Source organism: Oncorhynchus mykiss, chromosome 28, assembly GCF_057628025.1.
Source record: "Oncorhynchus mykiss isolate SJ-2025 chromosome 28, ASM5762802v1, whole genome shotgun sequence".
NCBI classification, from domain to species: Eukaryota; Metazoa; Chordata; class Actinopteri; order Salmoniformes; family Salmonidae; genus Oncorhynchus; species Oncorhynchus mykiss.
In genome coordinates this window covers 21,324,214-21,395,907 of record NC_143049.1, presented here as the reverse complement: position 1 = coordinate 21,395,907, position 71,694 = coordinate 21,324,214, and the positions used below count along the sequence as shown (strand labels likewise).

Below are 71,694 nucleotides of genomic sequence, written 5' to 3'. Positions count from 1 at the left end.
AAACATTACACAACAAGTTGGAAATCGCAAATTCAGCAATGAGTGGTTTGGAAGGAATCAGTGGCTAACTACAAGCAATCACTAGACTGCTATTCAGTGGAGTGGCTATGTGGTCCCAAGTCTGGGATTAAGGGTCTCTTTTCCAAGCTTAAAATTATATAAACATTCAACATTGACTATGCTCTCAATGAAGAATGATTTGTGCCGTGCTCAAAACAACTGGAAACTCGGAACTGGGAAATCTTTCAGTTAGTTCAAGACAACTGGGAACTCTGGAAAAAACGAGCTCACACTGGGAAAATATGTTTTGAACGGTCATCGAACTCGGAATTGTAAATTGGGAACTCTGGCCTCTTTCTAGAGCTACAACCTGAAGATCACTGATGTCATCATGATTCAAACTTGTTTTTTCAGAGTTCCCAGTTGTCTTGAAAGCACCATAAATCCAGAGAATGCCAGACTTTGATGACAAAATATGCCCTCAAAAGGACCGCCACACCACATTCCCGTTCAAGAGAGCACAGCACAAGGTGATTCCAAAAATGTTGTGTATGCTGCTGCATAAATGATGTAATATGCCAGGGAGATATGTATACTGTAGCTAAGAAAGTAATAGTAAGTATATGTTGTGTAGTAAACTGTTAGTAGCCCATGTGCCTCACCCAATAATTTGGTCTATTTTCCACTCTTCATTTTGCCTACTGTTCTGAGTTGATGGTGCACATGTAGCCTATAACCTGTTTTAGAGAAATGTAATCATCGAATATTGTAAGAGCTTTCATTGTCTGCTTATATGCCCCCTTTATTGATCCTATGACTCTGACTTGGTGTACAGGGAGAACACTGTAAGAATGCCCCATGTTCTGAATTCTGTCACTGTACATTTCAAAAGTGCTGAACAAATAACTATATTGACTACATCCGTCCTAGCTCACTCATTATTGTCTTAATCGAAATTACGGATTGCTTCTTACCCGCTTGTCGTCTCCTTATGCCATAATTTGTACATGTCAATTGTCAGTAGAAACCACATTTTTTTAAGCAAGTCAGCCATATCAGCAATGTATTTTTATAAGGCAGTAAATGAGGCTGAATGAACTGTTTCTCTTCCAGACAAGGCTCTGCTGATAGCCAGGTGTAGCAGTGGTAAGGTGTTGGGACTGCTGTTGGGACTGTCCTTTATGTAGGCCCTTACAGTTGGCGTGCACCGTTTGCCACCATTATAGTGCAATTAATGTATTGTTTAATGTTGTGGCTTAGCTGGCATGCATCCCACATATTTTTTATTTTGCCGCACCAAGATTTACATGCTAACATCGCCACTTGGTGGGAGGCATAGGATACAATTTACTAATGAGCAATTTGGCTAAATGGGTAATGGAAACAATTCATCCACCTCAACCACTTCAACATTTGTAAAGTTTACAGACAAATGTTCTGTTTCCATCAGGCCTATCCTGATTTTTATTTTATCTGACATGTACTTTACTCACAAAAAGGTTGGATGGAAACCTGGTTAATAACCAGGCACATTTGCTATTTAACACAACAGTTTTTGTGAAAATGTGATGGAAAAAGATTGAACATTTGATTTTGATTTGGTACATGAAATCTTAAGCGAAAAAGTACATTTTGTGTGCCATAAGTCATCATGCACAGATTTTTATCCGCACAAGTTCATTTGGTGGAAACACACCACTGGTGGGAAAAGCTGTGGTGTGAAATAAATGTGTGAATACTGAAATGTGTGTGTGTGTACAGAAAGTTTCTTGGAGCATCCAGATATAAATATGGACCCAATCATAGAGGAAAATGAATCCCTGACCCATGACTGATTGACAGGCAAGTGAGACTACAGAGGTGTGAGAATACAGAGATGAGGAAAAAGAGTACAACACTATACTTCTCTATTCCTAAACTCTGCAACATATCCATCATTGCTTACATAGTGGCACTGTGGCACCTAGAGGCCCCGCCTGATAACCTTAGCCTCCCTCCCGGGCAGATATGCGACTCGTGTTAAAGCTTCAAAGATGACGACATCTGTCATCATTAGCGGTGCAGGGGATGTAAATACCTTGGCTTGACTCGCACTGCCAGCGTTTGGCAGATCCCATTTCAAGCCCCACCAAAGGAAGATGGGTGTCATACTTCTTCTTCCGCCATTGGCCAGTGATGTGTATGCTGCTGTGCCTGTGGCCATCTCTCTCGCTCGCTCTCGGACTGCCACAGCCCCACGACCTATGGGCAACTAGGCCAGAGTGATGGTGCTGTCAGTTGGTGCTGTGGCCTCTCCGAGGCACCTGTCACATCATAAACAACACAGTGTGGAGGAATGGCTCATTCCGTAGAACCAACTCGAAATGGACAGTCCTAAAGGCAGTTTGAGGAAATGTTGTTCCATTGTCCTCAGTGGGCTGGTCTGAATTGTGCAAAATGATCAATATTAGGATAACAAGGGTCTCAAGAAAAAAAAAGGCTTTTGTGGGGCCCTCAGGGCCGATTTCTGGTCCCAGTCCATCCCTGATACCAACACTGCTGTAGTGGAGAACCTGGAGAATTGATTAATTCTCATTAGATGGCACTCATTAAAGAGCAGGGCTGCTGTGAGCTGTTTAAGTAATGCCTGGTTGAAATAAAGGGCCACCTCACAGCACCAGGCACAGCTCCAACCTTTCCCGCTCACCTCTTGATTTAAAGTAACAGCATAGGTACATTTTTCATAACTGTCTGCAGCCATGAAGTCTCACACATTGTCATGTTAATCATGTGGGATTCTAAAATTTCAGTTACTCCACCATAAATCCCTGTTAAAATCTTCCAGCGGTAAGCATGTTAGTTATTCAAAAGAGACAGCTGGTATACGGAGACATCCCTCACCATGCAACCCCAATGTAATTACTGTAGTCTACTCTCATTGATTTGAACAGGCGCTCTGTTAAAGGGATAGTTATGCCCAGCTCTGAATCCCATGAATTCCTCCTAATGATTTCCAAGGTTAATTTTTTTATGACAGGAGCAATCAAACATCTCCACTGGCCTCTTGAGTCAGTTGCATCAGTAGCAACCAGTAAATATCATCTGAATGTATTGTCTCTTACTGTTAACTGCTGCACACAATGCAAAAGTCACTCATTTTTTTGATTGAAAACATGTTTCCGACATAGATACTTTATCATAAAAGAAAGCAGACAGTCTCTAAATATGCATGCTTCATGTGTATATTAAAAGATCCAGATGATGTTGTCTATTCAAAGCCCAGTGTTGCATGAACGATCTGGACTGTATCTACAGTCTGTTAATAGAGCAGCCCTCAGCATCATACGTCATCAGAACCAGGCAGACTGCGGTGAATCCTTTCCTAATACACATGGTATTATCAACTCAATGGATACAGTCCATTTACTACAATCAATTCACATACTATACTACATAAAGTACACATCATCTTCTGTACACAGTACCTGTAACAACAATTATACATCAAAGGAGTTTCTGATAAGTCTGACCTTCCTGTCAGAAGTGGTTCATTTCACTCTTGCTATCTGCAATGATTAGATATGTAAGACACACTGATGCAGAATTCAGAGGTGATGAATATTGAAAAAAGTTATATCAATCAGCAGGTCTAGAGCAGGTCTTGTATAAAGTATGCTCATCATTCTGTAAATGAATGAATGTGATCTGTTTGTCAAGCGAATCATCTTTCATATATTATTTGAATGCAGCCGTAGCTGCTCCGCAACAAACACCAATGTTTAAAATGAATTGAGTGAAGATCTGTGGTGTGACAACATGCCATTGTGACAGTTCAGTGTGAGTAGTGAGAGAGCTACCAAGCTGAAAGTGGGACAGTAGATTCTGCTAGCTAGAGTCACTCTCTCTTTTCAGACTGGTGACACAGGGAGGCTTGTCTACTGAACCAAACAAGGCCTGTCAGGAGAAGAGGCTTCGGCTGAAACTTAAAAAACACTGGGTTAAATGTCTTGGGTATACTAGAATAGAAAACGCCAAGTGTCAAAACATTAAAAAGCTATGGTGCAGTTCCAAAATAATAGTGACAAAATTGTCTGTGGAAATGGGTTTGAAATACCAAAACCTTTGAAGTGAAACAAGCCACTAACCAACAGATAAAGGTTCAATATCATTAGCTTCATTCTTTGATTTCTCCTTTTATTGTGCTTTCTGAGTGAGAGGGAGAGAGAGAAAGAGAGAAGCACAAGTCAACAACAACAACAACAAAATCAAAGCCCTGCTGTCACCTGCCAACTCAGCCAATGGGTTAGTGAGTTCCATATTCAAATGATTTCTCTATCTGCCAATCTGTCACTCGTTCCACTGTATAACTCCCACTGGCAGGGGAACACTGTGCCTGCTGTCTGTCCCAGCCCCTCTGTGTACGGCCCTGAGATATCTTGTCTGCTTGGCCCCCGGGTCTGACACCAGGGTGTTTGTGATCCATGGTCTACTGGGGGGGCTGGATCGGCTAGGGGAAACAGGATTCATTAGCCCAGACTTAATTGCTGTGGCATTGCAAAGGAGATGTTTTCATTGGTAAACAACACAGAATGATGCATGCATCGCTCACATTTATGAAGAAGCAGCTGCTTATGCGTTGACTTGTGTTACATAATGCTGTATAGGAACAGAGACAATTGCATAACAACCAACCACAACATAATATGTTGTCCTCAGAGTAATATCTTGGTTATATAGAAAGAAATGCAATTGCTGTTTCAATAATATGAAAATGAAATGAAACATTTCAATGACAATTAACAGCTAAAGCTCTCATATGTTGACATTACACAGAGGCAATGAGTGCTCTAATCTAAAGGTCTATTTGGAGGCTGCTGACCCCATGCCCTGCCTTTGCCCTGTCTCTTCCCAGCAGGATCATTTGTAGAGTGAGATAGAGGGAGTGACACGTCTGGGTGGCAGTAGCCAGACCCTCGGGGCCATACCAGAGTTCAGGCGAGGGGATGGGAGGAGACAAGCTGGCCTTGCTGCCCCCCTAGCTGCTGCAGATAGGGTAGATGACCATGCCCTAATTTATGCGGACAATCAAACGTCAGCCACCTCACACTATAGATGTATTTAAATCTCTCACTTGAACACGTTAGCTAGCTCTTACAATAGTAAGATTGGCAAGTAAGTGCTGATGACATCTTAACTGATTGATACATTAAATAAAGCAACAGTTCAGTATTTCAGATTTTGAGTCATTCAGTGTTGACAGTAAAATACCAAAAATCTGTATATATTAGAGTGATTGTCTATCAAGGGTACATAAAACCTACTGATTATATAAGGATGTCCCTTCTGCTGTTCATCGTGGTATTAACCTATCTAGACATACAGCACTTAGTTTTTTCTGTCGCTTCTCCAATCTTACAACCCTAAATTGGTAGATTCTATTTCACTTCTATTTCAGGACAAGGATAAGACTGTTAGCCTAATAGTGATGGCATGAAAAAAATCACTCCTGACAGAAAACATGTTTTATATATCAATCCATGATGACAGTCAGTAATTCATCATGTAAGAACCACTTGATGTACTGTAAACCTATTATGCAGCAGAAAATCTGACTGTTGGCTTCTGCAATGCTATCAAATCCTGAATCAGTAACCTGTTTCCATCCACCTTTTTATACAAGTAGGCCTACATTTCGGAGAAAAAAAAGGCATATTTTTGTGTCTGTACATTTAATTAACCTATGAGAGAAATGTCGGTAGAAACACTTTTGATATAACACCCATCATATCGAAGCAATCTTAAGAGTCACACATGTGTGGTCCTCCCCAGAGTGGAAATCGTTACATTCAGGGAGGCGGAGTCTTTACTTTTTTCCTGTCCCCTCCCAACACACACATTTTGCAAGAGAAATGATTTGTTTTGGCAAACTCACTTCAGTTTAGTGGGCTGAATTAACTGTGAACCTGTCATGTCTACTCACGTTCCTCCCCTCCGGCGTTCGATGTCGCTGTTTTACTAACCGCCGGTCCTGGGAATCATCATTACCGCACCTGGCTTTCATCATCAAGCACACCTGTTCTCCATTACCACACTCCCCTAGGTTCCTTCCCCAGGCAGTATTGTTTATGTTTGTTCATGTCTAGACGCTACTCCGACGTTGTGTTGAGCCATGTTAATTGTTATATTAAACGTATCACATGCTTCTCGACTCCCAGTGTATACGTTACAGAACCTTGATTCCAAACGGTAATATTTGTTGTGCTATCATGTACTGAATGATGAGACTACCTTATCATTAGATGACTAATCATACTGTTTTGAGACACGCGATGCAACTGCCATACCTGGCATGAAGCAAGTTATGGCCTGGAGCACCAATCATATCATATTAGGCCTACAGCGTGTTCAAGACCAAGATAAAAAAAAAAAGTATTAGGTGTATAGTGATCGATACTCGATACTCGATACTCAATATACAGACTTCGGTACACACCCTGGCCCTAAAAATGGTCAAAGACCCCAGCCACAGACTGTTCTCTCTACTACAGCATGGTACAACAAGCTATCTATATTTTCCTGGGACTCCAAAAGCTAAAGAGGACTTATTAGGAATAATACTGCAGTGAATAGGCCTACCTAATGAATTTACACAAGGACATATTTTTTTTACAAATCAGATTTATGACATGACAGGATGCCTAGGATAAACATATCGCTCGAAAAAGGAGAACAACTCATATGCACAGATAGTCCACATGGACTGTTGTCCTCCCCATTAGGTAGCAACTCCTCCAACACTCGATATAATCCATTCACTTTTTTTCTATATTGAGGAACCATCTCCTTTCGACTCCAAAATTCCATTGAACTTTTCTAGACTCTCTTCAGCGGCAGAGATGGCAAGAAACCCTTAAATTATTGTGAAGATAACTTTTCACAAGCTGTTGTGATAAACCCGTTTTTTGGTGCTTTCAAGGCAACTGGGAACTTGGGGGGAGAAATGGTCAAATCATGATATCAGTGATCTTCAGGTCGGAGTTTTATAAATATGCCAGAGTTTCTGACTTTAAATTCAGAGTTCGATGACCATCCATAACGATTTTTCCCAGTTTGTTTGTTTGTTTGTTTGTTTCCCGAGATCTTAGCTGTCTTGAGCGCTCGGAAGTCGAAGATTTCAGTTTCCAGTTCTGAACCCACATTTCTGTTGCGCACTAGCTCCGGACGTCATCACTACAAGCGCTATTTTATCTGCCAGATACCATAAACGCCCACGCCAAGCAAAAAGAGGGACTGATCGAACAGCCAATGGAAAGGCAAAGGCAAAATGCCCACCCAGCCAGGCTCAGCTAGGGTGTGTGTGTGTGTGTGTGTGTGTGTGTGTGTGTGTGTGTGTGTGTAGAGATCAGGGTTGTACAACAGGTTTGTTACACATAGTCGAATTCAATATGTAAAAACTCTTACAAAGGCAGTGTGCAGGTTTCTTTTTTTCTCATGCTATTCAACTGTTACCATGCACCTGCATCAAAGATAGCTCAGATATGTGTGCCTTTTAAACTTGAATATGTAAATTCCAAAATGCTGGTAATTACATGTAAGTGTTTTGAAACTGATGGCGATTTTTTAAATGTTTTATTACTAGGCTAATGGCTTCTAGGCTAACACTTTATAATGGTAACCAAGTCACATGACCGATCATGACCTTTCATGTACGTAAATAAGGAAGTGATTGCTTTAAATTAGTAAAGAGGGGTTTACAACATTGTTTTTCTATGAAATCACATTATTTTCATTGAAATACATTATAGTGGTCATAATTAACAAATAGTTTAAATACGTGTATCAATTTATATTTAAATCTAACATCACTTTCTGTTTTACTTTTAGCTTGCTTTGACAGTTTCCCCACCTCAACCATGTGAATTCTCTTCTTTCCCCTTACAGCTTAGACTACAGGGATCACAGAAACCACACACACACACACCTAGCATTTCACTGTATCCTATTTCTAACAGTTCAGCAGAAGGCCACCACACCACATTAGAGTTGGTAAGTGCATGATAACACAATACATTTATATTTTCTGTTTCTGGTGGTCTCATTAGCCCAGTAGTCTACTAGTTAAAGGTGAGTAGGTTTCCTTTACTACTACAGTATATAATTTGCACTATTTTGTTGCTGTTTTTCATATAACACACACACACACACACACACACACACACACACACACACACACACACACACACACACACACACACACACATCAGCAGGTATATTGTGAACTCTCATCTCTCTCCTCCCCAGTTAAGACAGAGCCTATGAACAACAGTGAGACTGACTACCACAGAAAGCAGCACTGGACAGCCATGCAGGCGAAGGTAACACACACAGTTTCAGCCTCTCATTTCTCCCTTTACAATGGAGTCTAACACGTGCATAGCAGTACTCACAGATGTTCTTGGTGTACCAGCCATTTTAAAACCAACTATCACCAAGTTTACCATTGCAGACATCCTTTTCCATTCACACTAATACACATAAGCTGTTCATGTGATGTCACCATTACGCTCACTCGTTACAAAATACGCTTTTACCACATTTATTCAAAATCTCATTTTCTATCTCCTAGGAACTATCTTTCATGCAGTGTGGTTGAAATGGACAATCAAACACACCTGCTGTTGCTGCATTGAATAATACAATTGCCATGCAATCTAATATCTTGCACTTTCTGTCCATTCTTTTGAAGGAATGTGGATTGTCCTACAGGGAATTCTCTGAAGGATGAGGAAAGGATCCTGCAGATTGTCCTACAGGAACTGCCCTGAAAATCTTGTGGAATTACCTGCAGGATTATTATCTACAGGATATCTCACAGGATTTGGGTGCCCTTTTCCTATAGGACAATTCCATCAGTAGTACCTGCATGATTCCTAGTGTGTCCTCCAGGATTCCTGTATGAAGTTTGTCCTACAGAAAAGTGGCCCTGAAAATCCTGTGGGATATCCTGCAGGATTTCCTAAACCTGTAGGATATACTGGATATTCTGCAGGATTTGTGCAGGATTTTTCATGCAGGACTCCTGTATAAGTTTTTTGTAAGGGATGGTTGGATGGAAACCAGGTTAGTGCTGAGATTATTATGGACAGAAGTGCGAGATTATTTGTATTGGTCAAATGGCAGCCAAGCATCGATCATCATGTCACCAGAATTGGACCCTCAATATTTATTGGAAAGGAGCATCAAGCTCATCACCTTGCATTTTCACCACCCTGTGAAGTTCATCATTTATTTAATCTGTAGCCTAACTGCGTGGTTTCCTGAGTCGTAGTGGGAGGACCACACACCATATCATCGCGCGACTCCAAGTTATGTCAATATTTGTGCATAAAGACGTATCCACCGCCATTTCTCACATAATTAATTTGACAAATTACCTGTAGACATTTCCAAAATTGTACGGAAACATCCTGTTTCCATCACAGCTGTTTATATGATAGGACTTTACTTCCATTAAAACTGTGGGTGGATGGATGGAATGTGGTGACTGTGATTAATGATGTTGCAGTAAAGAAAGTAATCTACCGCTACATGAACAGTATTTCATGGTCTCATGCTTCTAATGTTTACAATGTTCTCCCTGGATCATACTCTATTTGTGTTTTCAAGTTCCAGGGCTGCCAAAGAAGGCTTGCCGTGAGATTTTCTATGTGAAATTCATTTCCCCCTGGCCCAACCCCTAGACATTTTTATTTTTTACCTTTTAAAGCTAATGTCCTGCAATTCTGTATTTTGACATGGCCTATGACCGAGGTGGACATTTAAAACCACAGGTAGGGTGTACTCAGGATGCTTTGAATGTTAAATGAACACTGAAAATCCGACAACTGTTCAAGATTTTTGGGGGATGCACAGATATTTTGAGTGTTTGAAACTTTTTCTTCAGACAGTAATGAATTGAGATGGGTAAACAAGCTAATGGGAAAAATAGTGGAAAGGTTGGAAGCAGGGATTGTTGTCCAGTCTCCTTGTCCTTAGACTGCTTTCAAGGTAAGGACACAAACATTTGGTAAATTGGGTGAACTTTCTCTTTAAAATAGGGCTGGAAGAAAATCCTGCTAGCTCTCCAGGTGGGTTGGCCACCTCTGATATACAGTACCAGTCAAAAGTTTGGACACCTACTCAAATCAAAGGGTTTTTCTTTATTTTACTATTTTCTACATTGTAAAATAAGTGAAGACATCAAAACTATGAGATAACAATGAAATCATGTAGTAACCAAAAACGTGTTAAACAAATTAAATATATTTATATTTCAGATTATTGATAACAGCTTGGCACACTCTTGGCATTCTCTCAACCAGATTTATGAGTAATGATTTTCCAACAGTCTTAAAGGAGTTCCCACATATGCTGAGCACTTGTTGGCTGCTTTTCCTTCATTTTGCAGTCCAACTTATCCAAAACCATCTCAATTGGGTTGCGGTCGAGTGATTGTGGATGCCAGGTCATCTGATGCAGCACTCCATTACTCTCCTTCTTGGTCAAATAGCCCTTACACAGCCTGGATGTGTGTTTTGGGCCATTGTCCTGTTGGAAAACAAATGATAGTCCCACTAAGTGCAAATCAGATGGGATGGCGTATCGCTATGGTAGCCATGCTGGTTAAGTGTGCCTTGAAAACTAAATAAATCAGTTTCACCAGCAAAGTACCCCCACACCATCACACCTCCTCCTCCATGCTTCACAGTGGGAACCACATATGCAGAGATCATCCGTTCACCTACTCTGCGTCTCACAAAGACACAGAGGTTGGAACCAAAAATCTCAAATTTGGACTCATCAGACCAAAGGACAGATTTTCACAGGTCTAATGTCCATTGCTCGTGTTTCTTGGCCCAAGCAAGTCTCTTATTGGTGTCCTTTAGTAGTGGTTTCGTTGCAGCAATTCGACCATGAAGGCCTGAGTCGCGTAGTCTCCTCTGAACAGTTGATGTGTCTGTTCCTTGAACTCTAGGACCATTTATTTGAGCTGCAATCTGAGGTTGGTAACTCTAATGAACTTATCCTCTGCAGCAGAGGTAACTCTGGTTCTTCATTTCCTGAGGCGGTCCTCATGAGAGGCAGTTTCATCACAGTGCTTGATGGTTTTTGCGACTGCACTTGAAGAAACTTTCAAAGTTCTTAATTTTCCATATTGACTGACCTTCTTGTCTTAAAGTAATGATGGACTGTCATTTATGTTTGCTTCTTTGAGCCTGTTCTTTGCTTAATATGGACTTGGTCTTTTACCAAATAGGGATTCTGTATACAAACCCTAACTTGTCACAACACAACTGATTGGCTCAAACACATTAATTAAGAAGGAAAGAAATTCCACAAATTAACAAGGCACACCTGTTAATTGAAATGCATTCCTGGTGACTACCTCATGAAGCTGGTTGAGAGAATGCCAAGTGTGTGCAAAGCTGTCATCCAGGCAAAGGATGGCTACTTCGAAGAATCTGAAATATAAAATACATTTAGATTTTTCGAACACTTTTTTTGGTTACTATTCGATTCCACATGTGTTATTTCATAGTAAATGTCTTCACTATTATTCTACAATGTAGAAAATAGTAAACAATTAAGAAAAACTCTTGAATGAGTAGGTGTGTCCAAACATTTGACTGGTACTGTATGTCTCTCAAGAGCTGGGTGTTTAAACATTTTCTTGACATAATTAATTTCTCAAAATAACCCAACCCTCCAGAAAAATTGAATGAATCTTCATATTCAAGTGGTTTATGCCAGTTGAAAATCCTTGCCATCATCTTACTTTACATTGACAAAATATGTGTTTATGAGTCCCTCTACCATCTCTGCCTAGCATATGCACAATAGTAAAACGTCAAATTATATTTGACGCCTGGAGCATTTTTTAAATCAGTTATTCAAAACTGTCCATGAATGGAATTAATAATTAATTGTCAAAGACACAAGTAGGTATATCAGATTTAAAATATGTGATTACACTGGAAAAATTGAGAAGAAGTGGAATAATAAAATACACTGTGTAAAACATTAGAAACACCTGCTCTTCCCATCACAGACTGACCAGGTGAAAGCTGATGTAGAGGAAGGGGAGGTTAAAGATTTTAAGCTTTGAGATAAGGATTTTGTATGTGTGCCATTCAGAGGGTGAATGGGCAAAAAAAAGATTTAGTGCCTTTGAACAAGGTATGGTAGTAGATGCCAGGTGCACTGGTTTGAGTGAGTCAAGAACTGCAATGCTGCTGTGTTTTTCACGCTCACCAGTTTCCAGTGTGTATCAAGAATGGTCCACCACCCAAAGGACATCCAGCCAACTTGACACAATTGTGGGAAGCATTGGAGTCAACATAGGCCAGCATCCCTGGGGAAATGCTTTCAACACCTTGTAGATGCCATGCTCTGACCAATTGAGGCTGTTCTGAAAAAAGGGTATGCAACTCAATATTAGGAGTGTTCATAATGTGTTGTACACTCCGTGTAAGTGTGGGGAATAGGTAGGTAGGGTTTTTGCTGACAAGCACACAAATTACCCTACATTTTAGTCCATTGTTAAATGAGAATTGTTCCACTGATGAGACTTAATAGATAATCAAATCTGAAGACAAGATTACATTAATCCACACCTACACCCTAACCAAGTAATTGTTATATTTATTGTCCCCCATATAGAATCAAAATTACACATTTGGGTTCACAATCTGTCAGTCAAAAATATTTATCAAGTTCCAAATCAGGTCACCCTACCAAACATCCCAGCTAAAATATACTGTAGGTCTGCCTGCTGCCTTTCTGTTGTCACAGCCTAAATGCCATTCACCAAATGAAGGGACTAATGCGACAGGACAATGAGGTTCCGCTTGTGATGTTAAATTGCAGGCCCAGTTGAAAAGTTAATGCACTGACTATACAATGGACTAATCAGAAAAATCTAAGTAGTACTTTTCAATGCGTGAGATAAGAGGTGTGGCGCTTGAGAAGGGTCAAATGTATCTCACGGCCAATGTGGGAGAGTCGGCAGCTCTGAAGTTCACTTGTCATCTTTCAGTTTTTGCTCCTTGACACACTTAATGTTCACATTTGAATGTATCTGATAGAGCCAATTTACTTTGACACAGCTGGCTGATAAACATTCCACAGATACATTTTCTTTGCATGGCTGCTATCTGGTTGTGCAAGATAATGAAGGTCAAACAGGTGTTGTGCATGTTAAAAAGTCCTGCTTTCCCCAGTATTACCAACTGAGATGCAAACTTCAGTCACACTACACCAGAGGTCAATTCCAGAGCGTACACAACAAAATGTGCCTAGCTTGACTAGGGCTCAAAATATTGTGTTATGACAACAATTCTGGGTTAGGTTAATGTAAACATCATGTCCTGAGAGTGTGAGTTATGTCAGAAAATATATTGCTGTGTACTGACTGTCCTATTTTGTTCATTTCATGCTTAGCCTCAGCAGGGGGAACACATACGATGTCTGTCTCTTGGTAGCGTGCCCTGTTCTGTTCCAAATCCTGCCCTGTGGCACAAGGACACATCACAGCAGTACCCATAACCCTGCGTGCTCTCCCTGCCCCCTCCCCACTAATCTCTGACCCTGCTGCTACACCAATATCTATTCCAGACAAGGGATGCTTCCAAACATCTAAGACAAACAAGAGAGTTTATCTGTCACAAGACATTAGCAGCCATGTCAGTGGCTGACACATCTGACTTAGTATGGGAGGAGAGAAAACAGAAATAAAAGTATGATTATTCATATTTGAGTTGTCAACAAATAGGCTTACTCCTGCTCAGACGTTTTGAAATACTAATGTTCTTGCTCTGTGTGTTTGTCATAATCTGACCAGGTAATGATGGTAGCTGGTAACCATACAGTTTGGGGCTGCAACATACAGTGGGTCAAATCCTTTCAAAATCAGTCCCAAATTAGTCAGTCAATTTACACAAAGAGGTATTCAGTCATAATTCACTGGCACTGAAGGCAAAAAGCAATTAAGGGAATACAATAAATATGGAGTAAAATCTGAAGTTTATTGTTAATGATGGTGTGTGATTAATTAACTGTAGAGACTCTGTAGTTCTCAATGATACTTGCTCGAGGGGGGAAAAAAAATCTCCAGTTTTGAAATGTCCTGTCTTGAAGCGGAATCCTTCCTCCTCATCAAGCTTGAGTTCACTGGCTCAATAAGCTTCAGGGCCAGCAGGGGCTGTACTGATCTAACTCCCGAAAAATGTCCAGTAACTATGTCAACCTTGCAGTTACTCTGAGGACACAACTACCTCCCTTACAGCAAGCGTACAAGGAACATTTTGGATAAAGAGCATGACTGAGAAACATAAGAGTTTGATTGAACTTTTGATTGCAGACTGTGTCTGGACTGTTTCAAGTACTTTTCTTCACAAATGATACAGTTAAGAGCATGCACCTACAGACTGCATGCAACGAAGTGATGCCATTAAATATCACAGGTTATTTAAAGATGTCTTGAAATGTTACACGCGCGTACACACACACACACCTCTTTTTTTTTATTTTTATAATGTGCCTCTGAGCATTTACCCCAAATATAGATTCATAAATAACTGTAGCTCAATCATGGGGATATAAGCATAGCTTTCTGCTGTGTGGTGTAACAGTTACAATGACACAAACACATTTGATGGTGATTTGAGTCAAAATCCCAACACTTAATACTAAAAACACTTGATTGTTAAAAGCAAACAAACAAATGATTCATTTTCATTTCTTCCGAGGAACCTTGTCTCCAAGTGGTACTTCATCAATCAGTTTCTGAAATAAGATTAGATGAGAAATGATTAAACCAAGTGACTAAATGTTTGGAAAAAAACAACAACACCCCTCCACAAGGATCATCAATGCAAACCTCCAGCATTCGAGGATAGTATGTTACGTCGTCCTCCATCTCCCCCCGGGCATCATCCACTTGGTATCTCCGACAGGCCAAAACCAGCTCGTTGGCATTGAAGAGAGGGGCCGGGTCGATGGAATGGCCATTGATGAGACTCACCAAGTACTCTCTGTAGTGTTTCCTGGAATTGATTAGGCAAAAACCAGTTAGTTACATCTAGGCATGTTTTCATGGGAACACTCTGTTGTAATCTAAAGTGCCTTTGGGTCCTTGAAAAACACAATAGGGTGGTTGGCAGTGACATACTCGCAGAGTCCTGCATGGCCAGGCTGAGTTTGAGCCCCACAGGCCGAGTCCGTCTGCTGCCCACCCTCATCCTTCTGCTCAATCACACCACACATCCCTGAGGGGAGGGGGAAGAGAATAAGTAGTACATCTCTCCATTTCTTTTAAGTTTTGCTGAGTAAAAACTAAAGAACAGATAGAATCTTACCGGCTTGAGTTCCTGGAGGGGTGTTAGTGTTGAACTCAACACACTTGTTCTGCAAACAACAATCAAATAATGAACAGGAAATACAATCCATCTCCAGATACTCTTCGAGTAAAATCCATTATAACGACGGCTGTCAGAGATGACGTGTTAATGCCTGACATGCTATTTCAAATCATTTAACATCTCCATTTCTTCACCGCACGGACCCTTTTAAGCGCAGAACACATCTACAGTTAATGCTTCTCCCTTCACGTCGCTCAAGACGGCGTGCCTCTAGCCAAAATCATGTCAAAGTTAAGCCCAATATTACCGAGCTATGCTTTGCATTTTTTCTGTGGATTCATGCACACGGCATGGGCTGTTAAACAACTTGCAAACCGCTATTTTATGGTTTGATAAAGATAGTGTGTGTGTGTCTGTGTGCGCACAAGTGTTAAACTTCAAGAACATTGATAAGAGGGAGTAGGGAGCTTTTACAGCTAGCTGTATGTTACAGTGACTTGTGTTGTTTATGGTGAAAATGCTATGAAAACCTTCTGACGTAGATGATTTTGTGTTTCTGTCCATTACAATCAAATAATAGTATGCCTGTTTTTCAATGCACTGCTTTTTGAAATGGACACATCTTTCAGGGCTAAATTTGAGCAAATTAAAAAAGGATAATTAACCGCGATTAACTAATGCCATTAACTTAATTATTTGAATTGTTTGACACCCCTAGTTATAACTGCGATTGTGAGTCAGAGAGCTATAATGTGGTTATGGTGATTGTAATGGTGTGTGAGCATCTGTGTTTGTGTGGATGGTGTGTGTGCCTACCTGCAGCAGTGCTTGCAGTCTGACAGGCTCCCAGTCCCTCAGGTAGAAGAGGCAGTCTCGAGGGTGATGGGCGTGCAGGCCTGTCACACTGCACTGGATCACTGCACACGTCTACAGAAGAGGGAGGGAGGGACAGAATAGGGTAGGGAAGGAAGGAAAGAGTGTGGGAGGAGGGAGGGAGAGAGAGGAAGGAGTGGGGAGAGACAGAGTGCAGAATGAAATTGACTGGAGGAAGAAAAACAAATTAAAGCGACATCCAAGTCAACTCTCATTCAAACCCCTTGCCAGGAACTAGAACGACCGACGAACTCAACACAGAGACACCAAGTCAACTCTCATTCAAACCCCTTGCCAGGAACTAGAACGACCGACGAACTCAACACAGAGACACCAAGTCAACTCTCATTCAAACCCCTTGCCAGGAACTAGAACGACCGACGAACTCAACACAGAGACACCAAGTCAACTCTCATTCAAACCCCTTGCCAGGAACTAGAACGACCGACGAACTCAACACAGAGACACCAAGTCAACTCTCATTCAAACCCCTTGCCAGGAACTAGAACGACCGACGAACTCAACACAGAGACACCAAGTCATTTGAGAAGGAACTTACAGTGTGGAAGGGGTTGTTGCATCCGCTGCAGAACTGGTACCTGCACTGGGAGCAGCAGAAATGCATACAGCCTCCTTTAGACAGGGCATATTGGAACCTGCAGTTTGGACAGGCTGAGGGGGAGAGCGAGTACAGACATGAGAATGCATCTGAGGAAGAGGGTAAATAGTTTGATTAATTAATCAATTGATTGAAGGATGTGGAGGGACCTAAAAAGCCCTGTAACTGACTCTACCTCTTTGCTAAAACAAGGTATTAGTCAACTAGCATAGTTCAAGCAGAAGGCCTACATTACCTCTACGGGAGTGTTGTTCATGACGCTAATGAAATGTGCTGGTTTGGAAGATGAACTATGAGTAAGACCAATTTGATCTCTCTCAGCCCAACACCTAGTGAAGTGTCTGGCCGTTCACACCTCTGCAAGTACCGGCCTTTTCTGGTTAAACACTACAGTAGCTCTCAATGAGGAGGTGTTGTTTCATTTAGAAGGTGTGTGTGCTGTGTGTCTCACTGATGCCGTTGTCGCGCAGGTATCCGGCCAGGCCTTGCCTCTGGTATTCTGGGTCATTCTCTCTCTTCCAGGACTGGTACTGTTCACATGACAGACCACCATGCTGAGACTCCCACTAGAGGGCACACAGAAAGAGAGACGAGGGGATAATGGAGTGAGATGGGGCTCCAGCATCTTTACTCTAAAGCCAAATATCATCTCCTCATAGCCCCAATTAATTGCAATTTCTGATTCAGATTCCCTCACACACAGAGTTCATGTTTCACACTTACAGGTTTCTTGCATTGTGCACAGAAGCTGTTCCTGCACTGGAAACAGGTGACCTTCAGTTGGTCTCCATCATAGATGAACCCATAGGAGCACTGGGGGGAGAAGTTATGAAAATAAGACAGGGAAGGGAGGAGGAATACTTCAACAGTTTAAGAGCAGGTACTGGTCATTTTTAGCTAGTGAAGATGGGTGTAGCATGTCACTATTATTTTTAACAGCCTCAATGGGGATTAGCAAAAACACATTTTTCCTTTGCCTTTGTATACATAGGATACTGAGATGTAAACTCACATGACTACACCAGAGGAACTTGGGGTCCTTGATGAGAGCTTGTTCAGTCAGCTTCTTATGAAACAGATCATATACCTCTGGCTCCAGACACTCCCGCAGCTGTGCACACACACACAGGAAATTATTATTACAGGTGTAGCCATCATTATAGACAGTACCTCACACACACACCTGCATTTTGAAGGGAGAGAAGCCTCTGAAATCCCCAAAATTGGGCTTCACTCTGTGTTTCTTCTCTCTTCAAAGAGAGAATCTGAGGGATATTTTGTGTGAGGTTGTTCTCTGTGTGATGTACTACCTGGATGTCCAGGGTGGAGAAGTAGCTGTTGAGGTGTTCGGGGTCGTTGATGTCAGGTTCCCAGCAGACGGGACACACCATGTCTCTGATATGCTTGTCTCTCACTGCAATGGTGAAGTGCTGCTGGAAACAGCCACAGCACACCGAGCACTGACAGGAGGTCAGAGACTGCATCTGAAACAGGAAGGAAAGTTGAAGAGAGCGAGAGAGAAAGGTGTATGAGAGTTGTAGGGGTTAGATACTGCAAAGAAAACACACAGAAAAGTTTCTACTTCATTTTGAGCAAAGGCAAGTTAGTGCTGACATGCATTCAAACACCCACAAGTCCCCCAACATACACACTCGAGAGAGTACCTTGCTGTGGGGAAAGTCCGATAGGCAGATGGGGCACTCTTTGGCCAGCACCCGGCGGATGAAGTCTCGGTCTTGTGACTCGCGTACGGCCTGTACTACATCGTCCAGGGAGTAGGGGGCGGTGCGCTCCTGCAGCAAGGACAGGGCCAGCTCACAGCGACCCCAGCTGGGCAGGTCATACACCGCCAGCAGCCTCCGACACACACGCTGGTCCCAGGGGGGAGGGAGGAGGAAGAGGAGAGAGAGATCAGACCAGTGGAGTGGACCAACTGATGCAGAGGCATGATGAAAGGAGAGATATTCCTTACTACAAAATAATGCTTTTCACTGTAAAATATACATTTACATGAGAGATCAAGCAACTGTCAGATGATTGAAGAACATGTACGATCTGTGGACCTTTCTAATGGTGGTAGTTGTGAGCACATTACCATCAATATATCTATTCTGTGTTCAGCTCAATGTATGGGCCGAATAAAGTACATAGTGCAGTTGAGAGCCCCAGTGTCCTACCTGTTTGTCGGGGTGGTTGATGTCGATGGTGGGCTCGGGCTGGTCGCTCCACATGCGCTGGTGGAAGGGCTCCATGAGCGGTCGCTGCAGCAGAGACAGAGCCCCCCGTACCTCCCCCCCGTTCTGCCTCAGTACCTCCTGACACCGCGCCTCATCGTTGAACCCCAGAGAACATAGCTCCTTCACCTGTACATGACAGGACAGGTACATGAGAAACCAAACCCTTCTTTGAGTGTTAAAAGGCTAATTCAGGATTAAAAATAGTTCCTAGTGGAGAATCTCCATTGAAAGTGTGTTCTAGTCCAGGACTAGGCTTAATACAGGTCTGGGAAACGTAAATAGAGTTCAGCTAGGAAAAGTGCCAGTACAACTGACCTTAGACCTGGGCAAGGTCTGCCCTGTCTCTCACCTTAGCGTGTCTGTCTCTGAGAGACTGTCTGGCTGCTCTTTCAGTTTCTCCCCCTGCAGACAGCCAGGCCATCTTGGCCTCAGCCCTGGACAGGGTCACTCCTCCCCCTCTGGGCTGCTCCTCATCCACACCAGTATCCTCTGCAGTACCAGTCTCGTTGGAGAGCCCGTTCTGGTTCAGTCCTGTTTTCAGGTCTGCTGCTCGAGACGACGCAGCCATGGCACAGATCTGGTCGAGCAGGTGAGGTAGCTCCGCTTTGAGCCAATCACAGGGGAGGATGTTGCCGCCCCCGGAGATGCGTATGCCTGTGTACACCTCCTCTGGACTCACTCCTTTTTTCTCTCCATCCTGAGAGAGAGAGAGAGAAATAAAGACAAATCTGTCATACATATTGACTAGGCCTCAGCTGCTGCTACTCACCACACTGTATGAATAAGTAAGAGGATGCTAGGTTATTTTCACTCATTTGTTTTCTGAAATCTGTAGTTTTAATATTCCTGCAACCAAATCGCCCAGCAATGGTACAAAAAATACTTTTCTGAATCTAAATCTTAAATTCACTAATATCTTGTAACATTACTAGTGGGATAATGCGATTACACACCATATTATAGTTCTACAGAAAGCCTTCACTTACTCTAATGAGCTCAATCAGCTTTAGCCCCTCTTCCCTCATCAGTTTCTGTCTCCTCAAATCAGGGTCCTCCATGGGCGGGTCTTTGGGTTTGACAGACAGCACAGGGACCCTTTTGACCTGGGACGGAGGGTGGAGTTTGACTGGCATTTTGGCGGGCTCGGGACGAGGAAGGTCACACATCTCACACACTGACGCTGGAGTGTAATTGACATAAGTACAGAATTGGCACACCCACTGCAACAGAGAAGTAGAGAGAAGATGGGAAAAGAAGAGATAATTGACATGAGCTTCGAGACTCACGGGAATAGAGGAACAACAATCTGTTTGATGAAGGCAGAATCCGAAACTTTCATTTCAACTCAAATGTGCTGCTCCTGTACTGACATTAACAGTAGTTCACCTGGCTGTCTGGGTCTCCTGGCATGCCCAGTACTGGAGCAGCAGGCCGGTTGGGCGTAGGAAGGGGGTGTGTGGGGGTTGCAGGAGGCTTGGTGGCCAGACGGGGGCGCTCACACACCTCACACAGGATACTACTGCCTGCGTTCACTACCGTACAGCTTTTACACTGCCACTCTGGTGACATACATAGTGAAAACACACTCAACACAGGGCTCTGGAAGAGGTGAATATGAACTCATCAACAGCTTAAGAGTTACATTTTCAGACAATAAAACAAGCATACGAAGTAAACACAGAAATAGAGGAGTGAGACAGATTGGAGTGGAGAAAAGGCAAACCACCACTATTAAAACACATACACTGTTGTGTGTGTGTATACTGACCAGTGATGGTGAAGGGCTGTGGGAACTCATCCTTAGCAGGGCCAGAGGAGGCCAGGCGTGGCCTCTCACACATCTCACACAGTATGTCGTGGATGGAGTTGACCCTGGTGCAGTGGGTACAGTGCCATGACGGGAGGGAGCTACTGCGAGAGACAGAGGAAGTGAATATTGTGCCAAACACACAGAGCACAGAGACAGTTGCATTTTCAGCAGTAATCACCACCTATGAAAATGTATCCATTTTCTTCCTTTACTGTGCAGTTTCGCTTTCGTCTTATTTGTCATGTTTTACCTGTGGTTCTTTCGCATTTTAGAGGATGTCACGACAGTCCTGTGGTGATTGGCTCGTTCTGCGGAAGAGTGGTACAGTCTGTCACATTCCGTACACAGCCATTGGACACAAGAGTTACAATGGGCAGCCACTGGGAATATAGCACAGATAGTGCAGTTGGCTGCAGGGGAAGAGAAACGAGAAAAGGTGAAATGTACGTTTCAGATGTTAGAAATATACACACTCATGCGCACACACACACAGCTTTGTATTGCTATCCTTGTAGGGACCAAATAATTGATTCCCATCCAAATTCCTATTTTCCAAAACCCTAAATCTAACCATAACCCTAAACGTAACCCCTAACCCTGACTTAAATTCTAACCCTAATTGTAACCCTAACCCTTAAACCTAAAATATAATTTTTCCTTGTAGGGACCGGCAAAATGTCACCCCCCCCCCCCCCCCCCCAAATGTTCCTTGTTTTACTATCCTTGTGAGAACTTCTGGTACCCAGCAAAAACATGCTTGTGCACAGTTCTAACCTGTGTGTCTGGTAGAGATGGAGGTTGAGGTTGAGGCGTTAGCGGTCCGTACTGGAAGAAAGGCACTAGTGGGAGACTGAGACAGGGAGGATAGAGACATGTATAGGGGCTGGCTCTCTCTCAGGCTGGAGGGAATAGCTACTGCATCAGACATCGGTCCAAAGTCATCCTGGAATCATAAAGGATATTTCAGTCATCTGATGGCAGTGGACACCAACAGACACAAAACCACACAAATATAAACACTGTCTGAAGCAGAGAGAGGCTATTAGGGCGACCTAAAAAACAAGTAGAAGGCAGAGAGGAAGAGGACCGGTTATGGGAGAAAGGAAACATACCTTCTGGTTCAGTGATGGGATAATTCTCTCAAAGAACTCTGGGTGGGGGTGAGCTTCCTGTGAAAGTAGCAACAACAACGACTCAGTACAACAACTGATTTCATGAACCTCTGAAATATTTCAGAATAACAGTCTTTGAGACAATGCCATTGGTTCAGACCTTGAGGAGCATGTCCAGTTCCATGCGTAGACTCATGACCTCCAAGGTGACCGCTGCGACCTTCTCAATGTCAGGCTCCACGACCACATCAGGGAAACTCAGTCCGTCTGGCTGCTGGTTGGAGTAACCATAGAGACAGAGCACTGCCCTTCCTCCCTGGGGTAGAACCGAGGAGGTTTCATGCAAAAATGTTGACATCAAATTTAGTAGAGTTAATGGTGTGTGAACAAATAACTTGATCAAAACGATAGTAAGCTATAGACTCAATCAGTGTTACCAATATTAATTTAACAGCAAATCGTTGCTGCCACTCCAATATATATAGGATGGTCAAATGTTTTCAGTGTAAATTTAAATGGCTAAAACCAAATATAAAGTACATAGAAAAGATAATAGAGCAGTATATTTTTAAACAAGATCATCTTTGAGAACTAACAATCACCAAAATATGGGGCCCCCATTGATTTTATTTACAATGTTTGAGTCACTCAGATATCATAAGACTTATCTAGTAAATTATCTTTAAAACTGCATTTTGTTTCTCTCTGCCTTATGGAAAAATGTGTAGAATTGCTGGAATTTAGCTTTAAAACAACAACATTTTGTTTCTGCGGCCAAGAGGACTGCCACTAAAATGTTAGGTCAGAGACTGCAACCTATGTCTGCCCCCCCCCCAGCCACTACAGACCAACTTTGCCACTGCTGCTGAAAGAAATCCTTGGGGAAACACTGTATTGAACTAGGCCTATATCAGCATAATGCCAATAAGTTTATAGTGACAAGGTAGTAGACTACATATCATTACCCAGAATCTAACCTACCTGTATTGAAGACATCCTCACCTGAATGGAATCTACTGTTGCTCTGAAGACGGGGTTGTTGTGCTTGACAGTGCGCCAGTACTTGGGCCTACTGGAGCTGGTGAGGTTACAGCCATACTTCTCCAGAATGTTCAGTGCTGTGGACAGTCTCTGCAGGGAACCTATGGTCTGGCAGGAGAGAGAACAAAGATAAAAGGGTAGATCCAGAAAGAGGTTGACAAAAGAATGGACACTGAACAAAAATATTCAGCACAATTAAAGAGAGAGAGGGAAAATAACTTCTGTATTCCAAGATGTAGGCTAAGTGAAGGTGAAATGTGATGTGGACATAGTTTGAGTGTGTGCTCGAAACAGTAAACTAACTAACCTCTTTCCTGTTGTTACCGATGCTGTTCTCAATGATCATGGTCTCAGCAGCGATGTAGTGGTATTTGGCTGACGGTGGTAAGGGTATGTTGGCCATAGCTAATATTCCTGCCCGGATCTCCAGCACTGAGCCAGTGGAATGTAGACAGGCTTCCGCATGGCATCGTACCTTCTCTAGCTGGTTTGAAAGTATACTGGCCATCCTGGAAAAGAGATATCATCATAATAATAATAATCACACAGATCAGATAGCAAATCATTGTGGGCACTGACACACCAAAGGCAGTATTGATGAGCAGTGGCAAGATTCTTGCCTTACTGACATCCATTCATAAGAGGTTACCTGTGTGCCCTGACAGTGTGTCCTGCTGTTAAACCGCAAGGCTCAGTCATATCAACGGACACACACACCAGAGAGACACTGATTTACTCATTATGCAGTACTCTATATTTCCAACAACACAATGAGTAAACTTAACGTTGTTGTAGCAATTATAGCAAGGTTAAAGCCTACAACTGCACCTATGTAGAAATACTGTCATATCCTCTTACCCAGTGCTTTCGTTCAGTTGTCTACACGGACAGCCATTGAATCACGATGAGATATCAATTCATTATAAAACAGGTGCTTTCAAAACACCATGTTATGCACGAATCTCAACACAGGCTTGTTCGCTAAAAAACAAATACACGTCTTAATTCATTTATAAAACCAGCAGTAACAGGGTCGAAAAGTATAACTGCAGTACCAAGCTATAAATGTAAACAACTGCATGAGAAAAATGCCGTATTCTGCCTTGCGCAAAGAAACGAACCTCCATGCATCGCCATTGTGTGTCTATACCATAGAGAATGATAGAGACCTCTAGTGGCCGAAAGGCCACCATCAGCCTGGGCAGCGCATGGGAGCTTCCACCATTTGAATGGAGTCAACTCATAGACAAAAACAAAACAGTAAATAGTGACAGTACTGATGTCATCCACGTATCCCCAAGGAAAACTCCCCATAGCACATGAAGCCAGAAGTATTTGAATTGGAAGCATGCCATATTGCTGAATGCACCCAAAAATCGCAAAGGATCATGGTGATAGTGGTCAAAAACTAGCAAAGGATCATTGTCGACCCTGCCTGAGAGTCAACAGGAGCCTCCTTGTAGCTTGCTGGCCTGTGATTGGCCTGTGTCAGCACATGGTCCTGTGTGATGACAAATGTAGTAGTCAGAAGGGTCACTATATATCTCGATTTGTAGCACAGTTTTAAATAATTCACTGTGGGGTCAACCTTGATCAAAATAAACACATTTTAGAGCCCAAAACGGCTGTCAATGGTTTTTGGGGGGCCTTTCTGGCTATCGTAATTTACATAGGCTTTCTAGGGTAGACAAGGGCTTTTGGCAACGCTACGTTGCTACACAGTAGCCACCCAGCAGAGCTTGTGACTTCCCGCTCCAGACCGGACACTAGGGGCCTTTGTCAACTGGGATCGTGGGACTTCCAACTTCATTGGCTGATCCCTTCTGGTGACCCTGTTGGGGTCATGTCTGACCAGGTGATCAGGAGGGATCAGTCAAAATGGAGATTTAATTTAAAAAACATTTTAGTCATTTAGCAGACCCTCTTACCCAGAGTGACTTACAGGAGCAATTAGGGTTAAGTGCCTTGCTCAAGGGCACATCGACAGAGATAACCTCAATGGCGCTACCCAAGCTGTCATAGATGCAATGTTGGCACAGACACAAAGATGAGTTCATCTATCTATCTCTATGGCCATAACCTTATTCTCAAAGAGAGATCAGGGGAGCCAAAATGGCTTGGTTAGAAGAAACGTCGCAAAGCTGATGCGGTACACGCATTTTTGTAGTTTTGGGGCCACCTTGTGGTGTAAATGACTAATTGCGTAATTTGACTGTCAGCTCACAGTTCGTAACACCCTAATCGGAGTGGGATGCGCGTGTCGCAATGCCCCACGCACCGTAGGTGATACATCTGATGAGGAGGGTGAGTAATGGGTGAGTTTTGTTTTGCTCTCGTTTCATATACGGTCTCACTTTTTCCTGACCATCACGTTCACGGTTAGGTTTGTATGTCTTTATTCATTTTTAGTCACCTCATTTTCATGTGTTTAACGCCAATGTAATGGCATATACTGTACCTATATTTATTCTTGTTCATGGATGCAGTCAGATTGTTGCCTTATTGGAAGGCTTAGCCTCTGCAACTAAGTTTCTACACTGACTTGGGACCACAATGTAATGATGTGTGTAGGTTAACTGACGTTTTAACTTTTAGTTTCCTCTTTGCAGTAGAATTGCGGTGTATAATAAATATCCTGTGCTGTCTTTCTGCCCCTGACAAAGCAAAGGAAGGTGATTTATTTATTAGCCAACTCAGTTTGATAAATTGAAACATTACTCATTGATTCTTTGTGATGGATGAAGTGTCAAGTCAATCAACTACTGTATTTTCTCACTTGTTTCAAATATGAATAATCCTTCACTCTCAATGGGAGTTGGGCAACCACACCATATAATTAATCACACAAGACCATTTTTCAACCACCAACTAAACCATTTTATAATATGTGTCAATGGAACATCAATCCATATGGGCGTCTCCCATCAGGTACAATGGCTACTTTTTCTTAAATCTTTGTCAATTAATTTGTGTCATGTAATTTTCTAATACAATTCTAATATTTTCTCTCTTTCTATTTCCAGCTATGCCTTATGGGCGTCCATATATGGCTCCATATGCCGTACCTGGGGTATGTGGCTCCACAGGCGCCGACACAGCCTGTCAACTACAGTAGGATGTTTAACCCCCACATCTCCTCTGCGACCTATGACGTCCAGTTCTGTCACCACTTCCAGCAGCAGGCCTGTGTTGGGTGAGAGAACGCTTGTTCTGAGGTTCAAACTTATCCCAACCTCAGACGAATGTGTCTTCCTCTAGGACGACTGTGTCTTCCCCTGGGACGACCGTGTCTTCCCCTAGGACGACCGTGTCTTCCCCTGGTACGACCGTGTCTTCCCCTGGTACGACCGTGTCTTCCCCTAGGACGACCGTGTCTTCCCCTGGGACGACCGTGTCTTCCCCTAGGACGACCGTGTCTTCCCCTGGGACGACTGTGTCTTCCCCTAGGACGACCGTGTCTTCCCCTAGGACGACCGTGTCTTCCCCTGGTACGACCGTGTCTTCCCCTGGAACGACCGTGTCTTCCCCTGGGACGACCGTGTCTTCCCCTAGGACGACCGTGTCTTCCCCTGGTACGACCGTGTCTTCCTCTGGAACGACCATGTCTCCCCCTGGTACGACCGTGTCTTCCCCTGGTACGACGTGTCTTCCCCTGGAACGACCGTGTCTTCACCTGGGACGACCGTGTCTTCCCCTGGGACGACTGTGGCCAAAGAATCCAGTAGGAGCTGGAGCCGAGGCCTCTGCCACAGAGACAGCCCCAACAGGGTAGAATGAGGCCGAGGGACTCTGCCCAGCAGCGTATTCAAGTACAGTGGTGGGCTATAATGCAGAGTCCAGCCAGAGCTGCCTGGAGGAGCTGGCCAAGCAATACCACTCTGAGAAGCTCCACCTGAATACTGAAGAACCTTGGATAGTGGGACAGGCCAGAGAACAGAGGATCCTCCAGAGGATGTAAAACATGACTAGGAACCTTGACTAGGAGCCTTGATTAGGGGCCTTGACTAGGAGTCTTGACTAGGGACCTTGACTCGGGGCCTTGACTAGGAGCCTTGACTAGGAGCCTTGACTAGGAGCCTTGACTAGGAGCCTTGACTAGGAGCCTTGACTAGGGGCCTTGACTAGGAGCCTTGACTAGGAGCCTTGACTAGGGGCCTTGACTAGGAGCCTTGACTGAGCCTTGACTAGGAGCCTTGACTAGGAGCCTTGACTAGGAGCCTTGACTAGGAGTCTTGATCTGAATTGGGCTTCACATGACCACCACTCACTTGACTGTCTGGCTCCGTGACAAGGTTCTGATTCCATCCCATTCTGCTGAGCTGAAGGACCCTGTTTAAAATCTGCTGTGAGGACCACAATGAAGTCATGTGTCATGAAGAGCAGGAGCAGTTGGGGGAAACCCTGACCTAATATATACATTCACTTGCACTATGAAATGCACACAAAGCACATTGTAATAAATTAAAACACTCGTAATGTTTGAATAAGTGTTACAAAAATAATATCTACGGCAGCAGTTCAACAACTTGCTGTACAGTAGATGCCTGCATTTCCAGTGCTTGATTGTAGCCTTGATGGACGTTGTGCATCGATCCTAATCACAGCCTGGGCTGCAGCCTAACCGGACTGTACTGTGACACTAACCCCATGTTGACCAGCAGACCAAACAACCTGGGACGGGTAGGCCCAGTCTACTCTACAGCATTTCAACTCCTCTTACAGTGTCAGTGTATTGTTCACTGAGGGTTGAAGCCCAGGCAATACAATTATAAAGCAGTGGAAATGCAATTTCTTGGTGAGAGGAGATGTTTGGCTTCAAGTGCCAGTCGAAGTTTACATGTCTCGTTTTGTTACTGTGTAGATATTTTGAACATCGCTGTGTAATGTTGACAAACATATCTACTTGCCTGCACAGTGTTGCCAATAAAACCTTGCACTTTTAAAACCTGTTTTTTCATTTACATTAAAGAGTACAGGGATGCATTCATCAACATGGATAATAGATTGATGCTTCAGTAGTTTCATGAAAGCTGTGGTTAGTGTTCTACAGATTGGATCAGTAATTGAAACGTGTTAGGCCCAGCATAATTAGCCTTGCAATCTAGGTTGTACGAATACTTCAAGATAATAGATAATCACATGCATTCTTTATTCTGACATTAAATTAAGACTTTTATGAGGCAAAATGTTGCATGTCTTCCAGTAACTTGAACACACCCCTGAAGTTTCACCTTCATTTTTGGAGAATAGAGACAGTAAACTCCAAACTATTTTGTAAAGCAAATGAAAAATAACTACAAAATAACTACTGTATAACATATCAGGCTTGTTATTGAATGACTCACAGCTTTAATCACATTTTTTGGCGGATTAGGAAGAGCTGTTCAAATGCATGACCTAATTTAGTTTGGAGGGGCGTACTGTAGAGGCAACACTCTTAAGTGTCGTAAAGATATGTAACATTTAGATTAAGAAGAGATCAGTGCTTGACTTGGGTAAGGAGCTCACAGGAGCTGAGTACTGGCACCTCACATGTTTTAATACTGGAGCTCAAAAGTATTGTGGAGCTCTTGCACCTAAATATAAACAGTACCGGCACCTGTCCTAGTCCAAGTCAAGCACTGGAAGAGGTTAATAAACTGGGATGAGGGTTGACTTTTGATGTGTGCTTGTTTTTTCAGAATGCACTAGAATGACTGAAATGACTGAATCAGCATGGAAGTAAAACTGTCGTTTCCCAAGACATCCCAGGAACTGTTTTTCAAACTGAAACCACACCTTTGGTAATCATCAATTTAAGGCCAGGTGTGTCTAGCTCACACTTTTAATCAGTTTGTTGTGAGGCAAGTCAAGTTGATCTATTGTTCTGGTGGTGAGCAGGTCATTTCTTACATTTGTGTGCTCTGTATTGCAGTTATTTTCTTATTCAGGGTCATTTTATTTAATTGGTGGTGTCACCATTTGTAAGATGCACTTATTTTTCAATGGAATTATTTAATGACCTGAATTCACTTAATCACCTTGTTGGTACTGATGGGCAAACAAAGCTTCCTGAAGTGTTGAGGCTTTCCATCTTATTGTGTTATACTGTAGGTTCATTACTCAAGGCTTTGATCAAGAAAGTGTACACTTGTGGCACATTTATTGTTGTCCCACACCCCATAGTGCATTCGAAGCGTAGCCTTTTTGTCTTCTACCGAAACAAATACAGGACCAATCGGGTTGTTTGATGAAACAAAGCTTCAGATGTCATTGATCATGTGCTTCTGATAGTGATACAGGCATCGGCACACTGCTTTGAGGTAAACTGCTTAGCGATTTCGACACACCTCAGCGTTCCGTAACATCACTAATTGTTAGACTGTTCATTGATTTTTTAATTTTTTTTAATGCATTTCCTTTTACTTTCCATCTGTTTCTTTCCTTAGTTTAGGTATGGCAGCAACACAATTTGAAAATGGACCACATGTGGCAGCGGGGCACATTGGGCCACAACAGCCAGTTCCTCAGCCCAACCCTGGCACATGGCACCCAGTGCATGGACCCGAAGGATCAGGGCCCCATCTGACCGATCATCAGCCCCATCCTCATGTGCACCAGTCTCGACCCTACTTCTATGTGCAGCCCCCTCCTCCTCTCCCCCTCTACCACTACCAGTGGCCCATGCCCTACAACCCCTGCTCTGGATTTCCAGGGATGGCTAAGTTTAAATGTTTTTCTTACCCAGTAGTATAAATGCTGTATAATGTCCAGTCTGGAGGTATAAAATAATATTCATGATCCGTAAACCACATTTTTGTTCTGATCTACTACATGTATTGTACAGCTCAAAATGTATACCTCCATAATTTGAGGAACCCCATGCTTTTCAGCTGTCATTTAAAAAAAAAAAAAGTATTCAATACAATTCAAAGATTCAATGACACTCACTCCTTCTAATTTTGTATTTAGGTTACGGTATGCCGGGAATGGTTATGCCACCTTTCCTTCCCCACCCATACATGGAGGTTCCAGGTTATATTCTTCCTCATTCCCAGCTGCACCCTGCAGAATACAGACAATACCAATTCCGTCCTGCTGCCATGGCCTACCAGAACAACAGCAGGATGTCCAGAACGTTTTACCACAACCCCACACCCATAGAGATGGTCAACTCTGAAGTACAGACTGAACCACCACCTGAAGTGGTGAAGGATGGTCCCCCCTTGGCTAGACTACTGGCTAGGTCAGACTTTGGAAGAGGCACCAACTCTACCACCACCTCATCTCTAAGCTCCAAAGCAGAGAAACAGAGCTGCCCAGAAGAAGAACCTAATTCCCCCATTGCCTCCAAAACTGGATTCCAGGGGATACTGAGGAGCCAGGGTACTGGCAAAGACCCACCTGCAGGAACAAAGACCATCCACTCACGTAGCATCTCTATAGAGTGGATGACACAGAATGGACTGATGGTGCCAGAAGATGTGGCACAAGAGTTGTCTGAAAAAGTGTCAGATGATCATCCTAATCAAAGCCAGATGTCCTTTTATAGTCAGGTACCCAAAAAGTTGAATGAGTCCGTATGGTCAGTGCAGTCTTTGGCCCCGTATGTCCCCTCCAAAGAGTTGCTTATGGAGAATGGCATTGTGGTGACTGAGAAAGAAGCAGATCCTTCCAACGTCAGTCAAGACCTCGCAGCCAGTCAGGTCATAGCTATAACAGAGAGGAGGAGAAGTCTGAGGTTTTCGCTGACTTTAGAAAATGTGAAAGAGGCAGAGAACATGGCTGATGTGAATACTTCTTCATGCCAAGAGTCCTTCCATTATAGCCAAATACAGCAAAAGGCTAATGCGTCTGTTTGGTCAGTGCAGTCTTTGGCGCCGTATGTCCCCTCCACAGAGTGGCTGATACAGAATGGGCTTTTGGATCATGAAGCGTCGACTGCGAAAGAATCGGATGCGAATGTCAGTCGAGGCCACACAGCTAGTCAACTGTTGGCTATAACCGAGAGAAGTCCAAGGTTGTCCCTGTCATCGGTAGACACACTTCCCCCTTACGTTCCCTTTTCCTGTTTGCTGGCCGACATGGGAAAAATGTACTACAGAAAGCATCAACTAGGCACTGCAGAGCATAAGCAAGTTTTCAGCACGCCAATGGATAAATTCATCCCATCAAAGAGGCTGAACTCTGAAGCTCTTCCCAGGAGGAAAAGGCAGCTCAAACTTAGCCACAACCTACACATGGAGCTTGTGGAAAAAGGTTATCCTACAAGCCAAAGTGCAATGATCCCAAGTGTTGAAGGATCTTTGAATAGCACTCAAGGGTCATTGAAACCCAAGGCTCAACGTAGCCCAAATCAGAAGGCTCTGAAAGTTACAGAGCCCAGGGTCCTGAGCCCTCCCTGCTCTCCAGATGACCCTAAACCATATTCCTCCAAATGCCTAGCAGGAGACAAAGCACCTGGCTGCAGATGTACAGGTTGCTGCAACCAGAAAATGGAGGCGGAGGTGATGGAACCTGCCAAACAGACTGGGCCTATTGTACCCAGTCGACAGGACTGCGAGCAGATTGCAGATGTTAGGGTGCCAACGGGTCCCTCATCAAACGGTCACTTTAAGACGTGTGGTCTGATGTGTTCAAAGCTACAGGAGAGGAACTGCTACTGTGAGGCGCCGAAGCCAAACGGAGTGAGTTTCAGGAAGCGCCACACAGGCAGACTGAATAAGGGAAATGTGGCCAAGGTGGCCGCCGATCTCATCAAGCCTCAGGCACAGCAGCGTCTCATTCCACAGAATCAGAGACGACAGATGGGTAAAGAGGGCATACCATACTTTTTGATAATTCCTAAACTTGGTCTAAGTTAGTCTGCTTTGATATATTCTTACACAAATGCACACTGAAACAATGCTGTAAAATGACACTTTTTATATAGTGTCTTTCTCCTGCAGATTCCAGGGGAGCAAACAAGGCCATGCCTGATCATGTAACTTGTGATAATGGATATGGGCTGAACAACTCAAAGAAACGGGGACGATGGCAGAATAGACCACAGGGTATGTATACTGAACAAAAATACAAATGTAACATATAAAGTGTTGGTCCCATGTTTCAGGTCCTGAAATAAAAAAAAAAAGCTTTTCCATCAATTTTTGTGCAAAAATTTGTTTACGTCCCTGTTAGTAAGCATTTCTCTTTTGCCAAGATGATCCATCCGCCTGACAGGTGTGGCAAATCAAGAAGCTCATTAAACAGCATGACCATTACACAGGTGCACCTTGCACTGGGGACAAAAGGCCACTTTAAAATGTGCAGTTTTGTCACAACACAATGGCACAGATGTTTTGGCATGCTGACTGCAGACATGTCCACCAGAGCTGTTGCCAGAGAATTTAATGTTCATTTCTCTACCATAAGCAGTCTCAATGTTTTAGAGAATTTGGCAGTACTTCCGACCGGCCTCACAACCGCAGACCCATTCCACCCCAGGACCTCCACATTCGGCTTTTTCACCTGCGGGATTGTCTGAGACCAGCCACCCGGACAGCTGATGAAACTGAGGATTATTTCTGTATATAATTTTTTGGGGAAAACCCATTCTGATTGGCTGGGCCTGGCTCACCAGTGGGTGGGCCTATGCCCACCCGTGGCTGTGCCCCTGCCCAGTCATGTGAAATCCAAAGATTAGGGTCTAATGAATATATTTCAATTTACGGATCTCCTTAAATGAACCGTAACTCAGTAAAATCATTGTTGCGTTTTTATATTTTTGTTCTGTATAATGTTAGTCATTCTACTGACTATTTTCCACGGTATTGTTAGTGTTTTCAATGCTGAATACCTGATGGTGTTACTGGTTTCTTCACCAGACAGAGCACAGACTAACCCATCAAACAAGCCTTTTGGACAGCAGAACACCCAGAGGAATGGTGACGAAGAACCCTGGACTGGGTATTATGGCAGATCTGGTAAAACAAGAGGCAAGGATAACAACCTTGATGGATGATTTATGGTTTAGACTGATACGGATGCGTTCTATGAACGGCCAGTCACACCATTCTGCCTGTTTCATAAAGTAAGGTTAAATTGTCAATCAGCAGTTGAAACAATAACAAAGTGTTTTCCCTGTCCCCGTTTCTGTAAAAAGCTGAGGTATGAGGCTGGAGAAATGTAACCACTCAAATTCATAGACCGAACTATGGATGCAAGGACTGACAATCTGATATCATTAGTTTTAAACATGTTTTGAGACTACACATTGTTTCCATTTACTCTTACAAACATTGGAGTAAAACAAGCTTAGTTTTGGTTCTGATGGGGTACGACAGTCCACATGAGGCATGTATAAGTTATATTTTTCCAGAATCAATAGGTACATATAATTCATTTTTTAAGTACAAAAATGTATGTAGCAACTGTAGATTACCCCTTTTTAAAGGGGAAATTGTTAATTGCCAAATTCATTTTTAGACATTCCAAGATGAAGCCCTATGCTGAAGTTATTTTTAATAGTTATTTATTAACGCTGTGTTTTCTCTACAGGAGCAAATGGGAGAAACCCAAGGTACTGACCAGACAGAGACGGTCAACAAATGACAATGAAGACATTTTTTAATAACCCTATTTATAGGCCTATCTAAAATAAAGTTTTTTTTTTCCCTTCTCCAAATTAACTCCTTGAGTTTTGAAGTGGTGGAAGAATTTGAAATTAAAAGTAGAAAATGTTCATGAAATGGGGCTTATTGATCAGTAAGGGAATTTGGACTCCTCATGACTTCTGAACTCTATAAAGACTTCACAAAAGCAAGATTTATTCACTAGCGATTGCAAAAGGCACAGCATATTCATTGTCAAGGGGTCCCAAGTGAAAGATTAATTTAGATACTCCCATAAAGGTTATCTAAAAAGTAGCCTACCCAACACTCTTACTGATAGGGCTGTGAAGTTGCCTACCCACCATGTGGTTGGTAAGCGTGGCTAACTTCAGATGGGACAATGTTTCGACTGCACACAGGAGATCGAGGGTCTGTGAAATGAGACGGCATTCGACCCCAGTACTTTTCAATCTGTTTACCAGATATCTTAAGTTCACTTCATACAAACAAATGTTTTGAAACGGAAAAGGAAGCTGACGTTTCTTATTGGACAAGTTGACCTAGTATCTCCCACAATTTCATCCTGTTTGCCTCTGTGTAGTGAATACAAGCCTGTCTCCCCCCATGCTCGCTACGACAGTCAGTGGTCTGTCTCCTAGCTACAGCCTACAGAGTCATCCACCACGCCTCTCAACAACTTATTCTTTGGTTGCACCAGCACCTTGTTGAACCTGTTATTTTACTCTCCACTTAGTTTCTTTCTTTGATAATACGCCTCTTCTGCCTGCCTTGTTGCCTGCCTCAACTAAACCTAACCCCAATCATACTGCTAAACTTATGCCTAAACCTAACTTTTTTTTTTCAGCTGAAAGACTAAGGTATGCCCGGAGCTTACCCATAATGTTGCACAATGATTTAAGTCAAGTCAACAGATAGAATTACGCACATTTCGATCTGACTATACGTGTCTTGCGAGGGCTGGCTTTGGCTAATTTGGAACCACCCACAAAACATGTACATGTGGGCTCATTACCTCCGGTTTACAACCTGGTGATACGGCTTCTGTTTGTAATGCACTTAGTTCGATCTGGAGCCATTTTGGATGGGCTGACGGTGAGTAAGAAAATGGCCATTATTCTGATGAGCTACTGAAGGTCACTTGGCTATAGTAAGCAGCCTGGCAAGGCACACGTTAGCTGAATTATCAGGAGCTAGCCTCATGGCTACCTAGCTAACATTAGCTGTAAGCTAGCTAGTGACAAAAGTCTATGAAGACGTGGATAGGTGAAATGTCAACACAGCTGGGATTCGTAGTTGTTTCTGGAGACATGTTATGCACAGCAGTGCTCCAGTAACATTAGCAGCAAGAGTAGGCCTATGGGTCACTAACACGTTTGGCTAGCTATCTATTGTAGTTAACCTGCGGTGGAGTAAATCCATAAGAAGTAGCTAAATTCATGTATAGCTCAGTGAGTAAATCACTGCTCTACCAGTACTAACGCTACTGCATCCCCTTTGTTAACAAACACAAAGCTGTCTCAAACTACAACGTGTCTCTACAGTAATAAACCTAGCTGTCAAAGGGAATTTGTGCTTGCTAGCCATTGATACAAAAACGTGCTAAGGAAAGTTGTAAGGGCAAAACAATTGTTTTAATTAGCTAGCTTGCTTTCAAAGATGAGCGATTGGGTGTTTTGACTAGCTTGTGAAATCCGTTCATCCCTCAATTTTGCACTGTTGCGCAGAGTAAAGTGTTGTAATGTTGTAGTTGCCTATATGCCATTTTTTTTAGGCTACCCTTCCCAGCCCCCCTCTACCCTACATGGCCACAGAAGTGAAATCATGGCCAGACTGACACCTTCAAGTTCATAACATTTTGAGATGTTTTATATATGGGCTACGTCTCAATACGCATCCGACTATATCGCCTTCTCGAAAGTGGCAGAGCTACAGCGCTGTTTGTCAGACACGATCTTCTCACGAAAATGGTTTGGCCTTCAAAAGGGGAGTCTCTCATAAACCTGCTGTTCTCAGTTTTGCCCTATGACCCCCACAGCCACAGGGGACTCGTCTGAAGTCTGTAATACTGATGTGGCGACTTTTGTCTGTAGCGTCTGAACCGTTTTGGCTACGGACTAATATGACCCTAATGTAGAAAGGGGAGACTCTCACAAACATGATGTTCTCAGTTTTTCTCTGACCCTCACACGTGTCACGGGACATGTCTAAAGACAACCTATACAAATGAATGGAGGTAGTTTTGCGGCAACATAAATAAGGGGTTAAATATGTCCCACCATTTTTTCCCCCCTGATCTCTCATATCTCCTAGATAGGACAGTCACTTCAAAACCTTATTCCTTGTGATTTATTTTTTGACTGTTTTTTGCCATTTATGAATGTTATTCTGTGCGTTTATATGGGCTATTGTATTGAAGGCCAAATTCAATATTTCCTAAAATAACTAAAGAGTTCCTAAAATTCTCAATCAAATATCTGAATGATCCATGGCATGGCCTTAAAACAGTTACATATTTCAGCTTAGAATGATCAACAACTAACTTGACATAGAAGAATTTGAAAAAGAGTGATGTGCAAATATGGTACAATCCAGGTGTGCAAAAGCGCTTAGATTTACTCAGAAACACTCAGCTGTAATTGCTGCCAAAGGTGATTCTAACATGCATTGACTCAGGGGTGTAAATACTTATGTATTCAAGATATGTTTTTATTTTTCATATACTTTTGTGTATATCTAGTGCATGTGGACACCCTTCAATTTAGTGGATTCGGCTATATCAGCCACACCCGTTGTTGACCGTTGTATAAAAGCACACAGCCATGCAATCTAAACAGACAATGTCAGTAGAATGGCCTTACTAAGGAGCCCAATGGTTGAGCAGCCGCACACAAGCCTAAGATCACCATACGCAATGCCAAGTGTCAGCTGGAGTGGTGTAAAGCTCACGCCATTGGACTCTGGAGCAGTGGAAATACGTTTACCATCTGGCAGTCTGACAGACAAATCTGGGTTTGGCGGATGCCAGGGGAACGGTACCTGCCTGAATGCATAGTGTCAAGTTTGGTGGAGGTGGAATAATGGTCTGGGGCTGTTTTTCATAGTTCTGTCTAGGTCCCTTAGTTCCAGACAAGGGAAATTTTAATGCTTCCTATTTCAGCATGACAATGCCCCTTTGCACAAAGTGAGGACCATACAGAAATGGTTTGTCAAGATCGGTGTGGAATAACTTGACTGGCTCAACCCCATCGAACACCTTTGGGATGAATTGGAATTAATTAGTGTTGCCTAATCGCCTGACTTCACTAATGCTCTCGTATCCTGTCCCACGAGGATTCAGCGTGGTTGACCAGGTGTCCTTGAACATCTGTGATGCATACAAATCCATCCCTCGCCCCCACTTCAGCCAATCAGATCACGTCTCTCTGTTCCTACTCTACGCCTACAAGCAGCAACTTGAGGGAGCCACCAACACAGAGAATAGTGAGGAGTACGACAGAGGAAGACTCAATGCTACATGATTGTTTTGAAAATACTGATTGGAATATGCTCAAAGATCCATCCACCCAGGACAAATCCATCAACATTGAGGAATAAACAGCGTCAGTCACAGGCTTCATTAGGAAATGTGTTGTTGTCGCCACAACAATCTGGACATACCACAATATCCGTACAATGCTGAGAGTGGCGCTTGCAAGGCAAATCAAATTTGATTGGTAACAAACACATGGTTAGCAGATGTTGATGCGAGTGTAGCGAAATGCTTTTGCTTCTAATTCCAACAGTGCAGTAATATCTAACAAGTAATCCAACAATTCCAACAACTACTTAATACACACATCTAAAGGGGTGAATGAGAATATGTATATGGATGGCCTAGCGGCATAGGCAAGGTGCAGTAGGTGGTATAAAATACAGTATATACATGTGATATGAGTAATGTAAGATATGTAAACATTAAAGTGGCATTGCTTAAAGTGACTAGTGATCAATTTATTAGTGTCCAGTGATTGGGTCTCAAAACAGTATAAATATGTGATATGAGTAATGTAAGATATGTAACATTATTAAAGTCACATTATTTAAAGTGACTAGTGATCCATTTATTAAAGTGTTCAGTGATTGGTTCTCAGTGTAGGCAGGAGCCTCACAGAGTTAGTGATGGCTATTTAACAGTCTGATGGCCTTGTGATAGAAGCTGTTTTTCAATCTCTCGGTCCCTGCTTTGACGCACCTGTACTGACCTCGCCTTCTGGATGATAGCGGTGTGAATAGGCAGTGGCTCGGGTGGTTGTTGTCCTTGATGATCTTTTTGGCCTTCCTGTGACATCGGGTGTTGTAGGTGTCATGGAGGGCAGGTAGTTTGCCCCCGGTGATGCATTGTGCAGACCGCGCCACCCTCTGGAGAGCCTTGCAGTTGATGCTCTCGATTGTGCATCTGTAAAAGTTTGTCAGGGTTTTGGTTGACAGGCCAAATTTTTTCAGCCTCCTGAGGTTGTCGCTGTTGCGACTTCTTCACCATACTGTCTGTGTGGGTGGACCATTTCAGTTTGTCTGTGATGTGTACGCCGAGGAAGTTAAAACCTTCCACCTCTACTACTGTCCCTTCGATGTGGATAGAGAGGTGCTCCATCTGCTGTCTCCTACAGTCCACGATCATCTCCTTTGTTATGTTGTTGAGTGAGAGTTTGTTTCCTGACACCACACAACGAGTGCCCTCACCTCCTCCCTGTAGGCTGTCTCGTTGTTGTTGGTGATCAAGCTCACTACTGTTGTGTCATCTGCAAACTTGATGATTGAGTTGGAGGCGTGCATGGCCACGCAGTCGTGAGTGAACAGGGAGTGCAGGAGAGGGCTGAGCACACACCCTTGTGGGGCCCCAGTGTTGAGGGTCAGTGAAGTGGAGATGTTGTTTCCTACCTTCACCACCTGGGGGCGGCCCGTAAGAATGTCCAGGACCCAGTTGCATAGGCAGGGCCTCCAGCTTGATGATGAGCTTGGAGGGTACTATGATGTTGAATGCTGAGCTGTAGTCAATGAACAGCATTCTTACATGGGTATTATTTTTATCCAGATGGGATAGGGCAGTGTGATGGCTATTGCATCATCTGTGGACCTGTTGGGGCGGTATGCAGTGAATTGGGTCTAGTGTGGCCAGTAGTCAGGTGGCGGTGATATGATCCTTGACTAGCCTCTCAAAGCACTTCATGATGACAGATGTGACTGCTACGGGGTGGTAATCATTTTGTTCAGTTATCTTTGCCTTCTTGGGTACACGAACAATGGTAGCCATCTTGAAGCATGTGGGGACAACAGACTGGGTTAGGGAGCGATTAAATATGTCTGTAAACACACCAGCCAGCTGGTCTGCGCATGCTCTGAGGATGCGGCTAGGGATGCCGTCTGGGCCAGCAGTCTTGCGAGGGTTGACAAGTTTAAATGTTTTACTCACGTCAGCCACTGAGAAGGAGAGGGGGGGCCGCAGTCTTTGTTAGCGATCCGCAACGGTGGCACTGTATTATCCTCAAAGCGGGCAAAGAAGGTGTTTAGTTTATCTGGAAGCGTGACATCGGTATCCGTGACGTGGCTGTTTTTGTTTTTGTAGTCCATAATTTCCTGTAGACCCTGCCACATATGTCTCATGTCTGAGCCATTGAATTGCAACTCCACCTTGTCTCTGTCCCGGCATTTCGCTGGTTTTATTTTCATGCGGAGAGAATAACTACACTGTTTATATTCAGCCATATCTCCAGAACTCTTTCCATGGTTAAATGCGGTGGATTGCGCTTTCAGTTTTACGCAAATGGCGCCATCCATCCACGGTTTCTGGTTGGGGTAGGTTTTAATGGTCACAGTGGGTACAAAGTCTCCAAAGCACTTATTTATAAACACACTCACAGAGTCAGCGTATAGGTCAATATAGTCCTCTGAGGCTGATCAGAACATATTCCAGTCCGTGTGATCAAAACAATCTTGGAATGTGGCTTCCGATTGGTCAGACCGGTGTTGAATGGTTCTCGTCCCCGGTACATCCTGTTTGAGTTTCTGCCTATAAGCCGGGATGAGCAAGATGGCGTTGTGCTCAGATTTGATGAAGGGAGGGTGGGGGTGTGCTTTGTATGCATCGCGGAAGTTAGAGTAGCTAGCAGTGGTCGAGAGTATTAGTCCTACATGTCGTGCAAACAATATACTGATAAAATGTAGGTAGCATTGTTCTCAAATTTGCATACGAGCAGGGACGAGCTCCCAAAATCCATTAGGGATGCAAAAAGACAATGGACTCAAACTTGAATTGATGTTCAACAACTCCGACTCACGTCGCATGTGGCAAGGACAACAGACTATCACAGACTACAAAAGCAAATCCAGCTGTGCAGTGCCCACCGAAGTCTCCCTCCCAGACGTGCCAAACACATTCTATGCTCACTTCGAGGCAGACATTACAGAGCCAGCCAGGAAGACTCTCGCTGCTCCGGACAACCAGATGCTTTCACACACTGACTCTGACGTGAGGAAAACTCAAATGAGTGAATACTCACAATGTCGGCGGCCAGATGGCACAATGCTGCCGGCCGCATCATCAGAGTGTGTTCCAGCTGGCAGGCGTCTTCTCAGACATATTCAACCTGTCCCAGGCTGAAGTCCCCACCTGCTATAAGGAAACCAACCTCATCACAGTGCCCAAGAAAAACAAGGTCAATCAATGAATCACATATTTTTAAAGCTCTATTTACATCAGCAGATGTCACAAAGTGCTTATACAGAAACCCAGCCTAAATCCCACAAGAGCAAACAATGCAATGTGGAAGAACGGTGGCTAGGACGAACTCCATAGAAAGGCAAGAACCTAGGAAGCAACCTAGAGAGGAACCAGGCTCTGAGGGGTCCCCTTCTGGCTGTTCCCGGTGGAGACTATAAGAGTACATTAAGGCCAGATCATTGTTCAAGATGTTCATAAATGACCAGCAGGGTCACATAATCAATGGTTATAGTGGGTACAACTTATCAGCACCTCAGGATTAAATGTCAGTTGGCTTTTCATAGCCGAACATTCAGAGGTCGAGACAGCCGATGTAGTAGAAAGAAAGAGCGAGGGAGAGAGAGGGTCAAAACAGCAGGTCCAGGTTAAGGTACCACGTCCGATGAAGAGGTCAGGGTTCCATAGCCGCAGACAGAACAGCAGAAACAAGAGCAGCAGCACGACCAGTTGGATTGGGGACATGGACAGCCAGGAGTCATCATCAAGCCAGGTAGGTCCTAGGGCTCAGGTCCTCCAGGAGGGGAGAAAACAAGAGACAGGAGAATTAGAGGGAGAATACTTAAGATCACACAGGACACCAGATAAGACAAGAGAATTACACCCAAGAGGACAGACTGAGAGAAGACAGAGTATAGCCCACGATAATCTCCCCCCACCGCACGAGCCTGAGGGGGGCCCAAAACCGGACAGAACAATCACGACAGTGACTCAACCTACTCAAGTTGAGTATAACGAAAAAATCCTGGCAAGACGTGACACACCCCTCCTAGGGACAGCATGGGAAAGCACTAGCAAGCCAGTTACTCAGCCCCTGTAATAGGAACAAAATCAAAGTGGAGAGAGGGGACCCATCTAGGCAGAGACAAGGGTGGTTCGTCACTCCAGTCTGCGTCTCTTGCATGGATTGGCAGACTATTCCATAAAAATGTAGGTAAAGCCCAGCCTTCATCTGTTTGCTTAGACATTTTAGGAACAACAAGGAGACCTGCATCTTGTGAGTGTAGTGTACTTGTAGGTATGTTTGGCAGGACCAAATCAGAGGGATGTGTAGGAGCAAGTACATGTAGTTATTTGTGGGTTAGCAGTAAAACCTTGAAATCAGCCCTAGCCTTAACAGGAAGCCAGTGGCTAGCACCGGACCTAGAACTAGCATCTCCGTTTTGTCCAAGTTTAAAAGTAAAATAAATGCCGCCATCCATTTCCTATGAAGCGAGGCGACCCTCCCTGTCCCCAGTCCAGTTGACTGGTCTTCATAGAGCTACAAGCTACAAGGGGGTAGCCACTTTGTTCACCTGATCTAGAATTCCTCACAATCAAATGCAGACTTTTTTATCTCCCAAAATAATTCTTGTTGGTTATTGTCACAGCTGTGTATATCCCCCCTCAAACTGATACCACGACTGCCCTCAAGGAACTTCACTGGATTCTATGCAAACTGATGTGGGGGTGCTTTGCTGCAGGAGGGACTGGTGCACTTCACAAAATAGATGGCATCATGAGAATAGAAAATTATGTGGATATATTGAAGCAACATCTCAAGACATCAGTCAGGAAGTTAAAGCTTGGTCGCAAATGGGTCTCCCAAATAGATAATGACCCCAAGCATACTTCCAAAGTTGTGGCAAAAAGGTGAAGGTTTTGGAGTGGCCACCACAAATCCCTGACGTCAATCCTATAGAACATTTGTGGGCAGAACTGAAAAAGCGTGTGCGAGCAAGAAAGCCTACAAACCTGACTCAGTTACATCAGCACTGTTAGGAGGAACGGGCCAAAATTCACTCAACTTATTGTGGGAAGCTTGTGGAAGTCTACCCAAAACGTTTGACCCAAGTTAAACAATTTAAAGGCAATGCTAATTGAATTGTTGTGCAGCCTTCCCTGTCCTAAGATGAATCACACCTCTGACTCAGTCAGCGCTTCAAATAGCTTTGGGCTGGCTACCTGGCCTATCAATTACACCTCTAGGTGTCTGAGAGATGAGTTCGGATTGGTCTGCCATGTAGCCTGCTTCTGTCTATAAAATGAGCTGTTCAGTGTGTGTGGATAATTTTTTTGAAAGATATCTTGAAGAACTGAAAAAGTTTTTCTACTGCTCTCAACATTGCTGCCCTGAATTAATTGTGCTATTGACAAAGATGTACCATGCTGACTCTGATTCTGAAAATTAATCAGACAGTGGAAATCCCTGATTTAGGTAAAAAGATTTTAATTGAACCAGTGGTAGGGAAGAAACAATGTCATTGTCATGCAAGAGGTTGACCGGGTTTGAAATCAGAGGAGTGCCTGACTAGTCTCCCAGTCCCTGCAGCTGAAAAACATCCCACAGAATGATGCTGCCACCACCACCACCATGTGTCACCGTAGGGATGGTGGCGTGTTTCCTCCAGACGTGATGCTTGGCATTCAGGACAAAGAGTTCAATCTTGGTTTCATCATACCAGAGAATCTTGTTTCTGATGGTCTGAGAGTCCTTTATGTGCCTTTTGGCTAACTCCAAGCGAGCTGTCATGTGCCTTTTACTGAGGAATGTCTTCTGTCTGGCCACTCTACCATAACGGTGTGATTGGTGGAGTGCTGCAGAGATGGTTGTCATTCTGGAAGATTCTCCCATCTCCATGGAGGAACCTCTGGAGCTCTGTCAGAGTGATCATCGGGTTCTTGGTCACCTCCCTGACCAAGGTGCTTCTCCCTTGATTGCTCAGTTTGGCTGGGCAGTCAGCTCTAGGAAGAGTCTTTGTGGTTCCGAACTTCTTCCATGTAAGAATGATGGAGGCTACTGTGTTCTTGAGGACCTTCAACGCTGCAGATTTTTTGGTTGCCCTTCCCCAAATCTGTGCCTCGACACAATCCTGTCTCGGAGCTCTACAGACAATTCCTTTCACCTCATGGCTTGGTTTTTGCTCTGACATGCACTATCAACTGTGGGACCTTATATAGACAGGTGTGGTCCTTTCAAGATCATGTCGAATCAAATGAATTTACCACAGGTGGACTCCAATCAAGAAACATCTCGATGATAAATGGGAACAGGATGCACCTGAATTAAATTTCGAGTCTCATAGCAAAGAGTCGCTCGCAGTGCCACAAATACTTTGCACTTCAGTGCCACAAACAATGAATTCAAGGTTTAATTTACTAGACTAAATAAGTTACAAGATTAGGTAGTTAAAATATACAATATAAAACAGGGTACAAAGGGATTTAACACAGGTATTCACGTAGAGAGGCTCCACGGGTCAATATAAATGAACTTCCGTACTCAACTCAGGCAAATTCACACACCACCACATTCTGAGGGCGTTTGAGAATGTTGTGCTCTTATTCATTGAAAGAAAATGTGAGAAGGATGCATAGGCTTTCACAACCGTGAAATTATAGAACACACCAACCAGGAATAGACATGAACTAGGCTACCAATTAGCATTCGATGTGGACAGTAGCGAGACAGTATTAATTCATGATTTGTAAATTAGACCTTACAATACTCAAGGACTTCCAGTACTTTACACACACAACACCACTTTCAGAGGAAATTAAGAATGTAACAGGGTAATATTACTTGTATATCAGTGTTGCCTGCCCAGTGAGATTCCATTAGGATGGAATAAAGCTGAGATGGAGCTGGGAAAAAGAGCATTGTCCAAGTGTCTGTCTCTCTCACTCACTCACTCACTCACTCACTCACTATTCAAGAAAGTGAAGTCTATGAGAGCTCTTCCGTGCAACAAATTATTCCTCTGATTCCAGCCGGGATGGATCGTGTACTCTGTCAGATAGTCTCAAATGCAAACAGTACGTTCTGCAGGATCAACTCTGGAATTAGTGCTTCTGTCTGAGTAGGAGTTTGACTTCAAAGGAGATTGGATCATTCTGTTCAACTTCGAGTGTCCTCGCCGCAAAGAAACTTGATCCACTGTCTGTTAGCAAGTCCTGTAATTTATAGGGATATTCACAGAGGGCGGGCTCTGATAGGCCGGACAGGGTGTCACGACCACCCCGTAGAATCTGAGAATTCAGCACATCCCTATTGACACAAACCTGAGATTTCTACAACATGTTCCTATTGTACAGAAAACAGTTAAACTGTCCCTAGGATGAAATACGTGGCCTGTAGATTAAAAACATGCTTTGGGTAAAATACACACATTCAATGTTACAGCAAATACACATTATATCCCTTTTAATGACAGAAACATGTGGATAAAAATGTTAAATTATGCTTCAAGTTATACTAACATGTAATGAGTCCTTTAATTTGATACATGGAACGTTAACGCACATTAAAACTAAAACTTGAACAGTGCGCTAACGTTCTTTGTTCAGCCAAGCGGCTAGCTAGCCAATTTTGTTGTACATAGCTAGCTGATATTAACAATAGTATCCAGCTGCAGCCCCTCAGCAGCCTGTGACTAAGACCAGCCTGTCAATAAAACTACTATATACTAGCCAGGGTTAATCCCTACCACATACATGTGAACTCCTCCTTTTTTTTCCTCGATTCAATTCTTCCTTTCCTTGCTCTTTCCTTGCTCCCTTTCCTAATTTCCTAAATTAATTTCCTTCTTTCCTAACTGTTTTTCCTTCCCTACCTCCATTTCCTTCCATCATTTCCTAGCTTCCTTTCCTTCCCTACATATATTTCCTCTCCTCCTTCCCCTTCTCCTTATCTTTCCTAGTTCCTTTCCTCCTTTCCATAGGTCCCATTTCCTAGCTTCCTTTCCTTCCCTACTTATATTTCCTCTCCTCCTTCCCCTTCTCCTTACCTTTCCTAGTTCCTTTCCTCCTTTCCCTAGGTCCCATTTCCTAGATTCCTTTCCTTGCTCCCTTTCCTTTCCTCTTTTCCTATCTTAATTTCCTCCTATCCTTCCCTGCTCCCCTGTCCACGCTTCTCTCCTTATCTCCCTTTCCTTTCGTAGCTCCTTTTCACCTTTCCTAGCTCCTTTTATTTTTTCCTTTCCTAGCTTGCTTTCCTTTCTTAGCTTCCTTTCCTCTTTTCCTAGCTTCCTTTTCCTCTGCTCCTTCCCTACCACCTCCCTTTTCTACTTTCCTAGCTTCCTTTCCTTTCTTACCTAGCTCCCTTTCCTTCTTCCTTTAATTTCCTCCTTTTCTTTCCTAGATTAATTTCCTCCTTCCCTAGCTCCATTTCTTGTCCGCCTTTCCTACAGTAGCTTCCTTTCCTCCTTTCCCAGGATATTATTATCTCAGGCAGTAGAGAGGAAAGGGAGAAAGGAAAGGGAGCTAGGAAAATAATTGGGACAAGGAAAGGGAGATGAGGAAGCTAGCAAGGAAGAAAAAAAGGGAATGTGTAAAGGAATCTAGGAAAGAATGGAGTAAAGAAAATAACTTGAAACTAGAATAGGAGTAAATGAGCTAGGAAAATAAAGATGGATAGGAAAGGAGGAAAGGAAGCTAGGAAAGGAGGAAAGGAAAGGAAGCTATGAAAGCAGCCTAAAAAAGGTAGTGAGGATAGGAATATATGAAAGAAAAGGAGGAGTTCACATGTATATGGCAGTGATTAACCACCAGTAGAGAGGAAATGAAGTTAGGAAAGGAATGAGAGCAGGGGAATGTAGGAAAAGAGTAATGGAAAGGGAGCAAAGAAGGAATCTAGTATAAAAAAGTAAGATTTCACATGTACAGGTAACTGCCAAAATAAAGGAAACACCAACATAACATGTCTTAACATGGTGCTGGGCCACCACGAGCCGCCAGAACAGCTTCCGCCAGAACCATGGCATAGATTCTACAACTGTCTGGAACTCTATTGGAGGGATGCGACATCATACTTCCACAAGAAATTCCATAATTTGGTGTTTTGTTGATGGTGGTGGAGCGCCGCTCCAGAATCTCCCATAAGTGTTCAATTGGGTTGAGATCTGGTGACTGAGACACACACACACACACACACACACACACACACACACACACACACACACACACACACACACACACACACAGTTACCTGTATGTGGTAAGGATTAAATACGGCCAGTAGAAAGGAAAGCAAGAAGGACAATAAATTACGAACGGAAGAAAATAATCTAGGAAATGAAAGGAGTTCACATGTATGTGATAAGGATTAACCACGGCCAGTAGATGGCGATAGTATTGGTTTTAATGACAGGCTAGGTTTAGTCACAGGCTGCTGTGGTGCTGCAGCTGGATGCATCTCGATATTTATCTGACAAGTCACAAATGGTACCTTGTTTCTGGTGCATATATGTCATGACACTCGTTTGCTACAACACATTGCTGCAACAACTGTCAACTTTGTTTCAACATTTGATCACCTCATTGTAAAGAGTTACAGAGTGGAAACTGCAAATATCGTCTCGTCTTCTTGATCTGAATTCCCCCGTCTTTAGTCAGCTGTTGTTGTTGATGTAACATAGTAAACTAAATCCGGGACACTCCAATGAATCTGCTGTGTTAGGTTTCGTATGGTATGTATTAATTTGTGGATGTGCATCATCTATTCCGTATGATATGTTCTGAATTCCAATTTTTACAATATGTTCTGAATTCCAATTTTTACAATATGTTCTGAATTCCAATTTTTACAATATGTTCTGAATTCCAATTTTTACATTATGTTCTGAATTCCAATTTTTACAATATGTTCTGAATTCCAATTTTTACAATATGTTCTGAATTCCAATTTTTACATTATGTTCTGAATTCCAATTTTTACATTATGTTCTGAATTCCAATTTTTACAATATGTTCTGAATTCCAATTTTTACAATATGTTCTGAATTCCAATTTTTACAATATGTTCTGAATTCCAATTTTTACATTATGTTCTGAATTCCAATTTTTACAATATGTTCTGAATTCCAATTTTTACAATATGTTCTGAATTCCAATTTTTACAATATGTTACGAATTTGCAAAACATATAATATGTAGCGAATTCCAATCTGTTGTTGCTAATGTTGGCTAGATGACTAACGTTAGCTAGGCAAAGGGTTAAGGGAAGGGTTACTTAACATACTAAGTAGTTGATACTAATTAGCTAAAATGCTAAAGTTGTCTGTGATGAGATTCAAACACGCAAGCTTTGGGTTGCTAGACATTGGCGTTATACGCCCACCTTTCCACCTCGACCAACCACCCTATTTAGTTTTGCCTTAAGTAACCCTCTTTCTTATATAACCATACCAAACGTAACATATGAGACCAGGCTGGTTGTGCAACACAACATTCTAAAACTAGCTAGTTTGATCTCGTCTCATCTCATGTCGGCTGTTGTATCTGAACTGAGCTTCATTACTTGATGTCAAAGCTCTAGAAAATATTTTTGAACTTGAAATGTAATTTTTCATTCATGAAAGGAAAAAATCAACATCAACACCTGGCAAGTCTGTGTTTCCAGACCCACCATTGTCAATTATTGGAGCAGAATCAGCAACTGGTTTCCCAATAGCAATGGAATTTAGGCATATGAGTGTTTTAATGATTCATCTAAAAAATAAAATAAGATGTCACACGAAGATGTGAAACTTAACTATGTTGTTATAGGAGCTGTATGATTGATTCCAGAATATATAGGCTAAAGAGTTCTCTGTAGCTCTTAAATGTACTCAAAGTCATATTTTTTAATTTTTTTGATCCATGAGACACAAATATTGAAGCGGCTCAGGTGTAACCTAATTGCTTAATACAGTATGTCTATCAATTGCGCAGACAGTTGAAGTCAGAAGTTTACAAACACCTTAGCCAAATACATTTAAACTAAATTCCTGACATTTATTCCCAGAAAAATGTCCTGTCTTAAGTCAGTTAGGATCACCACTTTATTTAAAAAATGTGAAATGTCAGAATAATAGCAGAGAGAATTATTTCTTTCAGCTTTTATTTATTTAATCTCATTCCCAGTGGGTCAGAAGTTTACATAAATTACATAAATTAGCATTTGGTAGCATTGCCTTTAAATTGTTTAACTTGGGTCAAACCTTTTGGTTGGCCTTCCACAAGCTTCCAACAATAAGTTGGGTGATTTTTGGCCCATTCCTCCTGACCGAGCTGGTGTAACTGAGTCAGGTTTGTAGGTCTCCTTGCTCGCACAAGTTTTCAGTTCTGCCCACAAATTTTCTATAGGATTGAGTTCAGGGCTTTGAGATGGCCACTCTAATACCTTCACTTTGTTGTCCTTAAGCCATTTTGCCACAACTTTGGAAGTATGCTTGGGGTCATTGTCCATTTGGAAGACCCATTTGCGACCAAGCTTTAACTTCCTGACTGATGTCTTGAAATTAATGTCAATATATCCACATAATTTTCCATCCTCATGATGCCATCTATTTTGTGAAGTGCATCAGTCCCTCCTACAGCAACGGACGCCCACAACATGATGCTGCCACCCCGTGCTTCACGGTTGGGATGGTGTTCTTTCGCTTGCAAGCCTCCCCCTTTTTCCTTCAAACATAACAATGGTCATTATGGCCAAGCAGTTCTATTTTTGTTTCATCAGACATTTCTCCAAAAAGTGCGATCTTTGTCCCCATGTGCAGTTGCAAACCATAGTCTGGCTTTTTTTTATGGTGGTTTTGGAGCAGTGGCTTCTTCCTTGCTGAGTGGCCTTTCAGGTTATGTCGATATAGGACTCGTTTTACTGTGGATATAGATACTTTTGTACCGGTTTCCTCCAGCATCTTCACAAGGTCCTTTGCTGTTGTTCTGGGATTGATTTGCAGCTTTCGCACAAAAGTACGTTCATCTCTAGGAGACAGAACGGTAATCCTGAGCGGTATTACGGCTGTGAGGTCCCATGGTGTTTATACTTGCGTACTATTGTTTGTACAGATGAACGCGGTACCTTCAGGCATTTGGAAATTGCTCCCAAGGATGAACCAGACTTGTGTATCAAACCTGGAATCAAACCAGGGTCTTTAGTGACACTTCTAGCACTGAGATGCATTGCCTTAGACCACTGCGCCACTCGGGAGCTAAACATGCTAAACATATCAAGAATCTCACAGACCAGTTTCATTGGCTTTGTTGCCTCAAATGCAGAGAACTTGCCTACGAGTTGGCACATTGAAACAACATCCCCGTTCCAGACAACTGGCCAAGAGATATATCTGACTGTAGGCATAGGCTGAATGTAGGCAGAATGAATGCATACATTTAAGATATACCACAGCCACATTCCATGAATTCAACTTTGGCCTACCAGCACACTTTACGCATTTTACGTTTACATGAATTCTGATTATTTCCAGGGATACACAGCATTCTGAAATATATGTAGATATCTTTATTAGAAATAATACTAGATTTCACTTGAGGTAGTGATTCTGAATGTAAAAAATGGCTCAGCTTACCCCACTCTCCCATATCCTTGTTTTTAGAATATTAATATTCAATTATTCAATGAATATTCAAAGATTTGGCGCTAATAAAGACGGTTTGGGAAAACGGCTCGGAAATGTTAAGATGCTCTTGTGAAGGTTCTAACGATGAACTTAGCTTTGAAGATGCTTTTGGGAAACTGGACTAAGAGCGGTAAGCACAGACTTAAGTGAGTGTGGCTCCTGTTGTCTGTTCCATCATTGTTTCCCCTAGCTGGCCAAGAACAATGTTTGACCTAATAACAAAGTAGACATCCTACAATGCGAGGCATCTACAGTGCATTCAGAAAGTATTCAGAACCCTTGACCTTTTCCATATTTTGCCACATTGCAGCCTTATTCTAAAATTGATTAAATAAATAAAAAATCCTCATCAAAATGCACATTCTTGCAAATGTATAAAGAATTTAAAACATAAATAGCTTATTTACATAAGTATTCAGACCCCTTGCTATGAGACTCGAAATTGAGATCAGGTGCATCCTGTTTCCATTGATTGTCCTTCAGATGTTTCTACAACTTCATTGGGGTCCAACTGTGGTAAATTAAATTGATTAGATATGGAAATTTATTTGGATATTTGGAAAGGCCCACATCTGTCTATAGTATATAAGGTTCCACATTTGACAGTACATGTCAGAGCAAAAACCAAGCCATAAGGTCGAAGGAATTGAACCTGATGCTCATTCTGACAGAGTTCCTCTTTGGAGATGGGATAATCTTCCAGAAGGACAACCATCTCTTCAGAACTCCACCAATCAGGCCTTTATAGTAGAGTGTCCAGACGGAAGCCACTCCTCAGTAAAACGCACATGACAGCCCGCTTGGAGTTTGCCAAAAGGCACCTAAAGGACCCTCAAACCATGAGAAACAAGATTCTCTGGTCTGATGAAACCAAGATTGAACTCTTTGGCCGGAATGCCAAGCGTCAAGTCTGGAAGAAACCTAGCACCATCCCTATGGTGATGCATGGTGGTGGCAGCATCATGCTGTGGGGAAGTCTTTCAGAGGCAGGGACTGGGAGATTAGTCAGGATCAAGGGAAAGATGAACGGAGCAAAGTACAGATAGGTCCTTGATGAAAACCTGCTCCAGAGCTCTCAGGACCTCAGACTGGGGCGAAGGTTCACATTCCAACAGGACAATGACTCTAAGCACACAGCCAAGACCGGACGTGAACCTGATCGAACATCTCTGGAGAGATCTGAAAATAGCTGTATAGCGACGCACCCCATCCAACCTGACAGAACTTGAGAGGATCTGCAGAGAAGAATGGGAGAAACTCCCCAAATACAGGTGTGCCAAGCTTGTAGCATCATACCCAAGAAGACTCGAGGCTGTAATAGTTACCAAAGGTGCTTCAACAAAGTACTGTGTATAGGGTCTGAATATTTATGTAAATGTGATATTTCTGTTTTTTTGTTAAAACACCCCTGGAAATATCACATTTGCAAACATTTCTAAGAACTCACTATGGGGTATTGTGTACAGATTTATGGGGAAAATAAGCAGTTCTTTTGAATATTGATGACAATATTAGCCTACATTACAGATATTACTATGTTATTCACAATTTGAGCTGTCTGGCTGAGATGTAGACAGACCTAGCCCAAAAGCATGGCTACACATGTATTGAGTATAAGACTGTAACATGACAAAATAAAATGTTGATAAAAAAAATAAAAGACTAACAAGACCTTATATTGAATGACTGGAAACATTCATTCTTCATTCTGCCTAATAGCTTCCTTCTGCAATGATGAAACAAATACGAATTCCCTTCATCCTAAACTGAATAATAATACCCTGGAAAACTAAGACTGATGGTCATCAAAGACAATTCTGTCATAGGCTGCGTTTACACAGGCAGCCCTATTCTGATATTTATTCCACTAATTGGCCTTTTGACCAATTACATCAGATCTTTTCACATCAGATATTTTTCAGAGCTGATCTGATTGGTCAAAAGACCAACTAGTGAAAATATCAGGATTAGGCTAGCTGTGTATTCACTGCAATAGATACAATCTAATTCCAAATCAGGATTTGGATTGATGGAGTTTTTTGATCTGTTGTCCATCTAGGTCAGGATGGGAATCCAGTTCTTGGGGGCTTGATTGGTGACACATTTTTGCCCCAGCCCCAGCTGACACACCTGACTCCAATAATCATGATGGTCTTCAGTTTAGAATGCATTTATTTTAATCAGGTGCTATAGCTATAGGAGCTGGGGAAAAGTCTTACACTTATCAGGCCCTAAGGAAGGAAGTTGCCAATCCCTGATCTAGGTCTTCATCTCAGCTGGAGTCCTTCTTTGCTTTCCCCTCTTCAGTCTTTGAGGATTTGCTTTCCCTCCTCCAGTCTCTGGAGAAAAAGGTTTGTATGATGTAAAACCAAAAACTCATTACAATATAATACTGTTATATTTTCAACAGATGACATTTCTATAGACAAAATACTCACCAAATATGATTCAATCTTTCAGATACAGGAGACTGTATCTATGCATTGAAAACTGCAAAGGACTATACCTACACTATATATACAAAAGTATGTGGAGACCCCTTCAAATGAGTGGATTTGTCTATTTCAGCCACCACCTATGCTGACAGGTGAATAACATTGAGCACACAGCCATGCAACCTCCATAGACCAACTTTGGCAGTAGAATGGCCTCAGTGAAGAGCTCAGTGACTTTCAAGGTGGCACTGTCATAGGTTGCCACGTTTCCAACAAGTCAGTTTGTCAAATTTCTGCCCTGCTAGAGCTGCCCCCGTCAACTGTAAGTACTGTTATTGTGAAGTGGAAAAGTCTATGAGCAGCAATGGCTCAGCCGCGAAGTGGTAAGCCACACAAGCTCACAGAACAGGGCAGCCGAGTGCTGAAGTGCGTACCGCGTAAAAAATAATCTGTCCTCGGTTGCATTACACCGAGTTCCAAACTGCCTCTGGAAGCAACGTCGGCGTCAGCTTGGGGTTGTGTAAAACTCGCCACCATTGGACTCCTGAGCATTGGAAACGCATTGTGTGGAGTGATGAATCACGCTTCACCATCTTTACGAATCTGGGTTTGGCCGATACCAGGAGAACACTACCTGCCCAAATTGATAGTCCTAAATGTAAACGTTGGTGGAGGAGGAATAATGGTCTGGGGTTGTTTTTCATGGTTTGGGCTAGGCCCCATAGTTCCAGTGAAGGGAAATCTTAACGCTCCAGCATACAATGACATTCCAGACGATTCTTTGCTTCCAACTTTGTGGCAACAGTTTGGGGAAGGCCCTGTTCCAGCAACAAAGTGAGGTCCATAAAGAAATGGTTTGTCGAGATCGGTGTAGAATAACTTAACTGGCCTGCACAGAGCCGTGACCTCAACCCCATCGAACACCTTTGGGATGAATTGGAATGCTGACTGCGAGCCAGGCCTAATCGCACAACATCAGTGGCCGACCTCACTAATACTATTATGGCTGAATGGAAGCAAGTCCGTGCAGCAATGTTCCAACATCTAGTGGAAAGCCTTCCCAGAAGAATGGAGGCTGTAATAGCAGCAAAGGGGGGACCAAATCCATATTAATGCCCATGATTTTGGAATGACATGTTCGACGAGCAGGTGTCCACATACTTTTGGTCACGTAGCGTACATCCTTGATTGTTAAAGAGCAGTGTCGATAAGAATGGGCTCTCAACTAAGATCAGATCACCCATGACTCCCTGAAGTGCCACCACCAACATTGGCTGAGCTGCTACAGTTTTGATGAGAAGTCGCCACGCAACACAGGATGCAATTAGCACACCTTTGAGCGGGAAGGACCTGCACTTTCTCGGTTGTCAGACTTCCCGGGAAGTCTGAATACCTACAGAGTACTCAGAAATGTTGTTGAAAGTGGTGGGCCTACAACCAAACATATAAATTATAGGTAAATAAGGGAAGTTTGTGTGGGCAACAAACTTGTGCAAGAAACAATATTTGTGGATTCTTTATCTAGCATATAGGCATCATTATTTTACTTTTGGAATGGTTTCAGAATTATTTACTAAACACTACAAAACAACTCAGGTCAGATAAAGTCTTATTAGGGAGAAAAACAAGAACACAAGGTAGTCTCTGTACCCTCCTCCGAATAACAAAAGCACAGTGTAAGGGAAACATTCTGATAAAGTACTGAACTGATATCACCCAGACTGAGGAAAAAAATAAAAATAAACTACTCTTAGATACAGTATTACCAAATGGAATATTTTTCATAATTGGGATCCAAATGAAGAATAAAGTACAGTGTAGTGGTGGAATGTGTTAAACGTTCATGTAAACATACAGTACATGGTAATACATCAATTGAATAGTGCAGTAGTGAAATGGCAGCAGCTGTGGGTTGTAAGATCATGATCATGCACGCCACAAATTACATGTAACTAACTATAATTTCCTTGCATTTTCTTTTGCGGGTGCCTCTTCATTATCTGGATAGACACTTGTGCTTTTTAGCTAACGTTACCACCCATCAAAGCAGTGCAGCGTGTAGTGAAGCAAAACTATAGTGGTCAAAAACATTCATTTTGGGGCGATTAGGGAGTGGGTCTGCAAAATACCATCATATCAAGCAATTATCCCATTTAAAAAATGGTCAGATATAAAACAATATATTATATATTTTATCCAATGGATTATAACTTTCTGGTAAAAAAAAAAGTGGAGGTGCAAAACCGTAAGGGGATAAAATCTATGTCAATTTGCTCCATGACTCAGACGGCCAAGTGGACACAAGGTTGTTTGGCTCATCTCAGTTGCGAAGAGGAAGAACTTTGCAGCTGTTTCTGATTAATAAACAATGCCATGCTGGTGGGTGGTAACAATGAAATAAAACCTAAAAAGAATTTGTATGTCATATCATAGAAAAAGACAACATATTCACACAGATTTGCACGGAGTGGGCCATTCGGATTTGGCTCTTCAAGCCCAAACACAGAGTTTACAAAACATTAGGAACACCATCCTAATATTGAGTTGCATCTGTTTTTGCCCTCAGAACAGCATCAATACGTTGAGGCATGGACTCTACGAGGTGTCAAAAGTGTTCCACAGGGGTGCTGACCCATGTTGACTCCAATGCTTCCCATAGCTGTGTCAAGTTGGCAGACTTTGGGTGGTGGACCATTCTTGATACACACGGGAAACTATTGCGTGTGAAAAACCCAGCAGCGTTGCAGTTCTTGGCGCACTCAAACCAGTGTGCCTGGCACCTACTACCATACCCTGTTCAAAGGCAATTAAATACTTTGTCTTGCCCATTTACCCTCTGAATGGTACACACACACAATCCATGTCCCAAATATTTTGAGAATTAAAAATCCTTCTTTAACCTGTCTCCTTCCCATCTACACTGACTGAAATGGATTTAATAGGTGACATCAATAAGGGATCATAGCGTTCACCTGGATTCACCTGGTCAGTCTGTCATGGAAGGATCAGGTGTTCCTAATGTTTTGTACATTTGGACTAAAACGATGACTTATTGACTTAAATTATTGTGCAACATCATGGGTAAGCTCTGGCCATCGTCTTTCAGCTCTAAAAAGTTTCAACTTCATGAATTAAGCTATATTGTAGTAATGTTTGGTTTCATGTAATATTTTGCTTTCAAATTAAAGCTCCATCCAGGTATTCACAGAGACAATGTCCACTTTTCTTTTCAGGTGATTATCAACTTGGGTTGTATGCATGTTTTTTTTCTGTAGGATTACAGTTTAGAAGAGCCACTGACTATCCAGGGACACAGGCTGGGTTGCAGAGATGATTGGACAGGAAGACCGACTGCAAGGAGAGGCTGACGGAGATGAAGGTTAGTAAAAATCTTTCACCTGTGGTACTGTTTACCAGTTTCACAACATTCAAATCACATCACACTTGCACTCATTTGCACATGCTGTATATAGATTTTCCTACCGTATTATTGATTGTATGTTTGTTTATTCCATGTGTAATTCTGTTGCTGTATGTGTCGAACTGCTTTGCTTTATCTTGGCCAGGTCACAGTTGCAAATGAGAACTTGTTCTCAACTAGCCTACCTGGTTAAATAAAGGTACAATAAAAAAATAAAAAACACAGCATTTGGTTGCATTCTGTAATTTTATGTTGCTTTTTTTTATCATTACAGGTTAAATTACAAGGACTGTCCTCGGAAGAAAGGGGAGAGGTGCTTGATCTGGTTGCTTCCAGTATACGTTGAGTGATTTTTGAATACCGGAGAGGCATCCCAGGGTCTCCAGACATCCCAGACGACGGACAACCTCGCTGGTGCAACTGCCTGAATTGCAGGGAGACTTCTACACCTACGACAAACTGCTGCCATTTCACCGCTGCACTATTCCATGTATTTATTAACAAGCATGTTTACATAACAGTTGAACTTTCAACCACTGCACTGTACTTTATTCTTCATTTGGATCTCAATTATGAAAAATATTTCATTTGGGGATATCTTTGTACAAACATTTTTTTGTGATGATTATTTTCCCCCAGTCTGGGTGGTATCATTACAGTACCTTACACCAGGGTTGTCAAACACATTTCATGGAGGGTTTAATGTCTGCAGGTATTGGGTTTTTCCTTTCATTTAAGACAACCAGTTGAGGGAAGTTCTTTACTAATTGGTGACCTTAATTAATCAATCAAGTACAAGGGAGGAGCGAAAACCCACATACACTCAGCCCTCCATGGAATGAGTTTGACACATGCCTTACTATGCTTTTTTTATTTGGAGAAGGTTACAGAAATGACCTTGTATTTTTGTTTATCTCTCTAGTAAAACTTTATTTGACCTTATCTGTGTAATCAGACCGACTTGTTTTGTACTGTATTTTCATCAGAGTAGTCCATCCATTTTTCTGGATATATACCCAACTGTAGGTCTGCTAATTTGAAGTGAAAACTGTCAATAGTATAGATATCCAGAAAAAGATAACAGCTTAGTAAATCATTTGAAAACCATTCCAAAAGTAAAATAATGATGCCTATATGCTAGATAAAGAATGCACAAATATTGTTTCTCACACAAGTTTGTTGCCCACACAAACATCCCTTATTTACATATGATTTATATGTTTGGTTGTAAGCCCTCCACTTTCAACAACATTTCTGAGTACTCTGTAGGTTTTCACACTTCCCAGGAAGTCTGACAAAAGGGAATGCTCAGGTGTGCTAACTGTGGCGTGGCGACTTCTCCTCAAAGTTGTAGCAGCTCAGCCATTGTTGGTGGTGGCACTTCAGGAGTCTTGGTTAATCTTATCTCAGGATCATTCTCCTTGGAAGCCCCAAGTGAGAGCCGTTCTTGTCAACATTGCTCTCGTTCTGCGATGGATGTGTAGTCCTATGCAGTTTTCAATGCGTAGACACAGTCTCATGTAGCTGAAAGAGAATATTTGGTGAGTATTTTGTCTATACAGTTACAGAATTGTAGTGTTGATATCTGTTGAAAATATAACAGCGATAACATGTATTATATTGTAATGAGTTCTACTAATTGATATTTGGGGGTTTTACATCATACTCATTTTTCTCCAGAGAGTGGAGGAAGAAAAGCAAATCTCCATAGACTGAAGAAGGGAAAGCAAACTGCATACATGTGTATGTAGATCAGGAAGGACTCCAGTTCAGATGTAGACCTAGATAGACAACAAATCAGAAAACTCATAATCTGGAATACGCTTTTAGCATTTGACAACTATGGCTGCGTAAAATGCAGCCTATTACAGAATTGCCTTTGAAGATCCAACCTTTTTACGTGAGTAAAGTACATGACGGATGAACAAATATAATGACAGATCTAAGAGAAACAGGTAAATGTGTCTGTAAACTTTCCAAATGTCGACAAAAGAAAAAACCTAGACAAAGTGGGATCTTTTTGTGTCGGATGAATTCATTGTGCGAGAAATGCAGGTGGAAACACATTTATGCACAAATATTGACATAACCATCATATAGAAGTAAACTTGGAGTCATATTCCACTGGGTGTCAATTCAACATTTATTCCACATTGGTTCAGCGTAACAATGATGTGTAAACAACGCTGATTGAACTAGTGTGTGCTCAGTGGGATGTTGTGTGGTCCTCCCACTACAACTCAAGAAAGCATGCAGTTTATTAGGCTACAGATGATAGAAGTTATGATGAACTTCACAGGATGGTGAAAGTGCATGGTGATGAGCTTGATGCTCCTTTCCAATAAATATTGAGGGTCTTATTCTGGCGACAAATATTGATGCTTGGCTGCGGTTTGACAAATAAAAATAATCTCGCTATTTTGTCCATAATAATCTCAATATATCTGCGAGATGTTGGCTAGAGCGCATGTGCCAAGACCAGAGACTGGCTCATAACACACATTTTTTTTTGTGACAAAACCATCAGTAGAGTTGAACATGCGATGGAAGCCCATTTAACTTGTGTTTTCTATTCAGTACATGGGGAATTTAACCGTAAAATTATTTTTTATGTGCATTACGTCATCATGCAAATACTTTTATCTGCAACAAGTCAATTTGACCGAAACACATCTCTGGTGGGAAAATGTGCATTTTGTTTTTATGTGGATTTTAGAATATTTGCATTAAATCTGTCACCAATAGGATAACAAACCTAGCTACCCACTCAGCACAGATGTCAGTGTAATGTCTTTTCCATATTGGTTCAGAAACAACGTTGATTCAACCAGTGTGTGCCCAGTGGTTAGTCTCAGATTTCCAGGGTACATTCAGTTTAGGGTGAAGGGAGTTAGTCTTTCCCCCCCCATTTTTGGAGTTAGTCTTTTTTTTCCATCTTTGGAGAAGGAAGCTACTTGGCAGAATGTGGTGTGGTGGAGGCATTTGAAATGTGGATGGAAATGGGGATTATGATCAGTGAGGTATTTTGGACTCCAACTGATGACTGCTGAATTCTATAAACACAACACTTCACAGAAGCAAGATTTATTCACAATTGGTTGCAAAAGGCACTGCAGATTCCTTGTCTAGTAGTCCCAAGTGAGGAATTTAAATATTTACATAAAAATTGTAATCTAAAAAGTATCCAAAACTCATCCTGATAAATAAGGTTGTGAAGTAGTTTACTCACCATGTGGTAGGTAGGCGCGTCTAACTTCAGGCAGAACAATAAGGGAGTTATATTAACCTGAGCCGCGGTGCACCGGCTTGTTGCAAATGACGTGAACTGGCAAAAGCACCAAGGATCTATTATCTGGCCCGGGTTACCCCGGTGGGAGGAGTTTACTTAATCACTTTTCACCACTAAGCAAACTCCTCCCACCGGGGTAACCCGGGCCAGATAATATAATCCTCTCATTGTTTTGACTGAACAGGAGATCGAGGGTGTGTTTAACTTTGTCAAAACAAGCAGGCTACTACAATAATCACTGCAACAAAACAAGTAACATATGTTCTGTAGGACTGGCATCACAAAGTACGGTAAGACGGTCTGCATGTCGGTTCTTTAGTTGCTGACTGATATGTGGGTTTGCGGTGTAGTTTCAGTTTGCATGTGCAATTCCGAACCTTGTTCAGTAGGCTGTCTACCTTCAAAAGTTGCCTGTCTTCTATGCTCGCCTCAGTTCAAGTTCAAAGCCGATTATGTCTACATGCTCGAATGCCAAAATTCAATACAGCAATAGCACTGCTTGTATCAATTGAAAAATAAGCCTACTTTTTATGGCATTCAGTGTTTACATAACCTTTTAAATTAGAGACATGCCTTTTAACTTTACTATTATAAAGCCTAATGTGTGGCTTCATGTAATATTTTGCTGTCAAATTACAGCTTCATCCAGGTATTCACAGAGCCATTTTCAGATGAATTCCCATTTAGACTTCATATTTAACCATTTTGAAGTTCATGGCAAAGCATTATCTTGCGCATGGAAAATCCACGGACTTTGTCCTAGAAGGCTAAGTTGGCTAATTAAAGTTAATGTTCTTTGTGCAAACTTTAGCACTTGGGATAGGCCACTGTAGTAACTGTGGTAACCAGGCCACAGCACGGTATCCCTACTGCTGATAGAGGGATAATTAGAGAAGCTGGTGAACTGGTTTGGTTGGTATGTCAGTCAGTACTAACTATTTTCATGTGCTTTTTTGGAGGGGGGAGGGGGTAGACATGCATTCTGGAACTCACGACTGCTTCTTCAACTAAACTTCAACCTGAACTAAGCCCATAAGATTACCTTGTTAAAGCTGCACTGCATGTGTAACAATGTGTGTACAGGTGTTTTTGGAGACCCCTCTGGCAATAATGCAGTTTTTTTCGTTGTCTATTTGAACACCTTTTTCCAGAAACCCCAGCGCTCGTTTGGCAGGGAGAGATGGCGAAAGTGGATGCCGAGTTCGAATCAAAAGTTGCATGTGTAACAATGTGTGCACAGGTGTTGGTGAAGATGAATGTCCTGAATGGACAATAGTCCAAAAATGGAACAAAAAGAAAATTGCCTAAAATTGGAGTGGAGTATATGTTTATGTTGGATAATTAATCGTTTCTTGTTGGAATCTGTTTTGTTGAGTAAGAATGCATATGCGGGAGACTGGTTTGAGGTGTTGAATGGTGAAGTATGTGCTGGGCAAAGTGGAGTCTGTCAGAGTGACCAGGAGTGTGGTCTTATTCTGATTTAATTTTATTTCTGAAGAACAGAGGAAGATTGCAGTGGGCCTCAAAATAATCCGGACAACAGAAGTATCGTGCTTTGAACTTCGGAGCAGAGCACTCATCGAAGGAGTCATCTCAGGGGGGTGACTGATGTTCAGGTTGAATACCTGAAGAGAAATCCTGGTATGGTTTGTACCTGGCGTCTGACTCGCTGGGTGAATGGGGAAAAAGAAGAAAGTCTGTTGGCCCTGATGTTTTATTTGTATTTTTTATATATATAAAGAGAACCTGCATGGGATGCTTGGTTGTGTAAGATACGCTGTAAGAGTTTTCGTCCCCAAACCATTGCAGTGTAAAAATGTGTAGGATTTGGCCATCTTTCATGTGTGTGCAGACGAACGGTGTGTATGAGGACAACAGTGTTTCAATTGTGGTGGGGATCATGATCCCGAGTTCCTGGGGTGCCTTATAAGGGTGAAGGAGATTGAGTTAGCAAAAGTTTGAGCGGTCAATCTAATCTCATGTGGAGGCGATTTTAAAAGAGTTGAGAGAACAAATGACGCTAGTGAAGATATGGTAGTGGATGCACCACAGCCTGTAGTGAATGTTTGCTGCCAGTCAAAAGGTACACTGTGTGTTTAAAAAGGTGGATTTCTGTGGTGTTCATTGCCGGTGTCAAAGAAACTGGATATTATTTTGGCTGCGGCAGAAACGTTTTTGGGACTTCAGGAGTTTACATTGGAAGACTTGCAAAGGGTACTGGTGCCGGAAGATGGCCCGCCCTCCCAGGCTCCCCTTGAGCCTGTGTTAGGGATCAGATCTGTTTTTACTTTTAACAGAAAAGTAATTTGATTTTAGTTTATTTTTTGTAGTTTGTATGAATATATCTCCACCCTGTCCCCACATCGGTGGCAGCATGCACGCTAAATTGTGCAAATGCCAATATACCATGGAAGAACCCCAGCTTTCAGAGTAGTCGCCTGTGCTCAAAAGTGCTCTCTGCAGGAAGGAAAGATGGGCGAAATGGATGTTCTGTTTGATACTGACGGCGTGTCGGGAGAAGATGAGAGCACAGAGAGTGAGAATGAGTGGTCTACAGTGGTGAAAAAGACAAGAAACAAGACAAGAGGTGGTCCTATTTTCATTTTTTGTGAGTCCGTGGAGCAGGAGAAGTGTGTTTTATGCCTCAACGATATCAGTATGGAATGTTTTCTGTTTTGATTTTCGAAGAAGGGCGTCTATCAAGGGGGTTATCTCTAGGGTGTTCTAATTATCATTGCAGGCTAAAGAGCTGTCCTTTTGAAGAAAGGGGAGAAGAGCTGGTTGCTTCCTGTCTGTCTGGAGTGATGTTTTACATCATGGAGAACCAGAGAGCTATCCCAGGGTCTCTAGACATCCCAGACCACAGACAACCTCGCTGGTGCGCCTGCCTGAATTGCGCATGGAGACTCCTGCACCTTACAACACACAACTGTTACCATTTCACCACTGCACTATTCCATTTATTTAAGTACCAAATACTTTCCATGACTACACTGTACTTTATTCTTCATTTGGATCCCATTTATGAAAGATATTCCATTTGGTGGTATCTCTGTAAGTACTTTTATTTTTTTCTTTGTCTGGGTGATATCAGTTCAGTGCTTTACCAGTTCAGTAATTTTTAAGAATGCTTCCCTTACACTATGCTTTTGTTATTTCGATAAGGTTAGACACACTACCTTGTATTCTTGTTTATCTCCCTAATAAACACACATTTTACATATAGGGATGCACAATATATCGGTGAACTTATCGGAATCCGCCGGAATATTTTCATGCGAATATTCTAAATTCCGCATGAAGAAAATATGTGCATTTTCCCACCAGGGTTTCCACCAAACTGACTTGTTGCCATAAAAATCAGTGCATGATGACATAGGGCACACAAATTGCTTAAGTTCTAAAGTTCTAATCTAAAGTTCAATGCGTTTCCATCGCATTTTCAACTCTACCGATTAGTTTTGGTACAAAGATTGATGGGTTAAATAGCAAATGTGCCTACTCTGGTCTTGGCATGTACCTGCGAGCTGTTGGCCAGAGCGCAGAAGTAAAGATCAACATGTCACCAAAATAAGACCCTCAATATTTATTGCAAAGGAGCATCAAGCTCATCACCATGCACTTTCACCACCCTGTGAAGTTCATCATGATTTATAGTGTGTCCAATCACACACGCATCTTTTGACAACTGGGTAAAATATTTTAATTGTGTAGATAATCCTCTGAGAGCCAATGGTCCAAAACTCATGTCTCTATCATTATCAGTTAAGTTATTATGGTGTTTACCTTTGTAGGGTGGCCAAAATTATGGTGACTAAATCAATGGAGGGCCAGAGCAGGGGGAAAAAAAGTAAAGTAAAAATTAAGATTTTTTTTCTTCTTCGATGTCAGCCAATCAAATCAGCTCTGAAAAAGAGCTGACTTGAAAAGAGCTGATGTGATTGGTCAAAAGGCCAATTAGTGGAATAAATATCAGAATTGGGATGCCTGTGTAATATGCAGCGTTTGATATAATTGCCTTTGATGACCATCAGTCTTAGATTTTCACGATAAATATTCAGTTTAGGATAAAAGGTTAGGAGTTAGTCTTCTTTTCCAATAAAAAATAAAATACTATTAGGGAGTATGGCCATTTGATTAATTGTTCAGCAGTCTTATGGCTTGTGGGTAGAAGCTGCTAAGGAGCCCTTGAGCAAGGCACTTAAACCTTAATTGCTATAGGGTCGTCGTCAATGGCTGATCCCTGGCCGTGACCCCACTCTCCGAGGAGTGGGCTATGCAAAAAAAACAAAAAATTTCAATTCATACATGCGTATAAAATACTGTATGTACACTTGAACTAGCAACGTGCAGGCCCCAGCTACCTTAGATCTGTCTTTTTTAGCCATCTCTAGTTCCTTGCTTAAATTTTACGCTTGCGACTCTTTCATACACGTGCTTGTGCCTGTCGTTTCTTCCCTTTAACCATGCAACCATGTAAATGTTTGTAAAGTTCTGTCAAACACACCCCGGTAATGGCTGAAATGGGGTCAATGTCTTTCATCAGGGAATCGTTTAATACAGTTTAAATGTTTACAAGTCATATGCGCTGAAATGAAAGCATCTTCCGAAAAATGACTTATATTGTTTGATTTCACAAAAAAACTTCAGGTTTGTATAGATGTGTGTAATCTAAAGCCAAGCATGTCGATTTGTAGTCCAAGGCCATCCTGCTATTGACACAGAATGTGACAACAACAGTAATTAATGAGGCAGTGTAAACTGGGCTGGTGAGTGCAGGTAGGCCTAGACAGCACATTTTTGGTGGTTGCAAACCTTCTCCACCCATTTGTTAATATATGCAAATACTCCCTTTATTTTATACCAAAATATTTAGAATTCCCACCCAAGTCCTTCATACATTATTTGCCTGTGCAGTAAAATGTTTTAAAATCAAATTTTATTGGTCACATACACATGGTTAGCAGATGTTAATGCGAGTGAAGCGAAATGTTTGTGCTTCTAGTTCTGACCGTGCATTATCGAAAAAGTAATCTAACAATTTCAAAACAACTACCTTATACACACAAGTGTAAAGGAATGAATATGTACATATAAATATATGGATGAGCGATGGCCGAGCGGCATAGGCAAGATGCAGTAGATAGTATAGAGTACAGTATATACATATGAGATGAGTAATGTAGGGTATGTAAACATTATATAAAGTGGCATTGTTTAAAGTGACTCGTGATATGCTTTATTACAGGGATTTGTATGCGTTGTGGAAGTTGGAGTAGCAATGATCCAGAATGTGTCGTGCATTCGATATGCTGATAATTTAGGGAGCCTTGTTTTCAGATTAGCTCTGTTAAAATCCCCAGCTACAATAAATGCATCCTCAGGATATATGGTTTCCAGTTTACATAGAGTCCAATGAAGTTCTTTCAGGGCGGTCGAGGTATCTGCTTGGGGGTGATATACATGGCTGTGATTATAATCGAAGAGGATTCTGTTGGTAGATAATGCGATCGGCATTTGATTGTAAGGAATTCTAGGACAGGTGAACAAAAGGACTTGCGTTCCTGTAGGTTGTTATGATCACACCACAACTCGTTAATCATAAGGCAGACACCCCCGCCCTTCTTCTTACCAGAGAGATGTTTGTTTCTGTCGGCGTGATGCATGAGGAAACCGGGTGGCTATACCGACTCTAACATATCCGTAGTGAGCCATGTTTCCAGGAAGAAGAGAATGTTACAATCTCTGATGTCTCTCTGGAAGGTAAACCTTGCTCGAATTTCGTCTACCTTGTTCTCAAGAGACTAGACATTGGCAAGTAGTATACTCGGGCTCACCGCTCCTGTCTACGGAGCCTGACCAGAAGACCACTCCGTCTGCCCCTTCTGCGGCGTGGTTGTTTTGGGTTGCCTACTGGGAGCCGATCCATTGTCCTGGGTGGTGGTCCAAACCGAGGATCCGCTTCGGGAAAGTCGTATTCCTGGTCGTAATGTTGGTGAGTTGACGTTGCTCTTATATCCAATCGTTCTTCCCGGCTGTATGTAATAAGACTTAAGATTTCCTGGGGTAGCAATGTAATGAAATAATACATAAAAAAACAAAATACTGCGAAGTTTCCTAAGAACGCGAAGCAATGCGAATGTGAAGCGAGGCAACCATTATGTGCTATCATTCAGTCAATATCTGATAGATTTCCTGTTTCTACTTGTACATGTGTGAAATAGGACAAATGTAAGCACCTACCTAATATTGTTATTATGGAATGTTAGTTTTGTACTCGATACATGTGTAGCATACCTTTTTTGAGCTTGATCAAATATGGAATAACATCATCTGTGCAGTAGGCTAGAATTGGGATGGTATGTCCTCAGTACTCAAAGTAAATCCTGGATAATTAATTTTCCTAAACAGCTGAGCTACATAGATGCCTATCATTATAAGAAGTCTACTTTGTTATTTGTTATATTATTCCTCTTCTTGGCCAGCTAGGTGAAACAAAACTATGGAACAGACAAGGTAAAAAATACTTCGCTAAAGTCTGTGCTTACTGATCTGATTCTGCTCCTATACTTGACAATGGTGGGGCTGGAAATGCAGGCATGCCAGGCATTGATGTAGATTTATTTATTTTATGACTGAAATTATATCTGAAAATATATTTTCAAGAGCTTGAACATCAAGTAATGAAGCCCAGTTCAGATTCAACTGCCGGCATGAGACCAGACGAGATCAAAGTTAGTTTTAGAATGTTGTGTTGTAGGCTACAACAGCTCAAGACGACGAGCAGTGTTGCCAATTATTTTTGTTGCACAAATGCGGTCCCCAATGTAGCATTTTCACCCCCTCTCCCGCAGCACAATCCCTTCCCTTGTGTTTCTCTGCCGGTGTGTGCACCTTTGCTGTAAGGTGGTTAAATACTACAATAGAAACTCTCGTGGTCAACACTCCCCAAGATGTCGCTAGCCTCTTTTACCAATAAAAGTCACTGGAGGGGCCTGACACCTCCTTAAAAAAATATAGTGACAAAGCTGCAAAACTGAAGACAAGACTTTCAGTTGAGACAGTTTGTAGCAAAGGAGTGTTATGAAATACACGCATTAGATAAATATTGAGATGCATCCAGCTGCAGACCCACAGCAGCCTGTGACTAAAACTAGCCTGTCATTAAAACCAATACTATCGCCATCTACTGGCTTTGGTTAATCCCTACCACATACATGTGAACTCCTTTTTTTCCCTAGAATCCTTTCCTCCTTTCCTAACTTCCTTTCCTCTCTACTGGCTGTGGTTAATCACTACCACATATAGGTAACTGCCAAAATAAAGGGATAAAAAGTATATTGAAAGCAGGTGCTTCCACACAGGTGTGGTTTTGGAGTTAATTAAGCAATTAACATCCCATTGTGCTATCATCATGCATAAAAATGCCCCTTTGACCATTATTTTGGTTACCAAGACTAGAAGAAGAGATTTCAGGAGCTGATTGTGAACTACAAGTGGAACCAGGCTGGACACTCCCCTATCCTCATCAAAGGGGCCACTGTGGAGAAGGTCAATAACTTCAAATTCCTTGGCGTACACATCTCAGAGAAGCTGACATGGTCTAACGGTCAAAAATATCATCAGGGACCCCAGCCACCCAAACCATGCCTGGTTCTCCCCGCTTCAATCACTTAGACGTAGGCAGTACAAGAGCATCATGGCAAAAACTGAAAGAGTGGCCAATAGTTTCTATCCTCAGACCATCAGGCTGCTGAATAGCCCACACTAGTCAGCTACCAGCTCCCCCCTCCTGCTACTTCCCCAATGGACATTATTTTATTTCAGTTAGTCCTGAATGTTGGAGCTCGAATACTACCATTTTCACACTGTACCTTGCAACCACACCTGCAACCCTGTACATGTGACTATCAAACAAGGGGTCTCAAAGGAGCATAGGGGATTTAAAGGGTATGTGTCTCAGTCATCAGATTTCAACCCAATTGAATACTTATGGGAGATTCTGCAGTGCCACCACCATCAACAAAACACAAAATGATGGAATTTCTTGTGGAAGGTTGGTGTTGGATCCCTCCAATAGAGTTTCATACACTTGTAGAATCTATGCCAAGGCGCATTGGAGCTGTTGTGGTGGCCCAACGCCCTTTTTAAGACACTTTGTTGATGTTTCATCAATTGTATTATTTTACCTGTTACATGTGAACTTATCCTTTCCTTCTTCCTTTCCTCAACTGGCCATGGTTAACCCTAGGAATGGAGGAAAATATGTTGGAAAAGGGAGCTAGGTAAGGAGTCTAGGAAATGAAAGGGATCTAGGAAAGGATGAAAGGATTAAAGAAAATTGAGTGTGGAAAGGAGCTAGGAAAGGAGATGATGGAAAGGGATTTATGGGATGGAGGAGAGAGAAGGAAAAGAAAGTGCGCTAAGACAGGAAAAATAGGAAAGGTAATGAGATAGGAAATTAAGCTAGTAAAGGAGGAGATGAAATGGAAGGAGGAAAATAAAGCAGGAAAGGGAGCAAGGAATGGAATCTAGGAAATAAAAGGAGGAGTTCACATGTATGTGGTAGGGATTAACCACTGCCAGTAGATGGTGATGTATTGGTTTTAGAGACAAACTGGTTTTAGTCACAGGGGGCTGCAGCTGGATACTATTGTAAATATCAGCAAGCTAGACTAGATATGTGCAGCAAAAAAGCTAGCTATCGCTCTGCTTGGCTAGCTGCTTGACTGAACATAATGTTAGTGCACTGTTCTTTCATTGGCTAAATGGATCCGTCTTGTCGTAAGACTTCGGCTAAAGATTTGAATCTTGGAAACTCCAACCAAAGACATCACACGTTCTAAAACTAGACTGCTCAGATTAAACAAACTGTTGCGTTGTGTCTCAATTTACATATCTGAACTGGGCTTTATAATCATGGCTAGGCAATTCCGTGCCCGTAGACTAGTGTGAAGAAAAGTAGCTAGCTAGAGCTAACCAATATCAACATGACTTTCAGACCAGACTTCAGAAATATAACAGGTAACGTTATACACAAGTTGGCTAGTAACAACTATCTTGTGAAGCCACATTTTATAATCAAATTAAACAAACCAATGTCAGTCAGCTAACAACCTAGCCACAATAGCTAACATTATCAAGCTAGCTAATACGAACTAATGGATGCGTGTCTTGAAAACAATAATAAAAACAAGTAATCCAAAATAGAGCCCTAGAATGAATATTTACAATTAAATATAAAAAACAACATTTAACTTTATATCTAGAAATATATTATATCTAGTTAGCAATATTGTACCTTTTCAGCAGAAAATATGCAAACTCTGTCGTTTTTGAATCCCTTCAATCAAATGTATTTATAAAGCCCTATTTACTTCAGCTGATGTCTCAAAGTGCTATACAGAAACCCAGCCTAAAACCCCAAACAGCAAGCAATGCAGTTGTAGAAGCACGGTGGCTAGGGAAAACTCCCTAGAAAGGCCAAAACCTAGGAAGAAACCTAGAGGGACCAGGCTATGAGGGGTGGTCAGTTCTCTTCTGGCTGTGCCGGGTGGAGAATATAACAGTACATGGCCAAGATGTTCATAGATGACCAGGAGGGTCTAATAATAATAATAAATAATCACAGTGGTTGTGGAGGGTGCAACAGGTCAGCACCTCGGGAGTAAATGTCAGTTGGCTTTTCATAGCCGAGCATTCGGTTAGAGACAGCAGGTGCGGTAGAGAGAAAGTGTGAATGCAGATCCGAGGTTTACTCTCGTCTTGGCCTGTGCTTTATTGCTTTCTGTTTTCGCCTGTCTGCTCTCCAAACTTTTCTGTTTCTTTGGCGTATATGGAGGAGTAGCTGCTGCTGGGTTAGGTCGTTGGCCCCTCACGTCTGCCATGTCTGTAAGATAGCTATCTCTGCTCGCCAAGTCTGAACATGGGCTCAGCTTGCTAGCTATCATACCCCTACCAGTTAGAATATCCCTAAGCTACGGAAACACGTCACTCATTATCCACAGCACAGAATATGTTGGGAAAATCTGACCCGACAGGGAAAATTGTTGTCAGGCAGGCTAGAGGTGCAATATTATTACTTTTGCTTCACATTGGATGAACACCAGTGACTTACTGGAGCAGAAAAAAGTTACAAAATGCCGCTTTAAGAAATGTGCAGCAATGTCATGCAGGAACTTTGCCATGGGGCTGCTGAGTGATAAACATCTAGTGGTCAACATTCTTGCCAGATCAGAAACAGGTTTGCTCATTTGCTTAGTTTCTTTTCCTGTTTAGGTTAATGACAAAATAGGCTTATTGTGCTTTATTCTTAGTCACAGGGTCTTGAAGCGGACACACACAGAGAGCTCAGTGGGCAGGACATGACCAGGTGGTCTTTTTGCTTTTTCAGTATGAGTTATTTAATGAGGATTACGGAATCACACACTGACTTGACAAATGTCTTCTCTCTAATAGGGTTGATGGAGCCAGACATGGATTAAACTAAGTACTGTGACACAACATCTGTAAAGAAGAGAGGAGGAGAGACGTCAAGAGCAGAAACATCTGTAAATCTCTAAGGGTTCCCTAATCTGCATATTCATACCGCGGGAACCACAGACTGTTTGTGGTTTGACATCTTGTGACTGTCATTGACACAACAGACCAAACTCATCATAATGGAATCTCTCTCACAACAAGAGTCCATTCTAGATTGTCAGATCTCACAACAAGACTCCATGTTAGAATGTCAGATCTGTTTCAACTATTACAGTTCGTGGCATAGGCCCAAGCTCCTGGACTGCCAGCACACCTGCTGCTCAGTGTGCTTGACCCAGATGAGGATGAGCCAGAGTGAGCTGCGCTGCCCCTGGTGTCGCTGTGTCACCACTTTGCCCCCAGGGGTCTCTGTCTCCCAACTCCTAGATGACCCGGACACTATGGCCATCATCTCTGTCCCATACACACCTGTCTTCATACGGCTTCCGTGTAATGCCTACCTTCCAGTAGAACACCATGAGAGGGCTACAGGGATGGAGGAGGAACATGGAATGAGGGAAGGGGAGGAAGGTAGTTGTAAGAGCACATTTGGGACCAGGTTCTGCTTAGTGGCTGTTGTGGGATTTGTCCTACTCTTACTTGTGTACATTATACTGCACAGCATGAACTGCAACTCAGAACGGTTCACCATGATATCCTGTGGCTGAAAGACTTGATGATGATAATAATAAGCTATTTCGGATCTTTATATCTCACTCCCCAAAATTACAGGACATTGTCACAATGCCAACATTCAGGCTATTTCTTAACCACAAATAGTACTGCCATACTGAGTAAGGAAATGGTTGCCATACTTTGTATTTCGAATGTGTTCAGATATATTGAATCATTATTTATTTATTTTTTTCAAATGATTTCTCATGTCTTTGTGCAATAGACAGTTAAAAAATTAAACCAATCACCATTATGCTTCTCTGTTGTGATTCACCCAGAAAAGCACAAATCAAATGTTATTGTCACATACACATTTAGCAGATGTTATTGCGGGTGTAGCGAAAGGCTTACTTGTGTTAATTCATATGAAAAACATAAAACTGACCCATTTTTAGAGGTCTGTGATTTGTATTTCTTCAAGTCTTCCTTTTCACCTACAGATGCTATTTGACTTTTTTAGTGACATTTTAATCTTTAGGTCCCACACAATCAAGGCTCTAAATTAATATTTTTAAGATGGAAGAACTGTCAGAAAAGCAAAAACTTTTTTGCCCTTCAAGACCTGAATCCAGACAGCTGTCAATACAGGGTTTACTCTAATCATTTCATCACTGGTAAGTCAAGTCTGATCGATTTCAAGTTTAGTTTCACTGTTTTGCTAACCATGTGTTAGCCAAAATTAGCTAGGCTGGATAGCTTGTAGTCTAGTCACAAGCATGTGTCGCTTGGGTTTCAAGTTTTGGGGAAGCACTTTTTTTTTACCATTAAAAATGCCCCTTTTATAACATGCCCCTAGCATTGCATTTGCCGACTAATGTAAGCCTACTATTCCTAATGTGATGAATAGATTGGATAGTGATGATTTATGCTATTTATAAGCACATAGTGGCATAGGCTATATCAGAGACGTTTCTTTCCGTTGCACTGAAAAATGTGGCTTTTGTCAAACATTTAATGCAATTATACTACACTTTATAGGACTGGGGCGTGGAGACCTTAGCAGAATCTGTTTTTAATAATACTCTACTGACACTGATAACAGATCAATAAAAACGACCTCGTTTTGAAAGAAACCATGTAATCTAGGCCGAAAAGGGATCCTGGCTAAAAGGGATCCAGCTTTTGTCAAATGAATGTAGAAGGTTTAGCTAAAATACAACAACTTTTTTTCTGAACCTTAACCTAATTCTCCTAACCTGCTGTGTAAATTCTCCTAATCTGTCATGAAATGTCAAATATTACATTAATTTGACAAAAGCTGGATCCCTTGAAAAAGGGAGACGCAAATTGTACAATATGACATCCATATCAAAAATTGAATAAAATTGTATTTGTCACGTGCCGAGTACAACAGGTTGCCTTACAGTGAAATGCTTACTTACAAGCCCTTAACCAACAATGCAGTATTTAAGAAAAATAAGTGTTAAAGTATTAACTAAACTAAACAAGTAAAAAAATAAATATGTATGTATGTATGTATGTATGTGTGTGTGTGTGTGTGTGTATGAAAGAGCAACAATACAATAACAGGCTATATACAGGGGCTACCGGTACAGAG

The 71,694-nt window shown here is 42.2% G+C and overlaps 3 protein-coding genes and 2 long non-coding RNA genes across 13 annotated transcripts; 3 read left to right on the top strand and 2 right to left on the bottom strand.

Annotated features, from left to right (window-relative positions):
* Positions 1-14,023: 14,023 nt before the first annotated feature.
* Positions 14,024-24,242, bottom strand: LOC110508709 (E3 ubiquitin-protein ligase RNF31). Of its 2 annotated transcripts, none has more exons than XM_021589449.3 (23): positions 23,928-24,242; positions 23,377-23,578; positions 23,031-23,177; positions 22,189-22,344; positions 22,029-22,085; positions 21,691-21,859; positions 21,167-21,326; positions 20,875-21,017; positions 20,493-20,665; positions 20,093-20,326; positions 19,456-19,803; positions 19,047-19,232; positions 18,534-18,740; positions 18,180-18,353; positions 17,882-17,980; positions 17,593-17,682; positions 17,321-17,435; positions 16,810-16,922; positions 16,194-16,304; positions 15,375-15,423; positions 15,188-15,284; positions 14,897-15,062; positions 14,024-14,802 (listed from the first exon to the last, which is right to left on the bottom strand). In XM_021589449.3, exons 2-23 carry the CDS (start codon positions 23,575-23,577, stop codon positions 14,752-14,754), a joined length of 3,246 nt encoding a protein of 1,081 aa, XP_021445124.2. In that variant the 5' UTR covers position 23,578; positions 23,928-24,242; the 3' UTR covers positions 14,024-14,751. The 2 variants fall into 2 exon arrangements, with proteins under 2 accessions (XP_021445124.2, XP_090082201.1); XM_090226075.1 differs by having other exon boundaries at positions 20,875-21,014; positions 23,928-24,232.
* A 5,749-nt stretch (positions 24,243-29,991) lies between these two features.
* LOC110508708 (uncharacterized) lies at positions 29,992-34,068 on the top strand. 4 transcript variants are annotated; one of them, XM_021589442.3, is made up of 4 exons: positions 29,992-31,859; positions 31,997-32,101; positions 32,919-33,013; positions 33,588-34,068. In XM_021589442.3, exons 1-4 carry the CDS (start codon positions 30,029-30,031, stop codon positions 33,639-33,641), a joined length of 2,085 nt encoding a protein of 694 aa, XP_021445117.3. In that variant the 5' UTR covers positions 29,992-30,028; the 3' UTR covers positions 33,642-34,068. The 4 variants fall into 4 exon arrangements, with proteins under 4 accessions (XP_021445117.3, XP_021445114.3, XP_021445120.3 ...); XM_021589439.3 differs by having other exon boundaries at positions 32,919-33,025; positions 33,588-34,067; XM_021589445.3 differs by having other exon boundaries at positions 32,915-33,013; positions 33,588-34,067.
* A 9-nt stretch (positions 34,069-34,077) lies between these two features.
* LOC149970797 (uncharacterized) lies at positions 34,078-56,593 on the top strand. Its single transcript, XR_016493044.1, has 3 exons — positions 34,078-34,753; positions 55,506-55,609; positions 55,926-56,593. It is a non-coding gene; the product is annotated as an uncharacterized LOC149970797 (long non-coding RNA).
* On the bottom strand, positions 55,882-57,433 carry LOC110508707 (uncharacterized). Its single transcript, XR_002471347.3, has 2 exons — positions 57,391-57,433; positions 55,882-57,175 (listed from the first exon to the last, which is right to left on the bottom strand). It is a non-coding gene; the product is annotated as an uncharacterized LOC110508707 (long non-coding RNA).
* LOC110508706 (E3 ubiquitin-protein ligase RNF152) lies at positions 57,080-70,530 on the top strand. Of its 5 annotated transcripts, none has more exons than XM_021589437.3 (3): positions 59,110-59,230; positions 69,263-69,312; positions 69,399-70,530. In XM_021589437.3, exon 3 carries the CDS (start codon positions 69,602-69,604, stop codon positions 70,127-70,129), a length of 528 nt encoding a protein of 175 aa, XP_021445112.3. In that variant the 5' UTR covers positions 59,110-59,230; positions 69,263-69,312; positions 69,399-69,601; the 3' UTR covers positions 70,130-70,530. The 5 variants fall into 5 exon arrangements, with proteins under 5 accessions (XP_021445109.3, XP_021445112.3, XP_021445108.3 ...); XM_021589433.3 differs by having other exon boundaries at positions 69,257-69,312; XM_021589434.3 differs by lacking the exons at positions 59,110-59,230; positions 69,263-69,312 and adding an exon at positions 57,080-57,192.
* The last annotated feature ends 1,164 nt before the right edge of the window (positions 70,531-71,694 follow it).

Excerpts from the sequence above, each read along its gene's own strand:
- LOC110508708 (XM_021589439.3), top strand. The coding sequence starts at position 30,029 with ATGCCGGGAATGGTTATGCCACCTTTCCTTCCCCACCCATACATGGAG. Across the intron at positions 31,860-31,996 it reads GAATCAGAGACGACAGATGG|ATTCCAGGGGAGCAAACAAG; the intron begins GTAAAGAGGGCA and ends TTTCTCCTGCAG. Across the intron at positions 32,102-32,918 it reads ATGGCAGAATAGACCACAGG|AGCACAGACTAACCCATCAA; the intron begins GTATGTATACTG and ends TTCACCAGACAG.
- LOC110508706 (XM_021589434.3), top strand. The coding sequence starts at position 69,602 with ATGGAATCTCTCTCACAACAAGAGTCCATTCTAGATTGTCAGATCTCA.
- LOC110508709 (XM_021589449.3), bottom strand. The coding sequence starts at position 23,577 with ATGGCCAGTATACTTTCAAACCAGCTAGAGAAGGTACGATGCCATGCG. Across the intron at positions 22,086-22,188 it reads AACTGGACATGCTCCTCAAG|GAAGCTCACCCCCACCCAGA; the intron begins GTCTGAACCAAT and ends CTACTTTCACAG. Across the intron at positions 17,436-17,592 it reads GTGCACAATGCAAGAAACCT|TGGGAGTCTCAGCATGGTGG; the intron begins GTAAGTGTGAAA and ends TGTGCCCTCTAG.